The sequence below is a fragment of the Triticum dicoccoides genome, chromosome 1A (genome assembly GCF_002162155.2).
Source record: "Triticum dicoccoides isolate Atlit2015 ecotype Zavitan chromosome 1A, WEW_v2.0, whole genome shotgun sequence".
Taxonomy (NCBI): domain Eukaryota; kingdom Viridiplantae; phylum Streptophyta; class Magnoliopsida; order Poales; family Poaceae; genus Triticum; species Triticum dicoccoides.
In genome coordinates this window covers 392,536,946-392,609,034 of record NC_041380.1, presented here as the reverse complement: position 1 = coordinate 392,609,034, position 72,089 = coordinate 392,536,946, and positions in this window count along the sequence as shown.

The window sequence follows — 72,089 nt, the reverse complement described above, 5'->3', positions numbered from 1 at the left end:
AGTAGTAATGCGGCTGCTTTAAAGGCGGCCGAAGAGTTAAGAGGCAAAAAGGCCGCACATTGCGAGAGCAAAGAGAAAATGGCCAAGATGGCTGTAAAGTTAAAAGACACTGCCGACTGTTGCCAGCTTCTTGAAGAGGAAAACCTGGCGAAGGCGAGGGAACTGGAAAAGGCCACCACGGCGACCAAAGACACCCGCTCTGCCATGCGAGCGAAGAGGGAGGAGCTGCGTCAAGCTGGGGATATCGCGGCTGGGAAACCCTTCCTGCCGCGGAGAAAGTTTGGAGATCCTTAGTATGCCCCTCTGGACCGGCTGTGGAGTTCGGCGGACGCATATATGGACTTGGCGGCGAGTGCTGTCGATGCGGCCGAATCCTTCTGAGATCAAACAGATCGTGAAGTGGACAAGCTATTCTGGTCACAATTTAATGTTCTAGAGCGTCCGCTTCCATTGGCTGATCGGCTTGCCGAATGGGCCGAACTGAATAGATTGTCCGGACTCGCCATGAGGTCTGTTGTGGATCTCCTGTGGCCGGAAAGGCCAAAGCCGAACAACTATTTAATTTAGTGCAATAGTTCCTTGGCACGGTGCCGCGCATTAATGTGATGAAGAGGTCGGCGTGCATAGAAGGCTCGCGGATGGCCCTTGCCTGTGTCAAAACATACTGGGTGGAGATGGATGCCATCGTTGTCACGGCGCAGGGTTCGGCCATAGGCCGAGTGGCTGCCGAGCACTATTTTGAAGAAGTTCTTGAAGGCGCTCGTTCGATAGAGGCCCAGTGCTCGAAGAATATTATGTTTGAATGACATGTATTCCCATTGTATAAACAATGTTTTATTGAGTTTATCAAGGCTGTATTTATACTTTTGCCCGAAAGTATTATGATGCCTCATGTGCGGCTGTTTACGTATATATGTATATAACCTGAAAGATTGCAGTCGTCGGCTTCAGTGCCCACGCATATAATGCGGGGGTGTTCGCAGAAGACGCATTTTCACACTTAACCCAACGTCTTGGTCTATTAAGGAGGTGATAGTGTAGCGGACGAGGCAGCCGGACTATAATGCTTTAACACTTTCACTTAGCCAGAGGAGTTTGACAGTGGGGCTACTATATAGCCCCTGGTAGCTCCGCACTCATCCGAATTTCAAATGCGTACATGCCTAGATGGGAAACGGCCCTTCATTAAGGCGAAGGCATCTCAAAGATTCCGATAGGTCATTGAGTGGTTGACCAGTCTCACGCTATATCATGACAGTCAGTTTTCGGCTTTCTCTACTGAGGTACTCGCCCGGATGAACCAGGGCACAATCGCAGTAGTTCTCCTGGTGCCGCCTTAGACGATAGAGTGGAACGTAAGGCAGCAAAACACAGGCGCCGGGCAAACCCAACATTTGACCAAAGACATGATTCGAAGCTGATGCATATAAGGCTAAACTCGCGACGCCGAACACTCCCTAAGGTATTCGGTCTTTATGGTGTAAACCGAGCCTAAACAGTGCCCTTTGATATAAGCCCCTGGTGTCCAGGTACGTGCATTATTCTGACATGGCCACATGCCAAGACGCCAGCATCCTTCTCAATTGTACTGAGAATCCGAGGGATGTGTATCAACAAGAGACAATAAAAAAGGTTTACGCAGGGTCTTAATCTAAAAAGAATCCTTGGAACGGGGCCCTGCTGCACGTTTGCGCCTGTGTCTCTGTTGTGCCGTATTCTGGACGGGTGTAGCACGATGATCATCTGTAAAAGATAGGAACTTTAATTGAAAAGTTTCCGCGCAAAAGGTAAATTATACTAAATAAACAATATATAGTTCAGAAGGAGTAAGATTGAGCCGAATTGCCACTTGTTTGTGCATGTTGAGCCCCTTGTATTGTACTAGGGGTATGGCCATGAAACATGTATTAATTACATATAGCTGTGCCGGACTGGTCTAACCGCATCCGTGGTCTTAACGACCTGTCAAATGCTTTAGTTAGTGAGGCCGTTTAGTGTGCGGCTGCCAAGGCGGCCATGCTGTCTTCGGCGCGCAAGGAGCACTCAATATTTCCATTGACTATAATGATGCCGCGTGGACCGGGCATCTTAAGCACGAGGGAAGCGTAATGCGGTATTGCGTTAAAGCGAGCGAAAGCTTCACGTCCGAGTAGTGCTTGATAGCCACATTGGAACGGAGCGATTTGGAAGGTTAGATTTTTGCTACGGAAGTTGTTGGGGAAGCCGAATATAACCTCTAGTAACAGGGAGCCCATGCAATGAGCCTCTGGGCCTGGCGTTACTCCTTTAAAGGAAGTATTGCTATGGCTAATTTTTGCTGGGTCTATCCCCATGTTGCGTACTGTGTCCTGATATATCAAGTTTAAATTGCTGCCGCCATCCATCAGAACTCGTGTGAAGTGGTGTCCGTCAATTATTGTGTCTAATACCAAGGCAGCCCATCCTGCCCGCCAGACACTTGCTGAGTAATCCCGATGGTCGAAAGTGATCGGTTGGGACGACAAGTGGTAGAACTCCGTGGTGATAGGCCCTGGGGCATATTTATCTAGGGGTGCAGCTTTGTTTCTCCCCTTTATCATGTGTAACACGTTTACTGTTTTGACTTCTGGTGGGAATTTCTTCTGTTCCCCAGTGCTTTGCTTGAGAGGCTCGTCCTCGTCTTCGATTGGTGACTTCTGACCCTTTTGTTCGGCGTTGAGCTTACCGGACTTCTTGAAGACCCAATATTCTCTGTGGGTATGATTGGCAGGTTTACCGGGGGTGTTATGGATCTAACAAGTTTGGTCCAGAATTTTGTTTAGGCTGGATAGTTCGTCTTTGTTGCCTTTGGAGGGCGACTTTTGCTGACCCGGCCGAGAGCTTCTGAATCCGGCGTTTACCGCCGTGCTCTTCGGGTTGTCTTCTTTATTCCGGCGCTTATTTTTGCTGCGTTGTGATTTCCTGTTTCCATCCCTGACTTTGGATGTACTTGGGTCGCTGGTGCTGTATCGGGCTAACCAGCTGTCCCCACCCGCGCAAAAGCGGGTCATGAGGCTTGTTAATGCTGCCATTGTTCTCGGCTTTTCTTGGCCGAGGTGTCTGGCAAGCCATTCCTCGTGAACGCTATGCTTGAAAGCTGCTAAGGCTTCGGAGTCCGGACAATCGACTATTTGGTTCTTTTTAGTAAGAAACTTGTTCCCAAGCTTTCGGGCTGACTCTCCGGGCTGTTTAGTTATATGACTCAAATCATCTGCATCCGGGGGTCGGACATAAGTCCCTTGAAAATTTGCCCGAAAAGCATCTTCAAGCTCTTCCCAGCTTCCAATGGAGTTTTCGGGGAGGCTTTTAAGCCAGTGCCGAGCTGGCCCTTTGAGCTTGAGGGGTAAGTACTTGATGGCGTGGAGATCGTCTCCTCGAGCCATATGGATATGGAGGATGTAGTCCTCAATCCATACCCCAGGGTCTGTTGTTCCGTCGTACGCCTCTATGTTTATGGGTTTGAATCCCTTTGGAAATTCATGGTCCAGCACCTCGTCGGTGAAACATAGGGGGTGTGCGGCACCCTTGTATTTGGGTGTGCCGTGGTGTTCGGATGTTTGTTGTATTGCAGTGTATGTTGGAGCGCGCCTGCGTGGTCCGTAGATGGATCTGGTTCCGCCGTCCTTTTGATGCGAGCCCTTACGCGGATCGCGTACTGTTTTATGTGCGGCGCCGTTTGCCGAGGCAGGATTTAGAGCGCCGCTTATGCCGCCGCTTTGACTACTTCTCGAGGGAACAACCCTTCGCTGCGTCCTTCCGTTTCTCGTCGTCGTTTTCGTTGGGTGTGTCCACCATGTATACATCATCTGATGAAGTGGGCGTCCAGTGCCCTCTGGGCAGTGGTTCCTTTTCGTCTCCTGCATCGTCGTCCATACCGTCGATGTCTTCGGAGTTGAGGTCCGGCATGTCGGTTAAGTCGTCGACAGTGGCTATTAAGTGGGTGGTGGGTGGGCGGTGAGCTTCTTCATCATCCGCGTCCCAATCCTGCCGAACGTAGTTTGACCAGGATTCTCCTAACAAGGAGAGAGACCTTAATGAGTTCAGTATGTCGCCAAGGGGCGAGTGCTGGAAGATATCCGCGGAGGTAAACTCCATGATCGGCGCCGAGCCGGATTCGATAGGCATGGGCGCAGGCGGTTCGAAGTCCGTGGCCGGAGAAGAATCCGAGAGTTCGGCATCACGGCTCTCGTGAAGGGTAAGGTCGGTCCTCGGTTTGATCGCCGCTGAGAGTACCGCCTCCATGGCGGGGTCTATCCACCCATCCATGGATGGCGCGATAGGCTCCGAATTGAGGGCCGGAGCGGTTGCTGGTGCGATATCCTGAGCACTGTCCGTTGGTAGAGATAAATCATGCTCATCGAGACCATGCAGCGCACTTGGCGGGGGCTCGAATCCGTCGAAGATCAAGTCTCCGCGGATATCGGCCGTGTAGTATAAGCTTCCAAACCTGACATGGTGGCCAGGGGCGTAACTTTTGATCTGCTCCAGATGGCCAAGTGAGTTGGCCCGTAGTGCGAAGCCGCCGAATACGAAGATCTGTACGGGGAGAAAAGCCTCACCCTAGACCACATCGCTACCGATGGTTAAAGGAGCCATCAAGCCTAATGGCGACGACACAGAGGAACTCTCAATGAAAGCACCAATGTAGTTGTCAAAACCGGCGGATCTTGGGTAGGGGGTCCCGAACTGTGCGTCTAAGGCGGATGGTAACAGGAGGCAGGGGACACGATGTTTTACCCAGGTTCGGGCCCTCTTGATGATGGTAAAACCCTACGTCATGCTTGATTTATTCTTGATGATATGAGTATTAAAAGAGTTGATCTACCACAAGATCGGAGAGGATAAACCCTAGAAGCTAGCCTATGGTATGATTGTATGTTGTCCTACGGACTAAAACTCTCTGGTTTATACAGACACCGGAGGGGGCTAGGGTTACACAAGGTCGGTTACAAAGGAGGGATATACATATACGTATCGCCTAGCTTGCCTTCCATGCCAAGTAGAGTCCCATCCGGACACGGGACGAAGTCTTCAATCTGGTATCTTCATAGTCCAACAGTCCGGCTGTCCGGATACCCCCTAATCCAGGACTCCCTCAACTGCCTTCTCCCGCCTTAATTTTTTACATAGGCAAATTAGACCAAATACAAGTACCCTGCTAAATTTTGGGATCATTCCGGGTTCGTTTGGCCTTTTGATGCATTAATTGAGTTTCTACGCATTTAATGTGCATAATTCAAATTTGAACTACAAGCACAGGCTCCAGTGCACCCAAGTTGTTTGAAAAATCACATGTGTGTCCTTGGGTGAATTTCTAGGTCCCATGCAAGAGATGGGAGTGAAACTCAAACATCTGGGCGTCGTGGCTCGGCCGGAAAGATTGAGAAACTTTGTTTTTTAATTCCTGTAATTCCAAAACACGCCTGAAAATCATGAAACTTGGCATGGTGTCATGACATGGCACCAACATGCTGCGGTAATTTTTTTGGCCGAATTGGGACAAGCTTTGGTGTAACCTTCTTGCAAACCGGAGCTTCCCTCAAGAAGGCTCGTGGTTCCAAGAGGGAACATGTCACCTCCGTGTGCGAAACGACATACGTACACTGCCTTGTCCTGCCTTAATTTTTTTACACAGGCAGATTAGACCAAATAGAAGTACTGTGCTAAATTTCGGAATTACTCCGGGTTCATTTGGCCCTTTTATGCATTAATTGAGTTTCTACGCATTTAATGTGCATAATTCATTTTTTGAACTACAAGCATAGTCTCCATCGCACCAAAATTGTTTGAAAAATCACATGTGTGGTCTTGGGTGAATTTCTAGGTCCCATGCAAGAGATGGGAGTGAAATTCAAACATCTGGGCATCGTGGCTCGGCCGGAAAGATTGAGAAACTTGGTTTTTTAATTCATGTAATCCAAAACACGGTTGAAAATCATGAAACTTGGCATGGTGTCATGACATGGCACCAACATGCTGCGGTAATTTTGTTGGCCGAATTGGGACAAGCTTTGGTGTAAGCTTCTTTCAAACCACAGCTTCACTCAAGAAGGCTCGTGGTTCTGAGAGGGAACGTGCCACGTCCGTGTGTGCAACAACATACATACACTGCCTTCTCCCTCCTTTTTTTTACACGGGCATATTAGACCAAATAGAAGTATCGTGCTAAAATTTGGAATTATTGCGGTTTCGATTGGCTATTTTTATGCATTAATTGAGTTTATGCACATTTAATGTGCATAATTCAAATTTGAACTACAAGCACAGGCTCCAGTGCACCAAAGTTGTTCAAAAAATCACATGTGTGGTCTTGGGTGAATTTCTAGGTCCCATGCAAGAGATGGGAGTGAAATTCAAACATCTGGACATCGTGGCTCTGCCAGAAAGATTGAGAAACTTGGTTTTTTAATTCCTGTAATTTCCAAAACATACTTGAAAATCATGAAACTTGGCATGGTGTCATGACATGGCACCAAAAGGTTGCGGTAATTTTTTTTTGCCGAACTGGGACAAGCTTTGGTGTAAGCTTCTTGCAAACCTGAGCTTCACTCAATAAGGCTCGTGGTTCCGAGAGGGAACGTGTCACCTCCATGTGCAAAATGACATACGTAGACTCCCTTCTCACGTCTTAATTTTTTCACACAGGCATATTAGACCAAATAAAAGTACCATGCTAAATTTTGGAATTATTCCGGGTTCGTTTGGCCATTTTATGCATTATTTGAGTTTCTACGCATTTAATGTGCATAATTCAAATTTGAACTAAGGCATAGGCTCCTGTGCACCAGAGTTGTTTGAAAAATCACATGTGTGTCCTTGGGTGTATTTCTAGGTACCATGCAAGAGACGGGAGTGAAATTCAAACATCTTGATGTCGTGGCTCGGCTGGAAAGATTGAGAAACTTTGCTTTTTAATTCCTGTAATTCCAACACACGCATGAAAATCATGAAACTCGGCATGGTGTTATGACATGGCACCAACATCCTGCAGTAATTTTTTGGCCAAATTGGGACAAGCTTTGGTGTAAGCTTCTTGCAAACCGGAGCTTCCCTCAAGAAGGCTCGTGGTTCTGAGAGGGAATGTGTCACCTCCGTGTGCAAAACGACATACGTACACTGCCTTCTCCTGCCTTAATTTTTTTACACAGGCAGATTAGACCAAATACAAGTACCCTGCTAAATTTTGGAATCATTCCGGGTTCGTTTGGCCTTTTGATGCATTAATTGAGTTTCTACGCATTTAATGTGCATAATTCAAATTTGAACTACAAGCACAGGCTCCAGTGCACCAAAGTTGTTTGAAAAATCACATGTGTGTCCTTGGGTGAATTTCTAGGTCCCATGCAAGAGGTAGGAGTGAACCTCAAACATTTGTGTGTCATCGCTCGGCCGGAGAGATTGAGAAACTTTGTTTTTTAATTCCTGTAATTCCATAACACGCCTGAAAATCATGAAACTTGGCATGGTGTCATGACATGGCACCAACATGGTGCGGTAATTCTTCTGGCCGAATTGGGACAAGCTTTGGTGTAACCTTCTTGCCAACCGGAGCTTCCCTCAAGATGGCTCGTGGTTCCGAGAGGGAACATGTCACCTCCGTGTGCGAAACGACATACGTACACTGCCTTGTCCCGCCTTAATTTTTTTACACGGGCAGATTAGACCAAATAGAATTACCGTGCTAAATTTTGGAATTACTCCGGGTTCGTTTGGCCTTTTCATGCATTAATTAAGTTTCTGCGCATTTAATGTGCATAATTCAAATTTTGAACGACAAGCACAGGTTCCAGTGCACCAAAGTTGTTTAAAAAATCACATGTGTGGTCTTGGGTGAATTTCTAGGTCCCATGCAAGAGATGGGAGTGAAATTCAAACATCTGGGCATCGCGGCTCGGCCGGAAAGATTGAGAAACTTGGTTTTTTAATTCCTGTAATTCCAAAACACGCTTGAAAAAACATTATACTTGGCATGGTGTCATGAAATGGCACCAACATGCTGCGTAATTTTGTTGGCCGAATTGGGACAAGCTTTGGTATAAGCTCCTTGCAAACCGGAGCTTCACTCAAGAAGGCCCGTGGTTCCGAGAGGGAACGTGTCACCTCCATGTTCGAAATGACATACGTACACTGCCTTCTCCTGCCTTAATTTTTTTACACAGGCAGATTAGATCAAATACAAGTACCCTGATAAATTTTGGAATTATTCCAGGTTCGTTTGGCCTTTTATATGCATTAATTGAGTTTCTGCGCATTTAATGTGCATAATTCAAATTTGAACTACAGGCACAAGCTCTAGTGCACCAGAGTTGTTTGAAAAATCACATGTGTCCTTGGGTGTATTTTAAGGTCCCATGCAAGAGATGGGAGTGAAATTCAAACATTTGGGTGTCGTGGCTTGGCTAGAAAGATTGAGAAACTTGGTTTTTTCGTTCCTGTAATTCCAAAACACGCCTGAAAATCATAAAACTCGGCATGGTGTCATGACATGGAACCAACATGCTGCGGTAATTTTTTGGCCGAATTGGGACAAGCTTTGGTGTAAGCTTCTTGCAAACCGGAGCTTCCCTCAAGAAGGCTCGTGGTTCTGAGAGGGAACGTGTCACCTCCATGTGCGAAACGACATACGTTCACTGCCTTATCCCGCCTTAATTTTTTTACACAGACAGATTAGACCAAATACAAGTACCCTACTAAATTTTGGAATCATTCCGGGTTCGTTTGGGCTTTTTATGCATTAATTGAGTTTCTACGCATTTAATGTGCATAATTCAAACTTGAACTACAAGCATAGGCTCCAGTGCACCAAAGTTGTTTGAAAACTCACATGTGTGTCCTTGGGTGAATTTCTAGGTCCCATGCAAGAGATGGGAGTGAAATTCAAACATCTGGGCGTCGTGGCTCAGCCGGAAAGATTGAGAAACTTTGTTTTTTAATTCCTGTAATGCCAAAACACGCTTGAAAAATCATGAAACTTCGCACGGTGTCATGACATGGCACCAACATGCTGCGGTAATTTTTTTGGCCGAATTGGGACAAGCTTTGGTGTAACCTTCTTGCAAACCGGAGCTTCCCTCAAGAAGGCTCGTGGTTCCGAGAGGGAACATGTCACCTCCGTGTGCGAAACGACATATGTACACTGCCTTGTCCCGCCTTAATTTTTTTACACAGGCAGATTAGACCAAATAGAAGTACTGTCCTAAATTTTGGAATTATTCCGGGTTAGTTTGGCCTTTTTATGCATTAATTGAGTTTCTGCACATTTAATGTGCATAATTCAAATTTTGAACTACAAGCACAGGCTCCAGTGCACGAAAGTTGTTTGAAAAATCACATGTGTGTCCTTGGGTGAATTTGTAGGTCCCATGCAACAGATGAGAGAGAAATTCAAACATCTGGGCGTCGTGGCTCGACCGGAAGGATTGAGAAACTTGGTTTTTTAATTCCTGTAATTCCAAAACACGCCTGAAAATCATGAAACTTGGCATGGTGTCATGACATGGCACCAACATGCTATGGTAATTTTTCTGTCCGATTTGCAAAGGTGCACACATCAACAATCAACAAAGTCATTTTGGAACAAGTGTTGTCACGTTACAAATCGGAAACACAAGTATTATTGAAACCATGGGCGTTCTACTTACCAATTACGTGCGTCCCCACGTCCCCTTTTTTATTGGCTAGGAGGTGCCATGCGTCGTAGCTATTTAAGTTCGGGAGGGTGCGATCAGACCCCTGCGCGTGCTCATAGGGAGGAGTGCCCTTTGACCGCTACCCGCCGCGCACCTCTATCCCAATGTCTCCATTCATGGCGCCCGAGCACCTATTCTACGGCGTGGCTATATGTCTCGCTGGACTGATATTTAAGAGAGAAAAATGAAAATCTGAAAGAAAGTTTTGCACGGATCTTGATGTTAGATCCGACGGACCTATATAGCATCGATTGTGACTTATAGCAAGCATGATAAATATAAGGACGATGACAGTGGATAATAATTGTCTTACATATTTAGAAACATAATTAAAAAAGCAACATGCGGCAACGCTCGAAATACACAAGGGCAAAATAAGAAGGAAGACAACGATCTGGCTCGCTGATCTCTATGTTCTTGATGCGTTGCTGCATGCCACAAGAACTAGTCTCCGCGGTGAGCGGCGGCGAGCTCTTTCTTGTCCTCAAGATGCAGCTTGAGAGCATCCACGGATTCCTCCACCAGCCATCTGCGCTCGATGTGCAGCATGGCATTCTCGTCCATAAGTTTCTCGATGATGACGTCGGTCCTCTTCAACAAGGCAGTGGTTTGCTCCTGCTGCTCCGCACTTCCGACCATCTTCGCCCTCAGTAGGACGCACTCAGCCCGGAGCTTTGCATTGCTCTCATTTAGCTGTCGGATGACGTCGGTAGACTGTTCAAACAAGGCTTTCAGGTCATCCTGCAACCTCGACCACCTGGAGATCTGATCCATCTGCTTAAGGACGAGGGCACGCATGCGCTTGTAAGAGTCCTCGCCTGCCCGTGAGACCTTTTCCCAAGCCGCCGCAGCACAGGAGGACATATCTACTACATTGCCGGCACGGCGGGACATCTCTTATGCTTCCGCGGCATGGCCAGACCAGTCAGCTGCATCGACGGCGTGACGGGACCTCTGTGCTGTTTCAGTGGTGTGGCGGGACCTCTCTGTTGCTACGGCTGTGCGGCAGGACATGTTGGCTGCTTTCGCGGCGAGGCGGGACATCTCTCGTGCTTTCGCTTACAGGCTCGCCTCTCCCTGGTGGCAATCTATCGACCCAAAACTCACGCTGGCCATGGCGGACGCAAGGGAATGATGATGAATGACTTGTTTGTTTTTGTGGATGAGGAGTTGAGGAGGAATGTCCAGTCATCTTGGACTGGTAGTATTTATAACCGCGTAGTAATAAGCTCCTAAGTGGGAAACCATTTGGAATGTGACGGGATGCATGCTCAAAATTTACTGACGGTTATAAGTGCGGCACTATTTCCGGAAGGCGTAACGTGGGCACGTACGCCTTCTTGGCCGCGTACGTGGCGTTTGCACCATATAGGGTGCACCGCAATAGGCGATGTCAGCACACGTCATGTTCCAACAATCGTGTGCTCTCGTTATTACCATCGCGCACGCTTCTTTTAATTAGAATGTGTGTGCCCGTCTAACGCACACACGTTGATATATGTAACTGTTTCAGTTTGTTATGGCTAATCGCAAGCAGTTCATCCATGTGAAGTGTATGCCATCAATCGCAGACATTTTGATCTAGCTGATCCATTTCTGTTCTGTTACCTAATTGCAAACAGTTCATCCTTCTAAAGCGTATGCCCTCAATCACACACACCTTGTTCTGGCTGACCGTTTCTTTTGTGTTGCCTAATCACAAACAGTTCATCCGAGTGAACCGTATGCTGTATATCGCACACGCCTTCATGAGGTTGCCCGTTTCTTTTGTTCCACCTCATCACACACAGTTCATTGGACTGAACCGTATGCCCTGAATCGCAAACGCAACTAAAATCAGAACCGTGTATGATGGCTCCTCAATCGCAAATGTTTTGCACCTTTTTGATAGTTCTTTTACACCACAGTTTGCTATTATTGCATCGCAGACAGTTTCGTCGAAGGGTCTCTGATCGTAGTGTCACGTTAGCAGCATCCTGCATAGTGTATACTTGTGTTCCCTAATTGACATTCCAAATCTTACATTGAAGGCGAAGCTTGTCTGTTGATACGTCTCCAATGTATGTATAATTTTTGATTGCTCCATGCTATATTATCTACTGTTTTGAATGTTTATGGGCTTTATTATACACTTTTATATCATTTTTGGGACTAACCTATTAACCTAGAGCCCAGTGCCAGTTTCTGTTTTTACCTTGTTTTAGGGTTTCGAAGAAAAGGAAAATCAAACGGAGTCCAATTGACCTGAAACTTCACGGAACTTACTTTTGGATCAGAAGAAGCCCAGAAGACTTGGAGTGCATGTCAAGGGACCTACGAGGAGGCCACGAGGCAGGGGGGCGCGCCCACCCCCTCTGGGCGCGCCCTCCACCCTCGTGGGCCCCTCGTGGCCCCCCCTGACGTACTTCTTCCACCTATATATCTCCATATACCCTAAAAACATCAGAGAGCACAATAGATCGGGAGTTCCACCGCCAAAAGCCTCTATAGCCACCGAAAGCCAATCTAGACCCGTTCCGGCACCCTGCCGGAGGGGGGATCCCTCTCCGGTGGCCATCTTCATCATGCCGGTGCTCTCCATGACGAGGAGGGAATAGTTCTCCCTCGGGGCTGAGGGTATGTACCAGTAGCTATGTGTTTGATCTCTCTCTCTCTCTCATGTTCTTGATTTGGCACGATCTTGATGTATCGCGAGCTTTGCTATTATAGTTGGATCTTATGTTTCTCTTCCCCCTCTACTCTCTTGTAATGAATTGAGTTTCCCCTTTGAAGTTATCTTATCAAATTGAGTCTTTAAAGATTTGAGAACACTTGATGTATGTCTTGCCGTGCGTATCTATGGTGACAATGGGATACCACGTGATTCACTTGATGTATGTTTTGGTGATCAACTTGCGGGTTCCGCCCATGAACCTATGCATAGGGGTTGGCACATGTTTTCGTCGTGATTCTCCGGTAGAAACATTGGGGAACTCTTTGAGGTTCTATGTGTTGGTTGAATAGATGAATCTGAGATTGTGTGATGCATAGCGTATAATCATACCCATGGATACTTGAGGTGACATTGGAGTATCTAGGTGACATTAGGGTTTTGGTTGATTTGTGTCTTAAGGTATTATTCTAGTACGAACTCTAGGGCTGTTTGTGACAATTATAGGAATAGCCCAACGGATTGATTGGAAAGAATAACTTTGAGGTGGTTCCGTATCCTACCATAATCTGTTCGTTTTTTCTCCGCTATTAGTGACTTTGGAGTGTCTCTTTGTTGCATGTTGAGGGATAGTTATATGATCCAATTATGTTATTATTGTTGAGAGGAATTGCACTAGTGAAAGTATGAACCCTAGTCCTTGTTTCCTGTCATTGCAATACTGTTTATGCTCACATTTACCATTAGTTACCTTGCTGTTTTTATATTTTCAGATTAAAAATACCTTTATCTACTATCCATATTGCACTTGTATCACCATCTCTTCGCCGAACTAGTGCACCTATACAATTTACCATTGTATTGGGTGTCTTGGGGACACTAGAGAATCTTTGTTATTTGGTTGCAGGGTTGCTTGAGAGAGACCATCTTCATCCTATGCCTCCTACGGATTGATAAACCTTAGGTCACCCACTTGAGGGAAATTTGCTACTGTCCTACAAACCTCTGCACTTGGAGGCCCAACAACGTCTACAAGAAGAAGGTTGTGTAGTAGACATCAAGCTCTTTTCTGGCGCCGTTGCCGGGGAGGTGAGTGCTTGAAGGTATATCTCTAGATCTTGCAATCGAGTCTTTTAGTTTCTTGTTTTATCACTAGTTTAGTTTATAAAAGAAAACTATAAAAAATGGAATTTAGTTTGTCTCATACGCTTCACCTTTTTAATATCTTTCGTGAGTATGATGGAAAGGAAAATTGTGCTCAAGTGCTAGAAGAAGAATGCATTAGAATGTTTGGCACTAAATTTTTGAATGATGAGCATGATTGCAATTTTGTTAGTATGAATTCTTTGAATATCCATGAAGCTAATGATATGCAAATCCACAAGCTTGGGGATGCTACGTTTGATGAAGATGATATTTTTAGTCCCCCAAGTTTTGATGTGCAAATTTATTATGATGAGAGCATGCCCGCTATGTATGATGATTATTGTGATGACTTGTATTCTATAAAGAATAATGATATCCATGAAACTTGTTATCATGATTTTAGTTTTCAATTGGATTATGCCTCACATGATAATTATTTTGTTGAGTATGCTCCCACTACTATTCATGAGAATAAATTTGCTTATGTGGAAAGAAATTCTATGCTTGTAGATCATGAAGAGAATTCTTTATCTGATAGTTATATTGTCGAATTCATTCATGATGCTACTGAAAATTATTATGAGGGAGGATCATATGCTTGTAGGAATTGCAATAATATCAAGTTTCCTCTCTATGTGCTTAAAGTTTTGAAGTTATGCTTGTTTTGGCTTCCTATGCTAGTTGATTGTTGTTCCCATAAGTTTTTTTCTCACAAAATCCCTATGCATAGGAGGTGGGTTAGACTTAAATGTGCTAGTCATATTCTTCATGATGCTCTCTTTATGTTTCAATTCATATCTTTTACGTGAGCATCATTGAAATCATCATGCCTAGCTAGGGGCGTTAAACGATAGCGCTTGTTGGGAGGCAACCCAATTTTATTTTAGTTACTTGCTTTTTGTTCCTGTTTAGTAATAAATAATTCATCTATCCTCTGTTTATATGTGTTTTTATGTGTTTAATTAGTGTTTGTGCCAAGTAGAACCTTTGGGAAGACTTGGGGTGAAGTCTTTATGATCATGCTGTAAACAACAGAAACTTTAGCGCTCACGATAATTGCTGCCATTTTTTATTGGAGAGTACTATTTAGTTAATTATTTTTGCATATGATTAATAGATAAATTCCTCAGGACCAGAAATTTATTTTAGAATTTTTGGGGTTCCAGAAGTTTGCGTTAGTTACATATTACTACAGACTGTTCTGTTTTTGACAGATTCTGTTTTCGTGTGTTGTTTGCTTATTTTGATGAATCTATGGCTAGTAAAAGAGTTTATAAACTATATAGAAGTTGGAATACAGTAGGTTTAACACCAATATAAATAAAGAATGAGTTAATTACAGTACCTTGAAGTGGTGTTTTGTTTTCTTTCTCTAACGGAGCTTACGACTTTTCTGTTACGTTTTGTGTTGTGAAGTTTCCAAGTTTTGGGTAAAGATTCGATGGACTATGGAACAAGGAGTGGCAAGAGACTAAGCTTGGGGATGCCAAAGTCACCCCAAGTTAATATTCAAGGACAACCAAGAGCCTAAGCTTGGGGATGCCCCGGAAGGTATCCCCTCTTTCGTCTTCGTTCATCGGTAACTTTACTTGGAGCTATATTATTATTCGCCACATGATATGTGTTTTGCTTGGACCGTCATTTTATTTCATTTTGTTTTGCTTGCTGTTTGAATAAAGTACCAAGATCTGAAATTATTTAATGTTAGAGAGTCTTCACATAGTTGCATAATTATTCAACTACTCATTGATCTTCACTTATATCTTTCGGAGTAGTTTGTTGTTGCTCTAGTGCTTCACTTATATCTTTTAGAGCATGGTGGTGGATTTGTTTTATAGAAACTATTGATCTCTCATGCTTCACTGAGATAATTTGAGAGTCTTCAATAGCATGGTAATTTGCTTAAAGTCCTAATATGCTAGGTATTCAAGATTAGTAAAATTTTCTTATGAGTGTTTTGAATAATAAGAGAAGTTTGATGCTTGATGGTTGTTTTGAGATATGATTGTAATAATATCAAAGTCATGCTAGTTGAGTAGTTGTGAAATTGAGAAATGCATGTGTTGAAGTTTGCAAGTCCCGTAGCATGCACGTATGGTAAACATTATGTAACAAATTTGAAACATGAGGTGTTATTTGATTGTCCTCCTTATGAGTGGCGGTCGGGGACGAGCGATGGTCTTTTCCTACCAATCTATCCCCCTAGGAGCATGCGCGTAGTGCCGAGGTTTTTGACGACTTGTAGATTTTTGCAATAAGTATGTGGGTTCTTTACGACTAATGTTGAGCCCATGGATTATACGCACTCTTACCCTTCCATCCTTGCTAGCCTCTTCGGTACCGTGCATTGCCCTTTCTCACATTGAGAGTTGGTGCAAACTTCGCCGGTGCATCCAAACCCCGTGATATGATACGCTTTTTCACACATAAACCTCCTTATATCTTCGTCAAAACAGCCACCACACCTACCTATTATGACATTTCCATAGCCATTCCGAGATATATTGCCATGCAACTTTCCACCGTTCCATTTATTATGAAACGCATCATCATTGTCATATTGCTTTGCATGATCATGTAGTTGACATCGTATTTGTGGCAAAGCCACCGATCATAATTTTTCATACATGTCACACTTGATTCATCGCAATCCCGATACACCGCCGGAGGCATTCATATAGAGTCATACTTTGTTCTTGTATCGAGTTGTAATCATTGAGTTGTAAATAAATAGAAGTGTGATGATCATCATTAATAGAGCATTGTCTCAAAAATAAAAAAATAAAAAAAGGCCAAAAAAGGGGGCCAAATAAAAAAAGAGAAAGGCCAAATAAAAAAGGGGAAATGCCAAATAAAAAAATAAAAATAAATAAATAAAAGGGACAATGCTACTATCCTTTTTCCACACTTGTGCTTCAAAGTGGCACCATGATCTTTATGATTGAGAGTCTCTTGTTTTGTCACTTTCATATACTAGTGGGAATTTTTCATTATAGAACTTGGCTTGTATATTCCAACAATGGGCCTCCTCAAGTGCCCTAGGTCTTCGTGAGAAAGCAAGTTGGATGCACACCCACTTAGTTTCTCTTGTTGAGCTTTCATACATTTATAGCTCTAGTGCATCCGTTGCATGGCAATCCCTACTCCTTGCATTAACATCAATCGATGGGCATCTCCATAGCCCATTGATTAGCCTCGTTGATGTGAGACTTTCTCCTTTTTGTCTTCTCCACATAAACCCCTCATTATTCTATTCCACCCATTGTGCTATATCCATGGCTCGCGCTCATGTATTGCGTGAAACTTTATAGGTTTGAGATTACTAAAGTATGAAACAATTGCTTGGCTTGTCATCGGGGTAGTGCATGATGAGAGCATTCTTGTGTGACGAAAATGGATCATGACTAAACTATATGATTTTGTAGGGACGAACTTTCTTTTGCCATGTTATTTTGAGAAGACATGATTTCTTAGTTAGTATGCTTGAAGTATTATTATTTTTATGTCAATATTTGAGGGAGTCCTGGATTAGGGGGTATCCGAACAGCCGGACTATATCCTTTGGCCGGACTGTTGGACCATGAAGATACAAGATTGAAGACTTTGTCCCGTGTCCGGATGGGACTCTCCTTGGCGTGGAAGGCAAGCTTGGCAATACGGATATGTAGATCTCCTTCCTTGTAACTGACTCTGTGTAACCCTAGCCCCCTTCGGTGTCTATATAAACCGGCGGGTTTAGTCTGTTGGACCAAGAACAACAATCATACCATAGGCTAGCTTCTAGGGTTTAGCCTCTTCGATCTCGTGGTAGATCAACTCTTGTAATACTCATATCATCAAGATCAATCAAGCAGGAGTAGGGTTTTACCTCCATCAAGAGGGCACGAACCTGGGTAAAAACATCATGTCCCACGTCTCCTGTTACCATCCGCCTAGACGCACAGTTTGGGACCCCCTACCCGAGATCCGCCGGTTTTGACACCGACATTTGTGCTTTCATTGAGAGTTCCTCTGTGTCGTCATCGTTAGGCTTGATGGCTCCTTCGATCATCGATAGTGATGCAGTCCAGAGTGAGACTTTTCTCCCTGGAAAAATCTTTGTATTTGGCGGCTTCACCCTGCGGGCCAACTCGCTTGGCCATCTGGAGCAGATCGAGAGTTACGCCCCTGGCCACGAGGTCAGGTTTGGAACCTTAAACTACACGGCCAACATCCGCGGAGACTTGATCTTCGATGGATTCGAGCCCTTGCCAAGTGCGCTGCACGGTCACGATGAGCATGATTTAGCTCTACCATCGGACAGTGTTCGGGTGATCGCACCGGCGACCGCTCCGACCCTCAATTCGGAGCCAATTGCGCCATCCATGGACGGGTGGATAGACTCTGCCACGGAGGCCGCATTCTCAGCAGCGATCGAGCCGAGTATCGACCTTACCCTTCACCAGAGCTGTGATGCCAAACTGCCAGATTCTCCCCCGGCCACGGACTCCGAACCGCCAGCGCCCGTGCTTATCGAATCCGACTGGGCGCCGATCATGGAGTTCACCTCCGCGGATATCTTTCAGCACTCGCCCTTCGACGACATACTGAACTCATTAAGGTCTCTCTCCTTGTTAGGAGAGTCCTGGCCAAACTATGTCCGGCAGGATTGGGATGCGGATGACGAAGTAATTCGCCGCCCAGCCACCACCCACTTAGTAGCCACTGTCGACGATTTGACCGACATGCTCGACTTTGACTCCGAAGACATCGACGGTATGGACGACGATGCATGACATGAACAGGAACCACTGGCCACAGGGCACTGGACAGCCACCTCATCATATGATATATAATATATATATATATATGGTGGACACACCCAAAGAAGGCAATGGCGACGGGACAGCGGAGGATGACCCCTCCAAGAAGCAACCCAAGCGCCGACATCAGCGGCGCCGCTCTAAGTCTTGCCAAGGCAAAAGCGGTGATACTGGCACAGGAGATAATTTCACTCCGGACAGTGCCGAAGATGATGACAATCCCCTCCAGCAAGATTTAGAGCGGGAGGATGGAGAAGCTAGCCCTCCCGAGAGAGCGACAGATGGAGAGGCGGAGGATGATAATTACATGCCTCCCTCCGAAGATGAGGCAAGCCTCCACGATGACGAATTTGTCGTGCCTAAGGATCCCGTCGAGCAAGAGCGCTTCAAGCGCCGGCTTATAGCCACGACAAATAGCCTTAAGAAAAAGCAACAGCAGCTTCGAGCTGATCAAGATTTTCTAGCTGATAGATGGACTGAAGTCCTTGCGGCCGAGGAATATGAACTCGAACGCCCCTCCAAGAGTTACCCAAAGCGCAGGTTGCTACCCCGACTAGAGGAGGAAGCGTTAAAACCTACATCTCCAGTGTATGACGCGGCTGATCGGCCACCTCGTGGCCGCGACAGAGAGGCATTTCAGCCAAAAGCTCAGCCCGCACCCCGACGCCACTCAAATAAAAATGTCAAGGCACAGGGAAATACGCTAGATCTGCGAGACATATTGGAGGACAAAGCAAATCACGCAAGATCGATCTACGGATCACGACGGTGCGCCACTATGCGAGACGATAACCGTCACGCCGGTTACAGTAAAAGTAATCCGGACGGGCCAAACACAACGGACAAGACTCATTTGAGCTGCGGTGCGATATAGCCCAGTACAGAGGCACCGCACACCCCCTATGCTTCACAGACGAAGTATTGGATCACCAAATCACAGAGGGTTTCAAACCCGTAAATATCGAATCATACGACGGTACAACAGATCCTGCGGTATGGATCGAGGACTTCCTCCTGCACATCCACATGGCCGCGGTGACGATCTACATGCCATCAAATACCTCCCAGTCAAACTCAAAGGACCAGCTCGGCATTGGCTCAACAGCCTGCCAACAGAATCCATTGGCTGTTGGGAAGATCTGGAAGCCACATTCCTCGACAACTTCCAGGGCACTTATGTGCGACCACCAGATGCCGATGACCTGAGCCACATAATTCAGCAGCCAGAGGAATCGGCCAGGCAATTCTGGACATGGTTCCTGGCAAAGAAAAATCAAATCGTCGACTCTCCGGATGCAGAGGCCCTAGCAGCTTTTAAGCACAACATTCGCGACGAGTGGCTCGCCCGGCACCTTGGCTAGGAAAAGCCGAAATCCATGGCAGCCCTCACAACACTCATGACCCGCTTTTGCGCAGGAGAAGACAGTTGGCTGGCTCGCAGCAATAACATATCAAAGAACCCTGGTACTTTGGATACCAAGGATAGCAATGGCAGGTCACGTCGCAACAAACACAAGCGCCGTATCAACAGTGAAAATACCGAGGATACGGCAGTCAATGCCAGATTCAGAGGCTCTAAACCCGGTCAGTGGAAAAAGCCATTCAAAAGAAGCACTCCGGGCCCGTCCAGTTTGCACCATATACTCGATCGCTCGTGTCAAATACACGGCACCCCCGACAAGCCAGCCAACCACACCAACAGGGAATGTTGGGTGTTCAAGCAGGCCGGCAAGTTAAATGCCGAAAACAAGGATAAGGGGCTACATAGCGATGATGCGGAGGAGCCCCGGCCGCCGAACACCGAAGGACAGAAGAGGTTCCCCCCACATGTGCGGACGGTGAACATGATATACGCAACCCACATCCCCAAGAGGGAGTGGAAGCGTGCACTAAGGGACGTATATGCGTTGGAGCCAGTCGCCCCAAAGTACAACCCATGGTCCTCCTGTCCGATCACCTTCGATCGCAGGGACCACCCCACTAGTATCCGTCATGGCGGATTTGCCGCACTGGTCCTAGACACAATCATCGACGGATTTCACCTCACTCGAGTCCTTATGGACGGCGGCAGCAGCCTGAACCTGCTTTATCAGGACACAGTGTGCAAAATGGGTATAGACCCCTCAAGGATCAAACCCACAAAAACGACCTTCAAAGGTGTCATAACAGGTGTAGAGGCCCATTGCACAGGCTCAGTCACACAGGAAGTGGTCTTTGGATCCCTGAATAACTTCCGAAGCGAGGAGTTAATCTTCGATATAGTCCCGTTCCGCAGTGGCTATCACGCACTGCTTGGGCGAACCGCATTTGCGAGATTCAATGTGGTACCGCATTATGCATACCTCAAGCTCAAAATGCCAGGACCTCGGGGGGTCCTCACAGTCAATGGAAACACAAAGCGCTCTATCGGCACGGAGGAGCACACTGCGGCCCTCGCAGCAGAAGCACAAAGCAGCCTCTTAAGGCAATCCACTAGTTCGGCGATTAAACACCCAGACACCGTCAAGCGCGCCCGTAGTAATCTGCAATAAGACCGCCTGGCACATTCCGAGCTCGCATAGCAATGCGGCCCCCACCTCAGTCCCAGCCAAACGGCAAAATTCGTGCCACGCGTACATAATTACGCATTGAAAATACCATGGGCATAGGTGGGGGGGCACGACTACGGCACGCCCCAAAATGCGGCTCAACCGCACTAGGGGCTTCCCTCTTTGTTATTTTTTTCTCTCCTTCAGGACTCTACTCTCTGGAAACCCCGACCGGCAGTAAGATTGTCGAACACACGATACAACAATCAAGGAGCCAGAAAGCTAAGTCACACCATGGGACTCCCAGGTGGTCTCTGATAACGAGTGAAATACCTGCTTTAAATACCATTCCGCAGTTTGACCTTGGAGGGGACATGTCAAATAGTCCTACTTTTTTCTTATCGCACTACTTGTATCATTATGCTTCGACGCACCTTTTTGAATAAACAATGCATAGCACTAGTCTATTATCACATTCTCTATTCTTTTTTATATATATGTTCATTCATGACATTCAACACCCGTACACTCTGGTACGGTCAATACGCAGGGGCTTAAGCATATCCCATAATACGGTGTGAGAAGTCCGAACACTTTCGATAGTGTGGCACCCCGAACTTATAGCCTTATATGCATCAGCTCTGAATCATGTCTTGGGTCAATAGTTGGGTTTGCCCGGCTCCTATCTTTTGGTATCTTACGTTCCGCTATATCGGCTAAGGTAGCACTGGGAGAACTACTACGATTGTGCCCTGGTTCATCTGGGCAAGTACCTCAATAGAGAAAGCTAAAACTGACTGTCATGCTAAGGCGAGAGTTGTTCGCTGTTCAAGAGGTCTCGATTCCCTAAAGACTTATGCCGCTTAGGGCGAGGAGTCGGCTTTGTCCGACTTAGGCGTATATAGCGCCCCGAATTCAGCCTTCCGAATACTAGGGGCTTCGCCAAAATTTAAAATTGTAGACTTCTATGGCTAAGTGAGAGTGATAAAGCATTATTGTCCTATTGCCTTGTTCGTTGCGCTGAGCACCTCCCTCGAAGGACCCAACAATGGGAAAAAGAGTGCTCGGATTTATCCCGAACACCTCAGCACTCATGGCATGGGGGCAGAAGCCGATGACTAGCCATCTCTCAGATTTGATAAACAGCCGCACAGAAGGTAATATTATAAATTCAAACAAGCGTTGCATAGCACATATGAACAGGTTTTCATAATACAGGATCACACGAGCAAGTTCATTCAAAAATTACATCCTTCGCACACTCGTCTGCCACAAGACGGGCACCCTTCAGGACACCATCATAATACATTTCAGGGTGGCGATGCTCCTTGCCCTGCTATAACGCCCCGGATGTAATTTACCTTATATGTATCCCAACTCTTGCCGTTTCCAGCACTAAGTTTTATTTCCTCGTTGTCGGGTTTTTGTCTCAGTGTGTTTTGTCTTTGTAATGCATCTCATATCATGTCATCATGCGCATTGCATTTGCATACGTGTTCGTCTCATGCATCCGAGCATTTTCCCCGTTGTCCGTTTTGCATTTCGGCGCTCCTATGTCCTCCGGTGCCCCTTTCTACCTCTTTTCGTGTGCGGGTGTTAAACGTTTTTGGATTGGACCGATACTTGCCAAGCGGCCTTGGTTTACTACCGGTAGACCATCTGTCAAGTTTCGTACCATTTGGACTTCGTTTGATACTCCAACGGTTAACCGAGGGACCGAAAAGGCCTCGTGTGTGTTGCAGCCCAACACCCTTTCAAAGTGGCCCAAAACCCACCAAAAACCCCTTCTATCATCTAGAGAGTTCGATCACGATCGCGTGGCCGCAAACCGCACCTCCTTTGGAGCTTCGTAGCTCCCTCTACCCCTATATAAAGACCCCCCATTTCTAAATCCCGGATCTCCTCTTCCAAACCCTAGAAAAATCCCCTCTCCAGCGGCCGGACAATGTCCGTTCCGGCCGGACATTTCGCCGCCGCCTCCCCCGACCAATAGGACGCCAACAAGTGTCCCCACGATGCCCACATCGCCGCCTCGCCCGCACCGGCCCGCAAGGCCCGCGCGCGACCCTCCCCGCCGCCGATCCGGGCCCAAGCGCCCCGCGCCTCCTCGCCTCTTCCCGGCCGCCGCGTCGTCAGCCGCGCCGCCGCCTCTCCTAACTCCGGCTGCCGCCCGCCATTGCCGGCGACGCCGCCAACCTCGCCGGACTCCACGGCAGGGCCCCGCGTCCGCCGTCCTCCTCCTTAAGCCGGCGCCGCCCGATGCCGACTCCGGCGCGCCATCCCCGACGAGCTCCTTCTCGGTAAGTTCGGCCACCACGACGAACTCCGGCGATCCCCTCCGTTCAACCTTGAAGTGCCTGCGTGCTACAGTGCCGACCCGATCTGGATCTTAGATCCAAAATCTCGGGGTTGACTTTTTCGTCCCTAACCCTAGTATTTTTGAATACTTTGAGATGCCATAACTTTGCATCTGTAGCTCCGATTCGTGCGTGTAGCATATCAAAATGTTCGTCTCGACAAGTACATCATTTCATCTCATTGCATCATATTCATTTGAGCTTATCTTGATGCCCAAAATTCTGTTGGAAGAGGGCTATGTGAGGAAAGTTTCGGATCTGTTTCAGCAAATGTCCTTTTGTCATTTTTGTCATGATTAATGTGTGCATGCTATGATCCTGAGCTCTACATGTGTTTTGATGTATGCCATGCCATCTTTACAGGGGTGTACGCCATGTATTTTTGTAACCTTTGTGGTGACTACCACAAGCATGCAAAGTAGCTTACTCAATGTTGCTGATTTCAGGGACTTAGAATTTCACCAAGTCCTTGTCCTGTTATTATTTTTATGCCATATGTTCATGTTGATTCCTAGTGATCTGTGCCTCTTTTGAGCATGATAAGTAAGGATGTTTTGTAGATAATGTTGTGCTCTATCCACCCATGTCTTTGTTTGCAATTATGGAGCACCCTAGCTTGAGTCAATCGAGCTCTACTTTTGCTATAAAATGTTCCTGGCAGATTGTTAACATGTTTAGCAAATTTGTCAAGCTTGTTTTTGTTGATCCATGCATGCTATGTTGCTGTTATTGACTTGTATAGCTTTTGTGCCATGTCTGTTTGCTGGGTGTATGCTTAGTTTGTCATGCAATGCCTCGTAGTGAGTGCATCGAGCTCATAAACATGCCTACTCGTTAACTGTTTTGCATGCTCCAATTTTTCACCAAGTCTGAATCTGTTTATATTTTTGCTATGTTCACATGCTTGTAATTGTATTTTCTGATCCCTTTTGGCTCATGGTCACTAAGGGACTTTTGTTATATGCTTTTAGTAGTTTCATGCCATGCCTTGCTTTGCCATGATATGTTCCTGTAGGATGTAGTTTACATGCTCTAAAGATTGCTTCCTGATGATAAATTCCTGACTTGTTCTTTTCACTAAGTCTAAAACCTGTTATCTTTTGCACTTTTGCCATGCTTGTTTGAACCTATTAATGAATGAATTAGCCATAGCGCAGTGTTCATCTTTTGTAAAGCATCATTAGTGGATCCCTGCCATGTATTTTTTTTGTTATGTTTGGCTGCTGTAGCATATTTATCTTGATGCTTTTAGATGGTCACTTGCTGATTATCGCAGACCAGTGCCATATTTGTTTTGCTTGCCATTTCCAAAACGTGCATCCGATTCCGGTGATCTTTATACCATTTTCAACCGAAATCAACTCCCCTTTCCAGTGGCACTCCTGGATTTCCAAGTTGAGGCCAGGTTCAATCATTCCTTTGAAAATCACGCATATGCATCTCATACCTCATCCCGCATATCATAACCTGTTTGCATCATGTTGTTTGAGCATTGCACGTGGTTGATTGTGTTACTTTTTGCTTGTTGTTCTTCCTTGGGTAGAGCAGGGAGACGAGTACGTGAATGAGGAGCCCGTTGAGTACGCTTACGAGGATCAAGGCAACTCTGAGAACTTTGCAGGCAAGATGACCATACCCTCGAAATCACTTCTATCTTTGCTTGCTAGACGCTCGCTCTTTTGCTATGCCTATGCTATGATACCTATCACTTGCTTATCATGCCTCCCATATTGCCATGTCAAACCTCTAACCCACCATGTCCTAGCAAACCATTGTTTGGCTATGTTACCGCTTTGCTCAGCCCCCCTTATAGCGTTGCTAGTTGCAGGTGAAGATTTGGAGATCGTTCCTTGTTGGAACTTGTTTATTTGTTGGGATATCACAATATTATCTTGTTTATCTTAATGCACCCATATACTTGGTAAAGGGTGGAAGGCTCGGCCTTATGCCTGTTGTTTTGTTCCACTCTTGCCGCCCTAGTTTCCGTCATATCGGTGTTATGTTCCCGGATTTTGCGTTCCTTACACGGTTGGGTTATAATGGGAAACCCTTGATAGTTCGCCTTGAATAAAACTCCTCCAGCAATGCCCAACATTGGTTTTACCATTCGCCACCTAGCCTCTTTCTCCCTTGGGTTTCAGGAGCCCAAGATTCATCTTTATTTAAACCCCCCTGGGCCAGTGCTCCTCTGAGTGTCGCTAGACTGCAGGGCCACCTTGGGGCAACTTGAGGAAAGTTCCAGATCTGTTTCAGCAAATGCCCTTTTGTCATTTTTGCCAGGATTAATGTTTGCATGCTATGATCCTGAGCTCTACATGTGTTTTGATGTATGTCATGCATCTTTACAGGGGTGTATGCCATGTATTTTTGTGATCTTTGTGGTGACTATCACAAGCATGCAAAGTAGCTTACAGAATGATGCTGATTTCAGGGACTTAGAATTTCACTAAGTCCTTGTCATGTTATTGTTATTATGCCATATGTTCATGTTGATTCCTAGTGATATGTGCCTCTTTTGAGCATGATCTGTAAGGATGTTTTGTAGATAATGTTGTGCTCTATCCACCCATGCCTTTGTTCGCAATTATGGAGCACCCTAGCTTGAGTCAATCGAGCTCTACTTTTGCTATAAAATGTTCCTGGCAAATTGTTAACATGTTTAGCAATTTTGTCGAGCTTGTTCTTGTTGATCCGTGCATGCTATGTTGTTGTTATTGCCATGTCTAGCTTTTATGCCATGTCTGTTTGCTGGGTGTATGCTTAGTTTGTCATGCAATGCCTCGTAGTGAGTGCATCGAGCTCGTAAACATGCCTACTCGTTAACTGTTTTGCATGCTCCAGTTTTTCACCAAGTCTGAAACCTGTTATCTTTTGCACTTTTGCCATGCTTGTTTGAACCTGTTAATGAGTGAATTAGCCGTAGCGCAGTGTTCATCTTTTGTCAAGTATCATGAGTGGATCCCTGCCATGTATTTTGTTGTTATGTTTGGCTGCTTTAGCATATTTATCTTGATGCTTTTAGATGGTCACTTGCTGATTATCGCAGACCGGTGCCATATTTGTTTTGCTTGCCATTTCCAAACGTGCATCCGATTCCGGTGATCTTTATATCGTTTTCAACCGAAATCAACTCCCCTTTCCAGTGGCACTCTTGGATTTCCAAGTTCAGGCCAGGTTCAATCATTCCTTTGCAAATCACGCATATGCATCGCATACCTCATCCCGCATATCGTACCATGTTTGCATCATGTTATTTGAGCATTGCACGTGGTTGATTGTGTTCCTTTTTGCTTGTTGAGTACGCTTAGGAGGATCAAGGCAAGTCTAAGAACTTTGCAGGCAAGATGACCATACCCTCGAAATCACTTCTATCTTTGCTTGCTAGATGCTCGCTGTTTTGCTATGCCTATGCTACGATACCTATCACTTGCTTATCATGCCTCCCATATTTCCATGTCAAACCTCTAACCCACAATGTCCTAGAAAACCGTTGTTTGGCTATGTTACTGCTTTGCTCAGCCCCTCTTATAGCGTTGCTTGTTGCAGGTGAAGATTTGGAGATCGTTCCTTGTTGGAACTTGTTTATTTGTTGGGATATCACAATATTATGTTGTTTATCTTAATGCACCCATATACTTGGTAAAGGGTGGAAGGCTCAGCCTTATGCCTGTTGTTTTGTTCCACTCTTGCCGCCCTAGTTTCTGTCATATCGGTGTTATGTTCCCGGATTTTGCGTTCCTTACACGGTTGGGTTATAATGGGAACCCCTTGACAGTTCGCCTTGAATAAAACTCCTCCAGCAATGCCCAACATTGGTTTTACCATTCGCCACCTAGCCTCTTTCTCCCTTGGGTTTCAGGAGCCCAAGAGTCATCTTTATTTAAACCCCCCTAGGCCAGTGCTCCTCTGAGTGTCTCTAGACTGCGGGGCCACCTTGGGGCAACTTGAGGAAAGTTCCAGATCTGTTTCAGCAAATGCCCTTTTGTCATTTTTGTCAGGATTAATGTTTGCATGCTATGATCCTGAGCTCTACATGTGTTTTGATGTATGTCATGCCATCTTTACAGGGGTGTATGCCATGTATTTTTGTGATCTTTGTGGTGACTATCACAAGCATGCAAAGTAGCTTAGAGAATGATCCTGATTTCAGGGACTTAGAATTTCACTAAGTCCTTATCATGTTATTGTTTTTATGCCATATGTTCATGTTGATTCCTAGTGATATGTGCCTCTTTTGAGCATGATCTGTAAGGATGTTTTGTAGATAATGTTGTGCTCTATCCACCCATGCCTTTGTTCGCAATTATGGAGCACCCTAGCTTGGGTCAATCGAGCTCTACTTTTGCTATAAAATGTTCCTGGCAAATTGTTAACATGTTTAGCAATTTTGTCGAGCTTGTTCTTGTTGATCCGTGCATGCTATGTTGTTGTTATTGCCATGTCTAGCTTTTATGCCATGTCTGTTTGCTGGGTGTATGCTTAGTTTGTCATGCAATGCCTCGTAGTGAGTGCATCGAGCTCGTAAACATGCCTACTCGTTAACTGTTTTGCATGCTCCTGTTTTTCACCAAGTCTGAAACCTGTTATCTTTTGCACTTTTGCCATGCTTGTTTGAACCTGTTCATGAGTGAATTAGCCGTAGCGCAGTGTTCATCTTTTGTCAAGTATCATGAGTGGATCCCTGCCATGTATTTTGTTGTTATGTTTGGCTGCTTTAGCATATTTATCTTGATGCTTTTAGATGGTCACATGCTGATTATCGCAGACCGGTTCCATATTTGTTTTGCTTGCCATTTCCAAACGTGCATCCGATTCCGGTGATCTTTATATCGTTTTCAACCGAAATCAACTCCCCTTTCCAGTGGCACTCTTGGATTTCCAAGTTCAGGCCAGGTTCAATCATTCCTTTGCAAATCACGCATATGCATCGCATACCTCATCCCGCATATCATACCATGTTTGCATCATGTTATTTGAGCATTGCACGTGGTTGATTGTGTTCCTTTTTGCTTGTTGAGTACGCTTACGAGGATCAAGGCAACTCTGAGAACTTTGCAGGCAAGATAACCATACCTTCGAAATCACTTCTATCTTTGCTTGCTAGATGCTCGCTCTTTTGCTATGCCTATGCTACGATACCTATCACTTGCTTATCATGCCTCCCATATTGCCATGTCAAACCTCTAACCCACCATGTCCTAGAAAACCGTTGTTTGGCTATGTTACTGCTTTGCTCAGCCCCTCTTATAGCGTTGCTTGTTGCAGGTGAAGATTTGGAGATCGTTCCTTGTTGGAACTTGTTTATTTGTTGGGATATCACAATATTATGTTGTTTATCTTAATGCACCTATATACTTGGTAAAGGGTGGAAGGCTCGGCCTTATGCCTGGTGTTTTGTTCCACTCTTGCCGCCCTAGTTTCCGTCATATCGGTGTTATGTTCCCGGATTTTGCGTTCCTTACATGGTTGGGTTATAATGGGAACCCCTTGATAGTTCACCTTGAATAAAACTCCTCCAGCAATGCCCAACATTGGTTTTACCATTTGCCACCTAGCCTCTTTTTCCCTTGGGTTTCCGGAGCCCAAGGGTCATCTTTATTTAAACCCCCCTGGGCCAGTGCTCCTCTGAGTGTTGGTCCGACCGAGTAGACTGCGGGGCCACCTCGGGGCAACTTGAGGGTTGGTTTTACTCGTAGGATGTCTCATCTAAGTGTGCCCTGAGAACGAGATATGTGCAGCTCCTATCAGGATTTGTCGGCACATTCGGGCAGTGTTGCTGGACTTGTTTTACCATTGTTGAGGATGTCTTGTAACCGGGATGCCGAGTCTGATTGGAATGTCTTGGGAGAAGGAATATCCTTCGTTGACCATGAGAGCTTGTGATGGGCTAAGGTGGGACACCCCTGCTGGGATTTGAACTTTCGAAAGCCGTGCCCGCGGTTATGGGCAGATGGGAATTTGTTAATGTCCGGTTGTAGATAACCTGAAACTTAACTTAATTAAAATGCATCAACCGCGTGTGTAACCGTGATGGTCTCTTCTCGGTGTAGTCCGGGAAGTGAACACGGTGTTGGAGTAATGCTTGACGTAGGTTGTTCTAGGATCACTTCTTGATCATAGTTGTTCGACCGTTCCTTTGCCTTCTCTTCTCGCTCTCATTTGCGTATGTTAGCCACCATATATGCTAGTCGCTTGCTGCAGCTCCACATCATACCTTTGCCTTTCCTATAAGCTTAAATAGTCTTGATCGCGAGGGTTTGAGATTGCTGAGTCCCCGTGACTCACAGTTTCCTTCCAAAACCAGATGCAGGGACCGATGATACTGCTCCAGATGATATGACCGAGCTCAAGTGGGAGTTCGATGAAGACTCTTGTCGTTACTACATGTCTTTCCCAGATGATCAGTAGTGGTGCCCAGTTGGGGTGATCGGGGACTTTGTCGCATTTGGGGGTTGATCTTTATTTTGGTTCCGTAGTAGGACCTTGAGTGTATTGGATGAATATAATGACTTATTTATGTATTTGTGTGACGTGGCAAGTGTCAGCCAACTATGTAGCTTTCCCCTTTATTTATTTACATGGGTTGTTGTGAAGATTACCTCACTTGCGACATTGCTTTCAATGCGGTTATGCCTCTAAGTCGTGCTTCGACACGTAGGAGATATAGCCGCATCGAGGGTGTTACACCTGCGGCGGCCCCTCCTTCACCAGCATCTCGGCGTCCATCTTGGCCCAGTGCACCTTCGCACGGGCAAAAGCCCGGTGTGCACCTTCGATGGAGACGGACCTCTTTATGACTTCCAGCCGTGGGCAGGCATCCACACGCCGCCTCACCAGGGTGAAGTAGCTGTTGGGAAGGGAGTTGCCAGGCCACATCCGGACTATAAAGCCCCTCATGGCCTGTTCGGCCGCCTTGTGCAGCTCGACCAGTTGCTTTAGCTGGTCGCTCACAGGCATCGAGTGTTCGGTCCCAGTATACTGAGACCAGAACAACTTCTCCGTCGAGCTCCCCTCCTCGGCCTGGTAGTACTTTGTGGCTTCTGACACCCTATGGGGCAAATCTAGCTCCTGGAGAGCTCCAGACTCGGGTAAGTAACAAGTAATTTACTTTCACATGCTTGCTTTGCATAATGAATGCCTTACCCGCTGCTATCTTCCTCATCGCCTCAATTTCCTGGAGGGCCTTTTGGGCTTCAGCCTTCGCATGCTTTGTGCTCTTGAGGGCCGCGGCAAGCTCGGACTCTCGCGTCTTCGAGTCAAGCTCCAGGGTCTCGTGCTTCTTCACGAGAGCCTGGAGCTCTTGCTGCACCTCACCCACCCGTACCTCTTGGTTCTCCCGCTCGGTGCGCTTCTTGGTCGCTTTGTTTTTGGCCTCGAACAGCGCTTGCTTCAGGGTCGCCACTTCGGTCGTGGCCCCTGGCACATCCATTATGATCCTATCATTTTGCAACCACATCTTTTATATATATATATATATATAGACAAGGTATTACTTACCTTTGTTCTCCTCGAACTGCCTCTTGGCAAGGCCGAGCTCTTTCTCGGACCTCTCGAGGTTCTGCTTCAGTGCGGCGACCTCCGCAGTCAGTGCGGCAGAGGTCAGCAGCGAAGCCTGCATACGCATATAGACATACTTGTATTAGACTCCTGCAGATATTATTTGATCCTCTAATCGGCTTTTCTTTGTGAACACCAAACAGAGCATCAGGGGCTACTATCTATGCGGTAATATTTTCCTATATTTTAAATACTTACCTCAAAGCCTGTTAGAAGGCTGGCATAGGCTTCAGTCAGTCCCCTCTTGGTGGACTGAACCTTCTTGATCACCGCACTCATAATAGTGTGGTGCTCTTCGTCGATGGAAGCGCCGCGAAGTGCTCCCAGCAGGTTGTCCGGTGCCTCTGGATGGACCGAGGTCACTGGCACGGGCGGCTTGCCCCTCTTGGAAGGGGGCCGCCTGCCGGAGTCCGGAACCATTGGAGGTTCCGGCGCGGTGTTCGGCTGAGGGCCGAACTTGGAGCCCTTGGGAGTCTTGCTCCCTTTGCGCCTGGAGTCCGGAAGGTCGCCTTGAGGTGCCTCCAGGACTACCTCCCCTCGGCTCGGTGCCCCTTGAGACAATACCTCAACATTGTCCGTAGGGCGAGGAGATGAGGCGGTTGGAAGTGAATCGCTATTCATATCCGATGAGTCCAAGGAACCGCCCGACAAGGATACGTCGATACGGGCTCGGGGCGGACTGCATGATAATATTCGGCGTTAGGAGAAGCAGTGCAATAAAAGTATGCTATGAGTTACTCTGGTATCCGAATACTTACAACTTCGCCAGGGGCTTGGCCCTGAGTAACCACTCTTCTTCGCTATCGGCGGCGGTGGTGGAACAGTCCGGAAGGGAAGTCCTTCCCTTCTTGGACCCTCCGGCCTCCCCGGTTGGGGCGGCCTTCATTTTCTTGTCTCCCCCGGCTGGAGGGGCAGAACCTTCGTCTTCCTCCTCCTTGTTCTCACGGGAGGAGTGCGTCTTGGAGTTATCGGACGATGAGTCCAATACCACCTGGCGCCGGGAACTCTTTCGGGTTCCCATGGCCTTATTCTTGATCTTCTTCTCTGGCACCTCATAAGGAGCCGGAGTCCGCATCTCCGTCAGGAGAGCGTCTGCAGGGTCCTCGGGCAGAGGGGCCGGGCAGCCAATCTGCTTCGATGTCTCCACCCAGTCCTGTCAAAGGCATGGGAGCTTAGATCCCGCACATGGTTAAACTATGGAAAATAAATACCCTACGAGATGTACAGAACTTACTGGATTTGCAGGGCGCGTCGCGCTTAGCCCGCGGTCCTCGGTAAGGGGAGGGGGGGACCTTGGCGCCCTTGAATAGCACCTTCCAGACGTCTTTATGCATCGTGTCCAAGAGCTCGCGTAGAGTCTGGTGCTTGGCCGGGTCGAACTCCCATAAATTGAAAGCCCGTTGTTGACACGGGAGGATCCGGCAGAAGAGCATGACCTACACTATGTTGACAAGCTTGAGGTTCTTCCCTATCATGTTCCGGATACACTTCTGGAGTCCGTCCAGCTCCATGGATGAGCCCCAGGACAGGCCCTTCTCCTTCCAGGAAGTGAGCCGTGTGGGGATTCCGGATCGAAACTCGGGGGCCGCCACCCAGTTGGTGTCATGCGTCTCGGTGATGTAGAACCACCCCGATTGCCACCCCTTTATGGTCTCCACGTAGGAGCCCTCGAGCCATGTAACGTTGGGCATTTTTCCCACCATGGCTCCGCCGCATTCCGCTTGTTGGCCGCCTACTACCTTCGGTTTGACATTGAAGGTCTTCAGCCACAGGACGAAGTGGGGCCGGACGCAAAGGAAAGCCTCGCACACGATGATGAACACCGAGATGTTGAGGATGAAATTTGGGGCCAGATCATGGAAGTCCAGCCCATAATAGAACATAAGGCCGCAGACGAATGGATGGAGGGGAAACCCCAGTCCGCGGACGAAGTGGGTGAGGAAAACAACCCTTTCATAAGGTTTCGGGGTAGGGACGATCTGCCGTGCGGCTGGCAGCCGGTGCGCGATATCCGCGGCTAAGTATCCGGCCCCGCGCAGCTTTTCGATGTCTCCCTCCGTGACGGAGGAGACCATCCACTTGCCTCCCGCTCCGGACATGTTTGGAGAGAGTTGAGGAGAAGGATGTGGACTTGGGCACTGGAGCTCGAGTGCGCGAGAATGGATGAGCAAGGAGGAAGAAGGCGTGGGTAGAAACAGGTGAAACCTTATCCCTTTATAAGGGCGGACGAAACTATGCACCCCCACCAGCCTGGTAAAACTCGCTTATCCCCCAAGCGCCGTAATTGATGGTGCAGTTGGGTTACCCACGTCCGTATTGATGAGAATCCCGTAATATGGGGACATGATCTCTGCCTCGACAAGACGTGCCAAGGAAACCGCCTCGCGAAACACGCTGAGGTTGGTTGTGAAAAACGATTCGAATGGTCACCTAGCTGTGGTGTGATGTTACACTACGGAATGCGTCAGTAGATTAGATTTGTGGAAATATTATTCTCCCTACAGTTGTATGTGGAACTTGTTTTGCAGAGCCGGACATGATCCTCGTGTTCAAAATATTCTATGGAGTATTCGGAGGAGGAACCCGCCTTGCAATGCCGAAGACAATCTGCGCGCCGGACTCATCGTCATTGAAGCCTGGTTCAGGGGCTACTGAGGGAGTCCTGGATTAGGGGGTATCCAGACACTATATCCTTTGGCCTGACTATTGGACTATGAAGATACAAGATTGAAGACTTCGTCCCGTGTCCGGATGGGACTCTCCTTGGCGTGGAAGGCAAGCTTGGCAATACAGATATGTAGATCTCCTTCCTTGTAACCGACTCTGTGTAACCCTAGCCCCCTCCGGTGTCTATATAAACCGGAGGGTTTAGTCCGTAGGACCAAGAACTACAATCATACCATAGGCTAGCTTCTAGGGTTTAGCCTCTTCGATCTCGTGGTAGATCAACTCTTGTAATACTCATATCATCAAGATCAATCAAGCAGGAGTAGGGTTTTACCTCCATCGAGAGGGCCCGAACCTGGGTAAAAACATCGTGTCCCACGTCTTCTGTTACCATCTGCCTAGACACACAGTTCGGGACCCCCTACCCGAGATCCGCTGGTTTTGACACCGACAATATTAAACTTTTATCTTGAATCTTTCGGATTTGAATATTCATACCACAATTAAGAAGAATTACATTGAAATTATGCCACGTAGCACTTCGCATCAAAAATTCTGTTTTTATCATTTACCTACTCGAGGACGAGCAGGAATTAAGCTTGGGGATGCTGATACGTCTCCAACGTATCTATAATTTTTGATTGCTCCATGCTATATTATCTACTATTTTGAATGTTTATGGGATTAATTAGACACTTTTATATCATTTTTGGGACTAACCTATTAACCCAGAGCACAGTGCTAGTTTCTGTTTTTACCTTGTTTTAGGGTTTCGAAGAAAAGGAAAATCAAACGGAGTCCAATTGACCTAAAACTTCACGAAACTTATTTTTGGATCAAAAGAAGCCTAGAAGACTTGGAGTGCACGTCAGGGGACCTACGAGGAGGCCACGAGGCAGGGGGTGCGCCCACCCCCTCTGGGCGCACCCTCCACCCTCGTGGGCCCCTCGTGGCCCCCCTGATGTACTTCTTCCGCATATATATCTCCATATACCCTAAAAACATTCGAGGGCACAATAGATCGGGAGTTCCGCCGCCAGAAACCTCCGTAGCCACCGAAAGCCAATCTAGACTAGTTCCGGCACCCTGCCGGAGGGGGGATCCCTCTCTAGTGGCCATCTTCATCATCCCGGCGCTCTCCATGACGAGGAGGGAACAGTTCTCCCTCGGGGCTGAGGGTATGTACCAGTAGCTATGTGTTTGATCTCTCTCTCTCTCGTTTTCTCGATTTGGCACGATCTTGATGTATCGCGAGCTTTGCTATTACAGTTGGATCTTATGTTTCTCTTCCCCCTCTACTCTCTTGTAATGAATTGAGTTTCCCCTTTGAAGTTATCTTATCAGATTGAGTCTTTAAAGATTTGAGAACACTTGATGTATGTCTTGCCGTGCATATCTGTGGTGACAATGGGATACCACGTGATTCACTTGATGTATGTTTTGGTGATCAACTTGCGGGTTCCGCCCATGAACCTATGCATAGGGTTTGGCACATGTTTTCATCGTGATTCTCCGGTAGAAACTTTGGGGCACTCTTTGAGGTTCTATGTGTTGGTTGAATAGATGAATCTGAGATTGTGTGATGCATATCATATAATCATACCCACGGATACTTGAGGTGACATTTGAGTATCTAGGTGACATTAGGGTTTTGGTTGATTTGTTTCTTAATGTGTTATTCTAGTATGAACTCTAGGGCTGTTTGTGAAAATTATAGGAATAGCCCAACGGATTGATTGGAAAGAATAACTTTGAGGTGGTTTCGTACCCTACCATAATCTCTTCGTTTGTTCTCCGCTATTAGTGACTTTGGAGTGACTCTTTGTTGCATGTTGAGGGATAGTTATATGATCCAATTATGTTATTATTCTTGAGAGGATTTGCACTAGTGAAAGTAAGAACCATAGGCCTTGTTTCCTATCATTGCAATACCGTTTATTCTCACTTTTACCATTAGTTACCTTGCTGTTTTTATATTTTCAGATTACAAATACCTTTATCTACTATCCATATTGCACTTCTATCACCATCTCTTCACCGAACTAGTGCACCTATACAATTTACCATTGTATTGGGTGTGTTGGGGACACAAGAGACTCTTTGTTATTTGGTTGAAGGGTTGCTTGAGAGAGACCATCTTCATCCTACGCCTCCTACTGATTGATAAACCTTAGGTCATCCACTTGAGGGAAATTTGCTACTATCCTACAAACCTCTACACTTGGAGGCCCAACAACGTCTACAAGAAGAAGGTTGTGTAGTAGACATCAAGCTCTTTTCTGGCGCCGTTGCCGGGGAGGTGAGTGCTTGAAGGTATATCTTTAGATCTTGCAATCAAGTCTTTTAGTTTCTTGTTGTATCACTAGTTTAGTTTATAAAAGAAAACTATAAAAAAATGGAATTGAGTTTGTCTCATACGCTTCACCTTTTTAATATCTTTCGTGAGTATGATGGAAAGGAAAATTGTGCTCAAGTGCTAGAAGAAGAATGCATTAGAATGTTTGGCACTAAATATTTGAATGATGAGCATGATTGCAATGTTGTTAGTATGAATTCTTTGAATATCCATGACGCTAATGATATGCAAATCCACATGCTTGGGGATGCTACGTTTGATGAAGATGATATTTTTAGTCCCCCAAGTTTTGATGTGCAAATTTATTATGATGAGAGCATGCCCGCTATCTATGATGATTATTGTGATGACTTGTATGCTATAAAGAATAATGATATCCATAAAACTTGTTATCATGATTTTAGTTTTCAATTGGATTATGCCTCACATGATAATTATTTTGTTGAGTTTGCTCCCACTACTATTCATGAGAAGAAATTTGCTTATGTGGAGAGAAATTCTATGCTTGTAGATCATGAAAAGAATTTTTTATGTGATAGTTATATTGTTGAATTCATTCATGATGCTACTGAAAATTATTATGAGGGAGGAACATATGCTTGTAGGAATTGCAATAATATCAAGATTCCTCTCTATGTGCTTAAAGTTTTGAAGTTATGCTTGTTTTGCCTTCCTATGCTAGTTGATTGTTGTTCCCATAAGTTGTTTGCTCACAAAATCCCTATGAATAGGAAGTGGGTTAGACTTAAATGTGCTATTAATATTCTTCATGATGCTCTCTTTATGTTTCAATTCTTATCTTTTATGTGAGCATCATTCAGATCATCATGCCTAGCTAGGGGTGTTAAACGATAGCACTTGTTGGGAGGCAACCCAATTTTATTTTAGTTCCTTGCTTTTTGTTCCTGTTTAGTAATAAGTAATTCATATATCCTCTGTTTAGATGTGGTTTTATGTGTTTAATTAGTGTTTGTGCCAAGTAGAACCTTTGGGAAGACTTGGGGTGAAGTCTTTATGATCATGCTGTAAACAACAGAAACTTTAGCGCTCACGAGAATTGCTACCATTTTTTATTGGAGAGTGATATTTAGCTAATTATTTTTGAAGATGATTAATATATAAATTCCTCAGGTACATAAATTTATTTTAGAATTTTTGGGGTTCCAGAAGTTTGCGTTAGTTACATATTACTGCAGACTGTTCTATTTTTGATAGATTCTGTTTTTTGTGTGTTGTTTGCTTATTTTGATGAATCTATGGCTAGTAAAAGTGTTTATAAACCATAGAGAAGTTGTAATATAGTAGGTTTAACACCAATATAAATAAATAATGAGTTAATTACAGTATCTTGAAGTGGTGTTTTGTTTTCTTTTGCTAACGGAGCTTACGACTTTTCTGTTAAGTTTTATGTTGTGAAGTTTTCAAGTTTTGGGTAAAGATTCGATGGAAAATAGAACAAGGAGTGGAAAGAGCCTAAGCTTGGGGATGCCCAAGGCACCCCAATGTAATATTCAATGAAAACCAAGAGCCTAAGCTTGGGGATGCCCCGGAAGGCATCCCCTCTTTTGTCTTCGTTCATCGGTAACTTTACTTGGAGCTATATTTTTATTCGCCACATGATATGTGTTTTGCTTGGAGCGTCATTTTATTTCATTTTGTTTTGCTTGCTGTTTGAATAAAGTACCAAGATCTGAAATTATTTAATGTTAGAGAGTCTTCACATAGTTGCATAATTATTCAACTACTCATTGATCTTCACTTATATCTTTCAGAGTAGTTTGTTGTTGCTCTAGTGCTTCACTTATATCTTTTAGAGTGCGGTGGTGGATTTGTTTTATAGAAACTATTGATCTCTCATGCTTCACTTAGATTATTTTGAGAGTCTTAAATAGCATGGTAATTTGCTTAAAATCCTAATATGCTAGGTATTCAAGATTAGTAAAATTTTCTTATGAGTGTTTTGAACTAATCGAACTAAATTCGTTCATACATGGTCGGATTTCATATAAACGTGCCAGATTTCATTACATTTCATACATTCTTCAACTAAAAAGGGGTGTGCTGGAGGTATAATTAATTAACCGAATCAACCCACATGTGTCCGGCTGAGCCGAACAGAAGCTTATTCTCTAGCGGACTGAGCTTCAGTGACTTAACTGTAGGTGCAGTTGCATAACTGACATGTGGCCCAGATGCCTATTGGGCCCATGTGTTAGTGACCCAACTGCACCACCAGTTAAGTAACTGAAGCAGCGTCCTTCTCCAACATAGCTCTCTGACTCCACGTCGCCGCCAAGAAGATAATCGGCTGTCAATGGTCAATCCGCCTAGCTTGGCTTCAACCGGAGGGTAGTAGTGGTGGCCTTACATGGACCCGAGTGGCGGCGACCTACCACGTTCTACTCTTCCTCGTTTTCTGTGTGACGCGGCCTCATTGGCAGCGGGGCGGGGCCTCGACAGAGGCGGCGATGTCCTCTGTCTCGTTGTCGGCGGGGCGGCGCCTCGACGGAGTACGGGAAATCCTCCCCCTCGTTGCCGGCAGGGTGGGGCCTCAGCTGAGCTGGCAATGTCCTCTGCCTCGTTGTTGGCGGGGCGGGAACTCGGCGAAGTAGGGCCTCGCCGAAGCCGGTGAGGTCCTTCACCTTGGTGCCGGCGGGGTGGGGCCTCGGCGGAGCCGGCGGTGTCCTCTGCCTCGTTGTTGGCGCCACGGGGCCTCGATGGAGGAGGGCCTCGTCGACGCCAGCAAAGCGGGGACTCGTCGGAGCCGGCATTGTCCTCTGCCTCGTCCTCGGTCTCGCAAAACAGTGCCTTGCCCGCTTCATCGCCCTCTTTGTAGGCGGCCGCAGCCTCCGCCACCCCATGCGGTACCGCCAGCGAGTGAGGCGGTCCTCGCGGGCGGAGTGGTACGAGTCGAGCAGCGCCTCCTGCTCTGCCCGCTCTGCGGTGATCTGCTCCTCTGCCTGCAGGTGCTCTCGGAGGAGATGGTGGTTTTAGGTGGCATCGGCCTGCGCCTCCTGGAACTGCTCCTCACGCTTCTGCCTCGCCATGTCCATGTATTGGGAACGGGCCTCGCCGATGGTCATGGTGCAATGCACCGGCGAGGATGGCGCGGAGGAGGGGGTTGGCGCTAGATCGTCGACTACCATGTTATCCACTGGGATGTCGTCGTCCTCCGACTGCCTACCGGCCAGCCAGTCGGCAGCAACGGCTGCCATCTCCTTGTGGTCCGTCATTCGCCTGTCCCGAAGAGCACTGGAGCGCGAGGAAGCCATGGTGGGCAGTAGAGGTGTGGACAGGAGAAAGGGAACGGAGGCGGATGACTTCAGCTAATGCCGGTGTAGCAGTTTATATAGCAATGGAGGGCGGCGAAGGGATGGACATGCGCTGGAGTAGCTGCCTCGGCAACCGCGTATTATTAATGTGGGCGACATACAGACGGACGGACGACACTTCTGTCATTTGAAGGCAGAAATTGCCTGCACCGGGAAGCGGGACGGGCGGCGCTGAACATTTCGGGCGGAAAGCGCGCGCAGGCGAGGGAGGTGGTCTGGGTGGGCCACAGCAGTCAGACTCGTGCTTGGCAGCGGGTCGGTCCAGCAGCTGGACATGCTGGCTTGCCAGCGAGCTCGCCGAGCTGAGCGTCGACAATCAGACGATGGACGTAGCTTCCGACCAGGAGCCGGCACTATTGTCCAAGCCGGTTCATGTCGTGTTCACCATAGAGCAGCTGCAGCCACACTTCGACGCCGTAATGGCGGAAGAGCTACCAGCACAGGAGGACCTGTGCTGCAACCTCCGTCTCCTCAACAACCACCGGTGAACAAGTGAATGACAATGCCGTCGCGGACATGTGGCCCTATGATCCTGGCTTCCCGAATGAGCAGCGGGCGCTGTATCAGACCATCCATAGGGCCCGCGAGGCCCTCTCCGTCGTCCTTCGAGTTGTTGTGCTCGTCGTGGCACCGTTGTCTTGCGTTGTCAACATGTTCAACGAACATGAGGAATGAGGAGATGACTTTACTTGGAGAGGATGACCGTGGGGACCCACCAGGGCCATACCCACACGTACGCAAGTGCCTCCTTATTATATACAACTATAATATTTTTTGCTTCCTCCTGGTTTCCTGACATCACGGTACCACACCATTGACAACCTATGTAGTCAATAAACGAGATAATTACACATGGAGCGGCCGACATCTAGGACCAAGCAGCTCGAGCGGTATTTGTGTTTTTGTGGTGTGAGCACTGCAGAGTTTTTCTTGAGCGATGTTTTCGTTGTTATTCATTGGAGAGTAGGGTATTAACTAGGTGGGCTATGGCCTGTTTAGCCCAGATAATAAATTTTTTCATGCTAAAAATGGCTAGCCCAGCTACACTTTCTTTTGAGGAATACCCAGGCAAGGTCAACTTGTTATTCTCCACCCCGCTGTGCTGCAAATCTTTCCAAGGAGGGATGCATTAGGCTTAACAAGAAAATGGGCTTTAAGAAATAATAAATGGGATGTCATTATAAAAACTGGGCAGTAACTGTAAAAAAATGCATGAAACACGTAATTAGTTTATAATTTTTGTTTTGGATTTTGAAAATTTTAATTTCATTAATTGTTGCGCATGCAATGTTTTGTTGGAATTTTTACATAATACAAATTTATATTGATATTGTATTTATTCTGACTAGAAATTTCGTGATAAAAATATTTCGGGTCCAATCAAAATGTGGGAAATTTTATTGAATTCTGTTTTGAACGGTTGGTTGAAATTATTGATTGTTGTCCTATCTAGAAAATGGGCTGTACTTTTAACAAACTGTAAATGGGCCGTAGTAAATTCCATTAGAATTCAAAAATGGGTTGTACATTCTTGCAAATCCCAAATGGGCTATAAGTTCTTTGTCACACACTTGTGGGCCTACTAAGTTGATGCGTCCCCTCAAAAAGTAAGTTGACACGCATGCAAGGCTTTGCCAACTTATAGTCAACACACGGTTCTAGCAGCAGTGGTCGTTGGATGTCCATCCAGCGGATGTCGTGCTTCTTCTTCAATCTCGGATATTCTAGCTTCAGCCGCCCAACTCCCCCTGATATCTGGGGCGCACCATTTCCAAGGCTGACCTGTGGGCCTACTAAGTTGACGTGTACCAAGGGCTTTGTCAACTTAGTCAATATAAATGACTGTAGCTGCAGAGACTGTACGATGTCCATCCATGGCCGTAGTGCTTCTTCAACCACTGGTCTTCTTGCTCCAGTCACCCAAACCAACACCGGTGGGACTGCCTGCTCTCACATCCCGTGGCTGGATGTGCTGCCGCACAGGCCGCACCGCCCCACCCTACTCCATTGATGGCCATGACATTCCTCTACTCACCCACACCTCCTGTTATTTTTCGGTGACGGCAGCCGGACCAGTAAACCCTTGTACTCCCCATCGCGTGGGCAACCACTGTCGAGTCTTCCCTAGCTCCATGTCGTTCCCTTCCTGGTGCTCTCGGCGCGGTGTGGTCAACATGGTCGAGGAACGACTTCCATCGGACGAGTACTGTATGTGGAGAGGCTGACAGCTGGGTCCACGGCCGTAGCAAGGAAGTGCCTCCTTATTACACGGAAAATAATGATTCCTCCACCTCATAGCAGGGACCCACCGGACGGGCCACCCTATTTTGCAAAAAAATGTTTCCCCCTGACTGCTGGGACCCGCCAGCTATATCTTCACACGTAAAGAAGTGCGTCCATATTACGGGACCCACCGGACGGGCCACCGTATTTTGCGAAAAAATGTTTCCCCCCTGACTACTGGGACCCGCCAGCTATATCTTCACATGCAAAGAAGTGCGTCCATATTACGGGCAATAAAATGATTCGCCCCCTGACCGCTAGGACCCAACAGCTACATCTTCGCATAGAAGGAAGTGCCTGACAGTCGGGACCCACCTGGTCGAAGCGTATGAATTGTTGTCATTATGGTCGCGAACGTGTACGTACATAAGATCGATCTGTCTGCAGGCTGCAGCGATGAATCGTGGCCGTGTAAGGAAGGGCACATGTCGTAGTAGAGGCGTGCATGTGTGTCATAGTAGAGGCGCGCACGTAGCATGTACACGCACGTACACCGTCCAGGGTGCAAGAAAGTAAATACGACCACGTACGTACATACGGGCGGGGTCTCGAACGCCTACTCACGCATACGTACGGCCAGGGCTCGTATACATGGCTGGGTCGGAACAGAGAAACTGCATCGTCGTCATGTTCATGGGCAGGCAACGGGATGCGTCGTGTTCATCGGGAGGCAACGAAACACGTGCTGTCGGGTGCCAACCTGCGTGGATGGAACAACCGATGGAAACGAGGCCTGGAGTACCGTGGAAAGGAGGAAACGGCCTTGTGTTCGACTGGACACGGTTGAAATGGGATCCTGTTCATCGGGAGGGGTCTGGCGTATCGCAAAATGGAGGAAACGGACCTCCTACTGTCGAAAAAGGGTCATGTTGGTTGGGAAGGGTGTGGCGTACCGCAAAATGGAGGAAACAGACTTGTGTTGGAGTGCTACGGTCGAAATTGGGGTCTTGGTCATTGGGAGGGGTGTGGCGTACCACAAAACAGGACTCCACGGGATACTATTCATCTCCACCGTTGACCTCCTCCAGCCTCCACCTGCGACTCTTCATCCACGGGCTCCTGCTCAAACAGCCTCCACCGCGCGCTCCTCCATTGGGTACTGTTCAACCAGCCCTCTCCACGGGGTCCTGTTCAACCACCCCTCCACAGGGTATTGTTCATCCAGCCCTCCACCGGCTACTGTTCAACCTGAAGGAAATATGCCCTAGAGACAATAATAAATTTACTATTTATTTCCTTATATCATGATAAATGTTTATTATTCATGCTAGAATTGTATTAACCGGAAACATAATACATGTGTGAATACATAGACAAACAGAGTGTCACTAGTATGCTTCTACTTGACTAGCTCGTTGATCAAAGATGGTTAAGTTTCCTAACCATTGACATGGGTTGTCAATTGATTAACGGGATCACACCATTAGGACAATGATGTGATTGACTTGACCCATTCCGTTAGCTTAGCACCCGATCGTTTAGTATGTTGCTATTGCTTTCTTCATGACTTATACATGTTCCTATGACTATGAGATTATGCAACTCCCGTTTATCGGAGGAACACTTTGTGTGCTACCAAACATGACAACGTAACTGGGTGATTATAAAGGTGCTCTACAAGTGTCTCCAAAGTTACTTGTTGGGTTGGCGTATTTCGAGATTAGGATTTGTCACTCCGATTGTCGGAGAGGTATATTAGGGCCCTCTCGGTAATGTACATCACTTAAGCCTTGCAAGCATTGCAACTAAAGAGTTAGTTGCAGGATGATGTATTTCAGAACGAGTAAAGAGACTTGCTGGTAACGAGATTGAACTAGGTATTGAGATACCGACGATCGTATCTCGGGCAAGTAACATACCGATGACAAAGGGAATAACGTATGTTGTTATGCGGTCTGACCGATAAAGATCTTCGTAGAATATGTGGGAGCCAATATGAACATCCAGGTTCCGCTATTGGTTATTGACCGGAGACATGTCTCGGTCATGTCTACATAGTTCTCGAACCCGTAGGGTCCGCACGCCTAACGTTTCGATGATAGTTATATTATGAGTTTATACGTTTTGATGTACCGAAGGTTGTTCGGAGTCCCGGATGTGATCACGGACATGACGAGGAGTCTCAAAATGGTCGAGACATAAAGATTGATATATTAGAAGCCTATATTTGGATATCAAAAGTGTTCCGAGTGAAATCGGGATTTTACCGGAGTACCGGGGGTTACCGGAACCCCCCGGGGGGCTTAATGGGCCTACATGGGCCTTAGTGGAAATAGAGGGCAGCAAGGGGAGTGTGGGGCGCCCCCCAAGGCCCAAACCGAATTGGTTTAGGGCAAGGGGGCCGGCCCCCTCTTTCCTTCTCCTACTCTCCCTTTCCTTCCCCCTCTCCTACTACTAGGAATAGGAGGAGTCCTACTCCTAGTGGGGGTAGGACTCCCCCTTGGTGCGCCTCTCCCTAGCCGGCCGCCTCCTCCCCTTGCTCCTTTATATACAGGGGCAGGGGGGCACCCCATAGACAACAATTGATCATTTGATCTTTTAGCCGGGTGTGGTGCCCCCCTCCACCATAGTCCACCTCGATAATACTGTAGCGGTGCTTAGGCGAAGCCCTGTGTTAGTAGAACATCATCATCGTCGCCACGCCATCGTGCTGATGAAACTCTCCCTGAACACTTGGCTGGATCAGAGTTCGAGGGACATCATCGGGCTGAACGTGTGCTGAACTCGGAGGTGTCGTACATTCGGTACTTGATCGGTCGGATCGTGAAGACGTATGACTACATCAACCGCGTTGTGCTAAACGCTTCCGCTTTCAGTCTACGAGGGTACGTGGACAACACTCTCCCCTCTCTTTGCTATGCATCACCATGATCTTGCGTGTGCGTAGGAATTTTTTGAAATTACTACGTTCCCCAACAGTGGTATCAGAGCCTGGTTTAATGCGTAGATTTCATATGCACGAGTAGAACACAAGTGAGTTGTGGGCGATATAAGTCATACTGCTTACCAGCATGTCATACTTTGGTTCGGCGGTATTGTTGGATGAAGCGGCCCGGACTGACATTACGCGTACGCGAGACTGGTTCTACCAACGTGCTTTGCACACATGTGGCTGGCGGGTTTTAGTTTCTCCAACTTTAGTTGAACCGAGTGTGGCTACGCCCGGTCCTTGCGAAGGTTAAAATAGCACCAACTTGACAAACTATCATTGTGGTTTTGATGCGTAGGTAAGAACGGTTCTTGCTAAGCCCATAGCAGCCACGTAAAATTTGCAACAACAAAGTAGAGGACGTCTAACTTGTTTTTGCAGGGCATGTTGTGATGTGATATGGTCAAGACATGATGCTAAATTTTATTGTATGAGATGATCATGTTTTGTAACCGAGTTATCGGCAACTGGCAGGAGCCATATGGTTGTCGCTTTATTGTATGCAATGCAATCGCCCTGTAATGCTTTACTTTATCACTAAGCGGAAGCGATAGTCATGGAAGCATAAGATTGGTGAGACGACAAAGATGCTACGATGGAGATCAAGGTGTCACGTCAGTGACGATGGTGATCATGACGGTGCTTCGGAGATGGAGATCACAAGCACAAGATGATGATGGCCATATCATATCACTTATATTGATTGCATATGATGTTTATCTTTTATGCATCTTATCTTGCTTTGATTAACGGTAGCATTATAAGATGATCCCTCACTAAATTATCAAAGTATAAGTGTTCTCTCTAAGTATGCACCGTTGCGAAAGTTCTTCGTGCTGAGACACCATGTGATGATCGGGTGTGATAGGCTCTACGTTCAAATACAACGGTGCAAAACAGTTGCACACGGGGAATACTCAGGTTAAACTTGATGAGCCTAGCATATAACAGATATGGCCTCGGAACACGGAGACTGAAAAGTCGAGCGTGAATCATATAGTAGATATGATCAACATAGTGATGTTCACCGTTGATACTACTCCATCTCACATGATGATCGAACATGGTATAGTTCATATGGATCACGTGATCACTTAGAGGATTAGAGGGATGTCTATCTAAGTGGGAGTTCTTAAATAATATGATTAATTGAACTTCAATTTATCATGAACTTATTACCTGATAGTATCTTTCTTGTCTATATTGATTGTAGATAGATGGACCGTGTTGTTATTCCGTTGGATTTTAATGCGTTCTTGAGAAAGCAAAGTTGAAAGATGATGGTAGCAATTACACAGACTGGGTCCGTAACTTGAGGATTATCCTCATTGCTTCTCAGAAGAATTACATCCTAGAAGCACCGCTAGGTGTACCACCTGCACCAGCAATTGCAGACATTGTGAATGCCTGGCAGACACGTGTTGATGACTACTCGATAGTTCAGTGTGCCATGCTTTACGGCTTAGAACCGGGACTTCAACAACGTTTTGAACGTCATGGAGCATATGAGATGTTCCAGGAGTTGAAGTCAATATTTCAAAAGAATGCCTGGATTGAGAGATATGAAGTTTCCAATAAGTTCTACAGCTGCAAGATGGAGGAGAATAGTTCTGTCAATGAGCATATACTCAAGATGTCTGGGTACTGCAATCACTTGATTCAACTAGGAGTTAATCTTCCGGATGATAGCGTCGTTGACAGAATTCTTCAATCACTGCCACCAAGCTACAAGAGCTTCATGATGAACTATAATATGCAAGGGATGGATAAGACAATTGTCGTGCTCTTCGCAATGCTAAAGGCAGCGGAGGTAGAAATCAAGAAGGAGCATCAATTGTTGATGGTCAATAAGACCACCAGTTTCAAGAATAAGGGCAAAGGTAAGAAGAAGGGGAACTTCAAGAAGAACAGCAAGCAAGTTGCTGCTCAGGAGAACAAATCCAAGTCTGTACCTAAGCCTGAGACTGAGTGCTTCTACTGCAAGCAGACTGGTCACTGGAAGCGGAACTGCCCCAAGTATTTGGCAGATAAGAAGGATGGCAAGGTGAACAAAGGTATATGTGATATACATGTTATTGATGAGTACCTTACTAATGCTCGCAGTAGCACCTGGGTATTTGGTACTGGTTCTGTTGCTAATATTTGCAACTCGAAACAGGGGCTACGGATTAAGCCAAGATTGGCTAAGGACGAGGTGACGATGCACGTGGGAAATGGTTCCAAAGTCGATGTGATCGCGGTCGGCACGCTACCTCTACATCTACCTTCGGGATTAGTATTAGACCTAAATAATTGTTATTTAGTGCCATCGTTGAGCATGAACATTATATCTGGATCTTGTTTAATGCGAGATGGTTATTCATTTAAATCAGAGAATAATGGTTGTTCTATTTATATGAGTAATATCTTTTATGGCCATGCACCCTTGAAGAGTGGTCTATTTTTGCTAAATCTCGATAGTGGTGATACACATATTCATAATATTAAAGCCAAAAGATGCAAAGTTGATAATGATAGTGCAACTTATTTGTGGCACTACCGTTTAGGTCATATTGGAGTAAAGTGCATGAAGAAACTCCATACTGATGGACTTTTGGAACCACTTGATTATGAGTCACTTGGTACTTGCGAACCGTGCCTCATGGGAAAGATGACTAAAACGCCGTTCTCCGGAACTATGGAGAGAGCAACAGATTTGTTGGAGATCATACATACAGATGTATGTGGTCCGATGAATGTTGAGGCTCATGGCGGATATCATTATTTTCTCACCTTCACAGATGATTTAAGCAGATATGGGTATATCTACTTAATGAAACATAAGTCTGAAACATTTGAAAAGTTCAAAGAATTTCAGAGTGAAGTTGAAAATCATCGTAAAAAGAAAATAAAGTTTCTATGATCTGATCGTGGAGGAGAATATTTCAGTTATGAGTTTGGTCTTCATTTGATACAATGCGGAGTAGTTTCGCAACTCACGCCACCCGGAATGCCACAGCGTAATGGTGTGTCCGAATGTCATAATCGTACTTTACTAGATATGGTGCGATCTATGATGTCTCTTACTGATTTACCGCTATCATTTTGGGGTTATGCTTTAGAGACGGCCGCATTCACGTTAAATAGAGCACTATCGAAATCCGTTGAGACGACGCCTTATGAACTGTGGTTTGGTAAGAAACCAAAGTTGTCGTTTCTGAAAGTTTGGGGCTGCGATGCTTATGTGAAAAAGCTTCAACCTGATAAGCTCGAACCCAAATCGGAGAAATGTGTCTTCATAGGATACCGAAAGGAGACTGTTGGGTACACCTTCTATCATAGATCCGAAGGAAAGATTTTTGTTGCTAAATTCAGATTTTTTCTAGAGAAGGAGTTTCTCTCGAAAGAAGTGAGTGGGAGGAAAGTAGAACTTGATGAGGTAATTGTACCTGCTCCCTTATTGGAAAGTAGTTCATCACAGAAGCTGGTTTCTGCGATACCTACACCAATTAGCGAGGAAGTTAATGATAATGATCATGAAACTTTAGATCAAGTTGTTACTGAACCTTGTAGGTCAACTAGAGTAAGATCCGCGCCAGAGTGGTACGGTAATCCTGTTCTGGAAGTTATGTTACTAGACCATGATGAACCTATGAACTATGAAGAAGCGATGGTGAGCCCAGATTCCGCAAAATGGCTTGAAGCCATGAAATCTGAGATGGGATCCATGTATGAGAACAAAGTGTGGGCTTTGGTTGACTTTCCCGTTGATCGGCAAGCAATTGAGAATAAATGGATCTTCAAGAAGAAGATTGATGCTGACGGTAATGTTACAGTCTATAAAGCTGGACTCATTACAAAAGGTTTTCGACAAGTTCAAGAGATTGACTATGATGAGACCTTCTCACCCGTAGCGATCCTAAATTCTATCCGAATCATGTTAGCAATTGCCGCATTTTATGATTATGAAATTTGGCAAATGGATGTCAAAACTGCATTCCGGAATGGATTTCTGGAAGAAGAGTTGTATATGATGCAACCAGAAGGTTTTGTCGATCCAAAGGGAGCTAACAAAGTGTGCAAGCTCCAGCGATCCATTTATGGACTGGTGCAAGCCTCTCAGAGTTGGAATAAACGCTTTGATAGTATGATCAAAGCATTTGGTTTTATACAGAGTTTTGGAGAAGCATGTATTTACAAGAAAGTGAGTGGGAGCCCTGTAGCCTTTTTATGATTGTTGATTGGAAATGATATAGAATTTCTGGATAGCATAAAAGGATACTTGAATAAGAGTTTTTCAATGAAAGACCTCGGTGAAGCTGCTTACATATTGGGCATGAAGATCTATAGAGATAGATCAAGACGCTTAATTGGGCTTTCACAAAGCACATACCTTGACAAAGTTTTGAAGAAGTTCAAAATGGATCAAGCAAATAAAGGGTTCTTGCCTGTGTTACAAGGTGTGAAGTTGAGTAAGACTCAATGCTCGACCACTTCAGAAGATAGAGAGAAAATGAAAGATGTTCCCTATGCTTCAGCCATAGGCTCTATCATGTATGCAATGCTGTGTACCAGACCTGATGTGTGCCTTGCTATATGTCTAGCAGGGAGGTACCAAAGTAATCCAGGAGTCGATCACTTGACAGCGGTCAAGAACATCCTGAAATACCTGAAAAGGAATAAGGATATGTTTCTCGTTATATGGAGGTGAGAAAGAGCTCATCGTAAACGGTTACGTTGATGCAAGCTTTGACACTGATCCGGACAATTCTAAATCGCAAACTGGATACGTGTTTACATTGAATGGTGGAGCTGTCAGTTGGTGCAGTTCTAAACAAAGCGTTGTGGCGGGGTCTACGTGTGAAGCGGAGTACATAGCTGCTTCGGAAGCAGCAAATGAAGGAGTCTGGATGCAGGAGTTCATATCCGATCTAGGTGTAATACCTAGTGCATCGGGTCCAATGAAAATCTTTTGTGACAATATTGGTGCAATTTCCTTGGCGAAGGAATCCAGATTTCACAAGAGAACCAAGCACATCAAGAGACACTTCAATTCCATCCGGGATTTAGTCCAGGTGGGAGACATAGAAATTTGCAATACATACGGATCTGAATGTTGCAGATCCATTGACTAAGCCTCTTCCACAAGCAAAACATGATCAGCACCAAGACTCCATGGGTGTTAGAATCATTACTGTGTAATCTAGATTATTGACTCTAGTGCAATTGCGAGACTGATGGAAATATGCCCTAGAGGCAATAATAAAGTTAGTATTTACTTCCTTATATCATGATAAATATTTATTATTCATGCTAGAATTGTATTAACCGGAAACATAATACATGTGTGAATACATAGACAAACAGTGTATCACTAGTATGCCTCTACTTGACTAGCTCGTTGATCAAAGATGGTTAAGTTTCCTAACCATTGACATGGGTTGTCATTTGATTAACGAGATCACACCATTAGGAGAATGATGTGATTGACTTGACCCATTTCGTTAGCTTAGCACCCGATCGTTTAGTATGTTGCTATTGCTTTCTTCATGACTTATACATGTTCCTATGACTATGAGATTATGCAACTCCCGTTTATCGGAGGAACACTTTGTGTGCTACCAAACATGACAACATAACTGGGTGATTATAAAGGTGCTCTACAGGTGTCTCCAAAGTTACTTGTTGGGTTGGCGTATTTCGAGATTAGGATTTGTCACATCGATTGTCGGAGAGGTATATTAGGGCCCTCTCGGTAATGCACATCACTTAAGCCTTGCAAGCATTGCCACTAAAGACTTAGTTGCAGGATGATGTATTTCGGAACGAGTAAAGAGACTTGCCGGTAACGAGATTGAACTAGGTATTGAGATACCGACGATCGTATCTCGGGCAAGTAACATACCGATGACAAAGGGAACAACGTATGTTGTTATGCAGTCTGACCGATAAAGATCTTCGTAGAATATGTGGGAGCAAATATGAACATCCAGGTTCCTCTATTGGTTATTGACCGGAGACATGTCTCGGTCATGTCTACATAGTTCTCGAACCCGTAGGGTCCGCACGCTTAACGTTTCGATGACAGCTATATTATGAGTTTATATGTTTTGATGTACTAAAGGTTGTTCGGAGTCCCGGATGTGATCACCGACTTGACGAGGAGTCTCTAAATGGTCGAGACATAAAGATTGATATATTGGAAGCCTATATTTGGATATCGGAAGTGTTCCGGGTGAAATCAGGATTTTACCGGAGTACCGGGGGTTACCGGAACCCCCCCCCCCCCGGGGGACTTAATGGGCCTACATGGGCCTTAGTGGAAATAGAGGGCAGCAAGGGGAGTGTGGGGCACGCCCCCAAGGCCCAAACCGAATTGGTTTAGGGCAAGGGGGTCGGCCCCATCTTTCCTTCTCCTACTCTCCCTTTCCTTCCCCCTCTCCTACTCCTACTAGGAATAGGAGGAGTCCTACTCCTAGTGGGAGTAGGACTCCGCCTTGGCGCGCCTCTCCCTGGCCGGCCGCCTCCTCCCCTTGATCCTTTATATACAGGGGCTGGGGGGCACCCCATAGACAACAATTGATCGTTTGATCTTTTAGCCGTGTGCGGTGCCCCCCTCCACCATAGTCCACCTCGATAATACTGTAGCAGTGCTTAGGCGAAGCCCTGCGTCGGTAGAACATCATCATCGTCACCACACCGTCGTGCTGACAAAACTCTCCCTCAACACTCGGCTGGATCCACTAGTAGAAAAAGGGTCAAACGTGAAGCACATTAGTGCCGGTTTGATTTTGGCCCGGTACTAATGGTACCATTAGTGCCGGTTCGAACGGATTTGCATTAATGCTGGTTTGTGTTGAACCTTTAGTACCGGTTCGTGGCACGACCCGGTACTAAAGGGGTGGTGGCAGGCTGGCGTCAGGCCGAGGCCCCACGATCACCTTTAGTACCGGTTTGTGGCACGAACCGGTACTAAAGGTCTAACCTTTAGTACCGGTTCGTGCCATGAACCGGTACTAAAGGGGTCTGACCTATAGTACCGGTTTGTGACACAAACCGGCACTATAGGGCAATTTTCAAACTCTACCCCCCCCCCCCGTTCGTCGCCATTTTAGGTCTGAAAAAATCAAAATAAAATGATAAAAACTTCAAAAAATAAAATCCTTCGAGAGGTAGTTATATTACTACATCTACTAGTTAGGAAAATTTGAAAACTACAATTTGGACATGTTTTGCAAAAAGTGTAGGGAAAATGTAAAACGGCTATAACTTTTGCATACGATGTCGGAAAAAACCTATAATATATCAAAAAATTCAGCACAAAAATCCGCATCCGATGGAGATTGCCTACGGCCTGTTTGGAATTTTTTAGAATCCTCAAATTCCAAAAGGAAAAAAAGATATGGTCAAATTTCAGTTTTTTTTTAAATTTGGTTAAATCTGGTCAAAGTACTTATTCAAGAAGTATTAATGTTACTACATAATTATTCAAGAATATTAGTGTTACTAAATAATTATTTCAATTTTTTGAATTTTGGTCAAATTTGGTCAAACTATGGTCAAACTGTGGTCAAACTATGGTCAAACTTATTCAAGAAATATTAGCGTTACTAAATAATTACTGTTTTTTAGAATAATAGTTTCAAATTCAAATGGTGAAATGTGTGACTTCATGCTCAAGCTAAACTCCTGAGGGTTAATAGGATTGACATCTTAGTATTGTCAGGAAAACAACAAGTGCAGACTCGGAAACGAAGGAGAATAGAACCCGAAAGTTAAGCGTGCTCGGGCTAGAGTAGTGAGAGGGATGGGTGACCGGTCGGGAAGTTAGATGATTTGGAATGACTGATCCACACTTGAGCAGTTAAGAGTGGTGATTAGATACTAAATCATCAAATAATTCAGAAAAAAAAATCAAAAAAAAAATCAAAAACTTTTTCGAAAATTTTCAGAAAAAAAAATTCAAAAAAAAAAACCTTTAGTACCGATTGGTAACACCAACCGGTACTAAAGGTCCCCCATACCAGGGCGCGAGCTCACGCCACGTGGTGGCACTTTAGCGCCGGTTCGTGCCGAACCGGTACTAAAGGGGGGGGGGGCTTTAGTGCCCACCCTTCAGTGCCGGTTATGGAACCGGCACAAAGGCCCTTACGAACCGGCGCTAAAGCTCTGTTTTCTACTAGTGACCGGAGTTCGAGGGACTTCATCGGGCTGAACGTGTGCTGAACTCGGAGGTGCCGTATGTTCGGTACTTGATTAGTCGGATCGTGAAGACGTACAACTACATCAACCGCGTTGTGCTAAACGCTTCCGCTTTCGGTCTACGAGGGTACGTGGACAACACTCTCCCCTCTCGTTGCTATGCATCACCATGATCTTGCGTGTGCGTAGGAATTTTTTTGAAATTACTATGTTCCCCAACACAACCAGCCCTCCACGGGGTCCTGCTCATCCACCCCCCAATCGCTCGATTGATCAGGGTCCTGTTCATCCAGCGGCAACGGCCTCTACTACCACAGGTTCCTGTTCATCCAACCCCCCACCGGGAACTGTTCATCCAACCCCCCCCCCAACAGTGCTCACTGTTCATCCAGAGGCAGGATCGATCAGCTTCAGTTAGCAGCACTAGCAAAGGAATCACGCGGGTTCAGTTAACATCAAGGGATCGATCGATCGCTCGGGTTCAGTAACGCGTAGCCTGTAGTGCAATCGCTCGGGTTCAGTTAGATCCCAACACCTCGCTCGGGTTCAGTTAGAGCCCAATGCCTCACACACACGCGCGTACGTATGAGAGAAACGTGCATCGCTTGGCCACCGACCACCCACCGTAACCGGGAACTCCCCCGGTATTTTCTTTGCCCTCGCTTCTACCATGGTTTTTTCCTTCGTGGACGGCCCAAAGAATGTCATGCGGCTATGTATCCAACCCACCCAGGACGAAAAGCCCATTTTCTGTCATGATTTTTTGTCATAGAAGTAGGACCCCACCACATCTATGATGATACCGGGTTTTCTCACAATTATCGTCATAGAAGTGGCATAAGTATGATAGAAAAAAAAATTGTTCGGCCCAAAATATCACGAATGTATATTTTTTTGTAGTGATGGGTTATACGCACTCTCACCCTTCCACCTTTGCTAGCCTCTCTAGTACCGTGCAACCTTCGCTGGTGCATTAAACCCACCATATACCCTTCCTTGAAATAGCCACCATACCTACCTATTATGGCATTTCCATAGCCATTCCAAGATATATTGCCATGCAACTTCCACCGTTCCGTCATATTTTGTTCTAAGTATTGAGTTGTAATTCTTGAGTTTTAAGTAAATAAAAGTGTGATGATCATCATTATTAGAGCATTGCCCCATGTGAGGAAAGGATGATGGAAGCTATGATTCCCTCACAAGTTGGGATGATTCTCCGGACTTCATAAAAAATAAAAGAAGCCAATGAAGCCCACAAAAAAATAAAATAGGCCAAAGAAGCCCACCAAAAAAAAGAGAAAACAATGAGAGAAAAGAGAGAAGGGACAATGTTACTATCCTTTTCCCAAACTTGTGCTTCAAAATAGCACCATGATCTTCATGATAGAGAGTCTCCTATGTTGGCACTTCCATATACTAGTGGGAATTTTTCGTTATATAACTTGGCTTGTATATTCGAATGATGTGCTTCCTCAAATTGCCCTAGGTCTTTGCGAGCAAGCAAGTTGGATCCACACCCACTTAGTTTATTTCTGAGCTTCCATAAACTTATTTCTCTAGTGCATCCGTTGCATGGCAATCCCTACTCGCTCACATTGATATCTATTGATGGGCATCTCCATAGCCCGTTGATACGCCTAGTTGGTGTCAGACTATCTCCTTCTTTTTGTCTTCTTCACAACCACCATATTCTATTCCACATATAGTGCTATATCCATGGCTTACGCTCATGTATTGTGTGAAAGATGAAAAAATTTGAGAACATCAAAAGTATTAAACAATTGCTTGGCTTGTCACTGGGGTTGTGCATGATTTAATACTTTGTTTGATGAAGATGGAGCATAGCAAGACTATATGATTTTGTAGGGACAACTTTCTTTGGCCATGTAATTTTGTGAAGACATGATTTCTTTATTAGCATGCTTGAAATATTATTGGTTTTATGTCAATATTAAACTTTTGTTTTGAATCTTATGGATCTGAACATTCATGTCACAATACAAAAAATTACATGGATAAATATGTTAGATATCATTCCACATCAAAAATTCTGATTTTATCATTTACCTACTCGAGGACAAGTAGGAATTAAGCTTGGGGATGCTTGATACCTCTCAAACATATCTATAATTTTTTTATTGTTCCATGCTATTATATTATCTGTTTGGGATGTTTTATATTCATTAACATGCTATTTTATATTATTTTTGGGACTAATTTATTAACCTAGAGCCTAGTGCCAGTTTCTGTTTTTTTCTTGTTTTTGAGTTTTACAGAAAAGAAATATCAAACAGAGTCCAAACGGAATAAAACTTTTGCGATGATTTTTCTTGGACCAGAAGAAACACATAGGACTTGGGAGATGAAGTCAGAGGAGTCCCGAGGACACCACAAGCCTCCAGGGCGCACCCTAGGGGGGGCTCCTTGGCTTGTGGGCTCCTTGGAGGTCCTCTAACCCTAATTCTTGGCCTATAAATTCCCAAATATTCACAAATGACCAGAGGCGTCCACCAAAATACTTTTCCCCCACCGTAAACTTATGTTCCCATAAGACCCCATCTTGGGGCCTTTTCCGGCATCCTGCTGGAGGGGGATTCGACCATGGAGGGCATCTATATCAACTCTATTGCCCCTCCGATGAAGCGTGAGTAGTTTACCACACACCTACGGGTCCATAGTTGTAGCTAGATGGCTTCTTCTCTCTCCTTGATTCTCAATACAATGTTCTGCTCGATGTTCTTGGAGATCTATCTGATGTAATATTCTTTTGCGGTGTGTTTCCCAGGATCGATGAATTGTGGATTTATGATCAGCTTATCTATGAATATTATTTGAATCTTCTGTGAATACTTATATGCATGATTTGATATATTTGTATTTCTCTTCGAATTATTGTTTTGGTTTGGCCAATTAGATTGGTTTTCTTGCAACGGAGAGGTGCTTAGTTTGGGATTCAATCTTGTGGTATCTTCACCCAGTGACAAAGTAGGGGTAGCGAGGCACGTATTTGTATTGTTGCCATCAAGGGTAAAAAGATGGGGTTTTCATCATATTGCTTGAGTTTATCCCTATACACCATGTCATCTTGCCTAAGGCGTTACTCCATTCTTGTGAACTTAATACTCTAGATGCATGCTGGATAGAGGTTGATGCGTGGAGCAATAGTAGTAGATGCAGGTAGGATTCGGTCTACTTGACAAGGATGTGATGCCTATATTCATAATCATTGCCTTGGATATCGTCATAACTTTGCGCTTTTCTATCAATTGCTCGACAGTAATTTGTTCACCCATCGTATTATTTGCCTTCAAGAGAGAAGCCTCTAGTGAAACCTATGGCCCCTGGGTCTATTTTCCTTTATATATTTTCCGATCTATATACCAAAAATACCCTGCTGCAATTCATTTGCTATTATTTACTTTTACGCTTTAGTTATCTTTTATATCTATCTCTATCATATCTCACCTTTGCAATGTTGGGCGCAAGTGTTTGATTGTTTGTGTAGGTGCATATATTGGGGACTTGCGTGTTTCTCCTACTGGATTGATACCTTGGTTCTTAACTGAGGGAAATACTTATCTCTACTTTGATGCATCACCCTTTCCTCTTCAAGGGAAAAACCAATGCAAGCTCAAGAAGTAGCAACCAACAAATCATTCGATGAGATGTTGGTTGTTTTCCACAAATCTTTCCTAGATGCGTCTAAGCTGCCACACACCTACAGTAAAATGAAGAATTTCCTTCGTGCAGTTGGAATTGGATATGATATGATCCTTGTTTGAAAGAATAATTGTGTTTTGTTCCGAAACAATTATGCCAACTTAAGTGAATTCCCAAAATGCAAATTATCAAGATGGAAAGATGGTGATGCTGTGAAGAGGATTCCTCATAATGTTCTGAGACATTTTCCAATCATACCAAGATTGCAGAGGTTGTTTCACGATGCTGAAACAAGAGAGGATGTACTATGGCATTCTAGGAACCAGGAGTACAGAGATCAGAATGTAATGAGCCATCGATGTCACGGTAGTGACTGGAAAAGCTTCAATCAAAAACACAAAGAGTTTGCTGCTGACCCAAGAAACATTAGACTTGGCTTAGCTATAGATGGATTTAACCCATTTGGTCACCAAAGCGCCACACATAGCATGTGGCCAATGCTTGTTATCCCTTACAACATGTATGCAGCAAAGAATCAAACTACATGATGGCCTTGCTCATCCCAGGCCCAAAAAGTCCTGGAAAGTATTTTGATTAATTCATGGAGCCTCTTGTGGAGGAACTTCAACCTCTATGGACGGGTGTTCTCACTCGAGACCTATATAGTAGCCCACTAGCTGATTTCTTTCTGCGTGCTGTTATAATTTGGTGCATCCATGATTACCAGGCTTTGGGCACTATGTTAGGGCGAATGACACATGGTTACAATGCATGTATTTCCTGTGACAAGAATCAGCTGTCATAAGCAATACTTAGCCAAAGTATGAAAATCATGATGCGCCAAAGACAAGCTGTGTCCTAGAAAATACTGAAGACATGTGTTCAATGCAAAGCATGAAAATCATGATGCGCCAAAGAGGGTCACCGGCGATGTGTTGCAAGTGGAATTAGAGAAGGCTAGGCATATTACACCAGGAAACCATCCAGATAATAGTAGCGAGAAAACGAAGCATGGCAGGGCAGAAGAGAGATTATTGTTTACCCGTAGGTCCACCTTTTGGGACTTGGAGTATTGGAAACATTTGGATCTACGGCATAATCTTGATGTGATGCACATCAAGAAAAAAATATTTGACAGCAGTATCGGCACACTTCTTAATATTGGAGGCAAGATGAAAGATACAATAAAATCTAGGATTGATTTGACACACCTAGGTATCAGAAAGGATTTGCAGGTGGAATATGATGGTGCACCATGGGATATGGCACTAGTTGTGTACGTCTTGGACAAGGTAAAAAGAAAAGAATTCTGCAAGGTCCTGTCATGTGTGAGATTCCCACATGGTTTTCCTTCCAACCCTGAAAGGAGAGTCAGTGCAAATGGAAACAAGGTACAATGGATGAAAACTCATGACTGCCACATCCTACTTCAAAGGGTTTTACTTGTTATCCTTAGAGGATTGGGCCGCCCTAACTATATAGAGCAGTTGCAGAGTCGGGACAACTTTTCAAGGAACTCTACAATGGAAATAGTAGGATAGATGCTTTGATGCGTCTTAGGCCAACTCCAACGTGCGACACCAAACGGACGTCCGATTCGTCCACTTTTTGACTGTTTGGGGCAGGAAAACGGACACGACCGTCCGCTTGTGGTCGTGCGGGCATCGGTCCACCCAACAGGCACGCCTCGCCCCAAACTATCCGGGGTCGTGGCCTTCTTATTTTTGCCCCCAAAATAAATAAAATAAACATAGAATAATACAAAAACATTAATAAACATAAAATGTCCATACGCCCATACGTCCATAGTACCACAGGTCATAATTAAACTAATAAAAGACATGAAAAGTAGATAAAGCCCCCTCGCTGGTGGTCGTCATCCTACTCATCGTCGTCGCTGCAGTGCTCGACGTAGGGCGGTGGCTGCCACAAGTGGGCTGGCGGCCCCTGCCAGACCGGTGGCTCCTGCACTGGAGGCGCCTGCAGCACCTCCTCCCGTGGCTCCAGCTCATGCTCTGGTGACCACGGCGGTGTGGCTAACCATGGGCGGACACCCACAAAGTCAGCCATCTCCGCTGTCGTGCACGACCAGCTTCACGCCTGGCCCAGTAGATAAGGGTTCCACACGGCGATGGGTGCCTCCTCTAGCACCTCCTCCCGCACCTCCTCCTTGACGTCGACATCCATCTCCGGAATGGCCACGTCTCCGGCCGACTACATGGCAAGTGCGGTTTCCAGGCCATCCCATTGCCGCTCGTCCTGCGTGTTCACGGAGTCCTCCATGACACGCCTCATGAGCCGGGCCTCCTCCTCCTCGGTTATGGGCGGTGGCGGTGGCGTGGACGGGGACGGAGAAGGCATCGGCGTGATGTCGTGCGCACGCCTACATCCCCTCGTGTGGGGAGGGATGTCATCGGCACCAGGAGGACGCGTGCGGCACGAGGTAGGAGGGCAGCCAGCAAAAAAGGATTGCCACTGCTGGTCGTGCTCCTCGTGGAGCGAGGTGTCCCATAGCGGCAAATCTATTGCGTACATGGAGTCTGCCAGTAGATCCGGTGGGAGGCGCTAGCGTCATCGGTTGATCTCCTCGTGGTGAGCATGGCCGCTCGCGGGCACTTGAGGGATCGGCACGCGGTCGGCAGAGGAATGCTAGTTATTTGGCAGGTGGACATCTCCCCACAACACCGACGTCATCGTTGTTGGAGATATGCCCTAGAGGCAATCATGTATGATGATATTTCCTATGTGTTCATGAATAAAGATAGTCCTTGGAGATTATCAATGATGTGTATCAGCATGTACGTGACTTGTTTGTGGGACTATGCATTGCATGATGACTGTCCTAAAAGGTCCCTAGTCGAAAGGGTTGTGTGGATGTGCAGCCAACTAGACTAGCATATGACACGGTCGATGGCTTGGTCTCACTAGCCATGGAGCATTGGATGCCAACCAGATAATATGGACTTGGAAGGATCTGGTCGGATTTGACGTAGTCGGATCCGAGTCGAGATAAGGTCCGAATCGGACAGACCCAACTATGAGACGCAGCGATATGTCATATGTGAGTCTCTAGTACAACATATGTTCTATGTCCTAAGACCTGAGCTGACGCATGTACTCGAGATGGTGACAGACTTGCCTTGGGCCGACCAAATGCTACTCCATAACTAGGTAGTTATAAAGGTAGGTTTCGGGTTTGTCCAGAACCATGCTGCGAGACATGGTCGAGCAAGATGGGATTTGCCCCTCTGATCAGGAGAGATATACTCTGGGCCCCTCGTGTGATCCGACCAGGATAAGCATGGCCATGCGACAAGGATTATGAGATAATCCGGTTTGTGGTCGACATCACTAGAACGATAAAGAGGTCGGTCTAGCACAAGGATGACAGACTCGCCTTGAGCTCAACAAGATATATCATGTGGCAGAAGGAATGAAAGTATGATGTACAAGTTCGCTAACCCGCTTCATAGTCTGCTTGGTGTTCGGCATGCCTTGCTAGAGGCCGCTACCAACCGTGCTATTCGGAGGTGATCCGAACTGCGACCAAGCCGACTTGAACCTAAGGGGTCGCGCGCTTAAGGGAAGGAACCTACGAGGTCGGATCTGAGGACACTGGTCGGATGTGATCCGAACTGTATTCTGATTGTGGCCGAGTAGACTTATGGGCTTTAGGGTCCGTGCGAGGCCCAAGTGTTGAGCCCGCGACGGACGCCTATATATAATGGAGGTGCCACACACTCACGCGGTTGATCACTTTGGTGCTGTCACTAGGGTTTGGATGTGTTGCGAATAGACACCTCCACTCGACGTCGGTTGTGTGATCGGACCTAGCAGTCCGCCGCATGATGTTCCTCCTGCACGCGCGGATGCCGTTAGAGGCGGTGCACTTGCGCCGCTCCGGCAAACCTGTACGTGGGAACTGACCACCGGCTGTATGAGGGAGATCGGACAAGGAGGAGACGATCCACGTGGACACGCTGCCCCAACTCTTCTTCCGCTGCACGGCACTACGCGTCTAGTGTTAACAAACTATGATCCATCTCCCGTAGCATGTTCTTGGTTGTTCTGCGCATAGGAAATTTTAATTTGCAGTCGACGCACCCTACCGTAGATCCCAATAGTGGTATCAGAGCCTCTGTTATATGATTTGGATTCAGATCATATGCATATTAGATATGTGGAGGCAATAGATGAGATCTGTTTGTTGGAGTAATGGGCCACGGGTAGGACAACCCGAGCCCCAGAACCTTTCAAGACATCGGGGCAGGCTGCGCCCGTCAAGACCCTAGGACGGAGAGCCGCCTTCAAGAAGTCCACGATAAGACGGCCGACTGACCACTCGCGGCCGAGTCCCAGGGACGACCGTAGGGTAAGCCGACTCCTGGCTGGCGACTTCCGGAGAAGCCGGCTTTGGGGAGTCGGCCTGTGATTCCAACAAACCCCATGACCTCATCAAGGGGGACTGGGCAGGGGAGTGGCTACAGTGAAGCCCACTCCCGCCCCTTACCAAGGGCGGGCATGGCCACGGCACGCCGTACCCCGGAAGATCTTCGTGCGGCGTGGCACTGTTGCCGTGCCGGCCCTGGCATCAGCACCGCATGACCAAATCCTGCACCCACGACGCCTTGCCTGTACGGCTCAGAGGCAGCGGGTCCCACCAGTCGGTGAGACCCCAAGAGACGGCAAGAGGACCACCAGTCGAACCCGTCGGAAGTTGGCCTAGGGGAGTCGGCCGAGCCCTCCCCCGGGGCCCACGCACCATCAATCAAGATGTGATGGAGAGTGGCAATAGTGATCGCCCGCCAGGCGGCGGGGCTGTTGCCACGACCCCATGATCAAGCCCGCGTCATCAGATGCACGGCTACAGTAATCAGCAGCCGGCAAGACACGCCCGCGGCGGACGCGGCCTGTCAGCTCCGTACCAGGCCAGTCAGCGGGGCCCGCCAGCCGGTGGGCCCCAGCAGTCGGCAGAGAAGACGGAGGCCAGAGGCGCTGACGGCTGGGCCCGCGTCTAGCCAGATTACCATTGTACCCCTGGGGGTAGTCCTATATAAACCCCCCAGGGCACCCATGCAAAGGGTTAGAACCCATTAGCTCTGGACCAGATCATATAGAAGGGAGAGAGCTAGCCTTGCCCTCTCCTACCTCCAAGAAACAGCTCAAGTAGCAACCGTGTAAACACTTTGCCATAGTGATCATGCGGAGACCCCGCAGAGCAGCAATAGGGGTATTATCTCCTCGGAGAGCCCTGAAGATGGGTAAGATTCGCCGGCGTGCATGTCTTCGCCTCATCCCGTTTCCAGGCACCGGCGACGTTCTACTTGCCCCCACCATGATAAGCCATCCTTTGGCATATGTCGCACCAAACCCCCGACATTTGGCACCGACCGTGGGGCCTGGTGCACCGCCGTCCGGAGACCTGTTCAGGACGGGAACCCTTTTTCTCCCGGGTGAGCGCAGCCCGCCAGGCACGCCAGACGGAGTTTGCATCGACACGCTAAGCGGCATTGAGATCGCCTGCGCAACTAGCTGCCTGGCCGAACTTGTCGGCGAGGTCCGCCTCTCCGACGAACTTGCATCCAACGCAGGCACGGGAGGCCCAGAGAGCCTCCTCGCGGGCCTCCTTGATCAACTCCACGTTTCCGGCGAGCCTGCCGTAGACTTGGAGTCTGTGGGCTCCACCGACCCGATGCTGGTCGACTCCGACACCGCGTCGCTCAACGCATTCCCCACCAATGTGGTGGTCTACGATGAACCTCTCCCTCGCGTGGAGAGCAATGGAAGCACCGTCACCGAGGTGCTCGTCATCAGTCATGACGAGCTCCCCGGCGGAGGAGCGCACGACTCACTCGGCGTGGCCCTGCAAGACCTAACTGCACCCATTTCGGAAGATGCTGACGCAGAGACGTTGGAGGCGCGCCGCCTTCAGCTTGTTGAAGGCGCAAAGAAGCTGGCCAGCATGAGATGCTTGTCAGAAGCCTACCAGCGGGAGATGGATCGCGCCGTCGGCGGCTCGCCGGCCCCGGCGAGGCCCAGCCGCCTTGGCGCAGTCTAGCAGCGCGGCGTAGCCATCGCCAACCTATTTGGGGCAAGCCGCCCTGTGTACGCTACACCAGAGGAGAACATCCGAGCCGCCCAGGCAGCGGCGGATGAGCTAGACAATTTCGAGGGCGAAGAGCGCCGCCTCATGATGGAGCGAGTGCACCGGCTCCTCGACGCGGCCGTCGCGCAGAACGATGCTGGCTGCCGCACGGAGGCGCCGCAGCGGCCAAACGACGACCTTCACCGAGATCAAGGCGCAACGTCTTGGACGCGACTGGCGGCGCCCGAGGAAGAAGGGACAAGGAGCCAGCTGTCAGCCATAGTCGGACTCGCATTACCATAGAGCGCGACCAAGACGGCCGCCCGAGAGCAGTAGAACGACGGGACGACTGTCCGCCTCCCCCTCCCCGCAAGGAGAGGCGAGTCTCCCTGCCGCCTATTGACCACCCGACTCTCGGCGACCGCCTTGGCCGCCGAGAGGGAGTTGGAGAGAATGACGCTCGCCACCGGATCGACCGACTTCACCGATCCTTAGCGCTGGAAGAAGAAGACGAGCTGGGTCCGCCTTGTTTCGGGCCCCGCATTTGGGACGAGCCCTTTCCCAGAGGGTTCACGCTCCCAAGAGACACGCCCAAGTATACCGGCTCCGTGAAGCCGGAAGACTGGCTAGTCGACTACTCCATGGCTGTCAGCATAGCAAACGGCAACAAGCGTGTCGCCGTAAAGTATGTTCCGCTCATGCTCCAGGGCATGTCCTGGACATGGCTGAACAGCCTAAAGCCCCGCAGCATCAATAGCTGGGTCGACTTCACCGAAGCATTCATCCGCAACTTCACCAGCACGTACAAGCGTCCTCCCAAGCCTCGTCAGCTCTCCTTGTGTGTGGAAGGTCCTGACGAGTCGACTCGCGATTACCTCACACGTTGGGCCGAGCTTTGGAACTCCTGTGAGGGCGTGCACGAGGTGCAGGCCATTGAGTACTTCACAGCTGGGTGCAGAGAAGGCACCCTCCTCAAGCACAAGCTCCTCTGCGACGAGCCAGAAACCCTCGACGAGCTGCTGATCATAGCGGACAAGTACGCCACGGCCGACTCCTCCATGAAGGCGGAGATTCAAATCAGCACAACTGGCAAAGTGGCTCCTCAAGCTCCAAGAACTCCGGCAGCAGACGCCAGCCGGCGACAACAGCAGGGCAACCACAAGCACAAGGACCCGCAGCCGGCTTCCAGCAGCTGGTAGGTCGCGACCGTTGAAGCCCAGCAGCCAGATGAGCAGCCCCCGCCCAAGCGACAGAAAGGCGGCAAGCCAAACTGGTTGCCGGCCTTCTCCTATGAGCAGACCTTGGATGGACCTTGCAAGTTCCATAGCGGCGCGAAGCCGTCGAATCACACCACCCGGAAGTGCCACTCGCTCACCAGGATCGCCAAGGGAGACGGCCTCCTGCCTCCCCCGCCTGCTGGGCAGCCGCCTCCGCCGCCGCCCCAGCAGCCGGCTGTCAGGCCAGTCGGCGCGGTACAAGACGAATACCCTGAAGAGCATGGAGCCTACGTGGTGTTCACCAGTGTGGCTGATGATCAACACAGCAGGCGGCTGCAGCGACAAGAGGTGAATGCAGTAGCGTGGGAGATGCCAGAGTTCATGCACTGGTCCGAGAAGCCCATCAGCTGGAGCAGGGCTGACCACCCAGAAGTGATGCCGAGTCCGGTCTCCTATGCCTTGGTCCTGGACGCCACCTTTGCTACAGACAGACGAGCCACGTGTTTCTCATGTGTTCTGATAGACGGAGGCAGCAGCATCAATATCCTGTACAAGGACACCATGGAGAGGTTAGGAATCAAGCAAAGACAGCTTCAGAATAGCCGAAATGTGTTCCACGGCATTGTTCCTGGGCTTTCCTTCTCGCCAATCGGTAAGATCCTGATGGACGTCCTCTTTGGAGACAAAGATCACTTCCGTAGAGAGTCTGTTTGGTTTGAGGTGGTGGACCTTGAGAGCCCATACCATGCGCTACTTGGCCGACCCTCCCTTGCCAAGTTCATGGCGGTCCCCCACTACGCCTACCTCAAGGTGAAGATGCCCAGTTCCAGGGGAATTCTGACTGTGGCTGGCGACTACCGGAAGTCATCTGCTTGCGCGGCTGAGAGCAGTCGGCTGGCCGAGTCCCTGGTAATCACGGTCGAGAAGCGGCTCCTTGAGCGAGTTGTGGCGATGGCCGGCAAGCATCCTGAGGTATCGCCCAACCCAAAAGAGTCGGAGGTTGAGGGTTCGTTCAAGCCGGCCAAAGAGACAAAGAAGATACCCTTGGATCCGGAGCACCCTGAGAGGTACGCCGTCGTAGGTGCAAACCTCGACAGCAAATAGGAAGGCAAGCTCGTCGATTTCCTCCGTGAGAATCGGGACATCTTCGCATGGTCCCCCAAAGACATGCCAGGTGTACCGATGGAATTCGCCAAGCACAAGTTACAGGTCCGATCTAATGCAAAGCCGGTCAGGCAGCCCCTGCGCCGCCTATCAGAAGAGAAGAGTAGAGTTGTCGGAGAAGAGATAGCCCGACTCCTAGCAGTCGGCTTCATTATGGAAGTGTTCTTTCTAGAATTTCTAGCAAATCCGGTCCTGGTATTGAAGAAGAACAAGCAGTGGCGAATGTGTATTGACTACACGAGCCTCAACAAGGCCTGCCCCAAGGACCCATTTGCTCTACCAAGAATCGATCAGGTGATAGACTCCATAGCCGGATGCGAGCTATTGAGTGTTTTGGATGCATACTCAGGATATCACCAGATCAAGCTGAACCCGGCTGACAGACTGAAGACTGCCTTCATCACGCCGTTTGGAGCCTTCTGCTACCTCACCATGACGTTCGGCTTAAGGAACCCCGGCGCCACCTTTCAGCGTTACATGCAGAAGTGCCTCCTCAAGCAACTCGGCAAGAACGCCCACGTCTACGTAGACGACGTGGTGGCGAAGACGGAAAAGCATTGAACGCTGCTGGAAGATCTCAAGGAGACCTTTGAGAACCTACGCCGATTCCAGATCAAGCTCAATCCCGAGAAGTGTGTCTTAGGAGTACCAGCCGGCCAGCTCCTTGGCTTCCTGGTCTCTGAACGCGGCATAGAATGCAACCGAGTAAAGATCAAGGCCATAGAGAGAATGGAGGTACCCAGCCAACTGCTGGATGTGCAAAAGTTCACTGGCTGCTTGGCGTCCATCAGCCGATTCATCAGTCGGCTGGGAAAGAAAGCTCTCCCCTTATACCAACTCATGAAGAAGACCACTTTTTTCGACTGAAACCAAAAGGCGGACGAAGCTTTTCTCCAGTTCAAGAAGATGCTGGCTACTCCACCAGTCCTAGCGGCTCCGACTCCCAAGGAACCTATGCTCCTGTACATCGCCGCCACCAGCCGGGTGGTCAGCACGGTCATTGTAGTGGAACGCAAGGAGGAAGGCAAGGCACTGCCTATCCAGAGACCGGTATATTACCTGAGCAAAGTACTGTCGACCTCCAAGAAGAACTACCCCCACTACCAGAAGATGTGCTATGGTGTACACTTTACTGCCAAGAAATTGAAGCCTTACTTTCAAGAGCATCCAATCACGGTGGTCTGCATGGCCCCACTTGCCGAGATCATTGCTAGCCGAGATGCTTCTGGCCGAGTGGCCAAGTGGGCCATAGAGCTGGCTCCTTACACCATCCACTACCAGCCCCGCACCGCTATCAAGTCACAAGCACTGGCCGACTTCCTCGTCGACTGGGCCGAGACCCAATACCTACCTCCAGCTCCTGACTCCACCCATTGGCGGATGCTTTTTGATGGCTCCAAGATGCGCATCGGCTTGGGAGCCGGCGTCGTCCTCACCTCTCCTAAAGGCGACAAGCTCAAATACGCATTACAAATCCATTTCGCCGCCTCCAACAATGTTGCCGAGTACGAGGCGCTCATTCACGGGCTCCGGCTTGCCAAAGAACTTGGCATCCGCCGGATCTTGTGTTATGGCGACTTGGACTTAGTGGTCCAGCAATCATCTGGCGACTGGGACGCGAAAGATGCAAGCATGGCGAGTTACCGTTTCCTCGTGCAGCAGCTCGGCGGGTATTTCAAAGGGTGCGAGTTCCTCCATGTGCCAATAAACGACAACAACTAAGTAGATGCCTTGGCACGAATCGGCTCTACCCGCCAAGCAATACCATCTGGCGTCGCCCTTCAACGCCTCCTCAAGCCGTCTCTCAAGCCTTCACCAGAATCAGACTCCATTTTTGTGCCGGCTCCTCCCGAAGACGTCGGATCCGACTCCAGAGCTCCGGCAGTCGGTACGGGGATTTTGGCGGATGACTCCAAAGCCGCCACAGTCGAACCCGGTCCGGGGACTGCGGCGGCGGACTCGAAGACTCCAAAACTCGGCCCAAGGGCCGCGCCAGTCGGCCTGGGGACTTCATTAACCCAGCAAGCGGTTGTTGACTCCAACCCGCCGCCTCCCAGCCCAACCGCCCTCGTCCAAGTCACCGTTCTGGCAGTCGAAGAAATAGCAGCACCCTCATGGGCCCAGCCCATCCTCAAATTCCTGGTGAACAAAGAGCTGCCGACTAATGAGACCTCAGCTCGGCAAGTACAATGCCGGGCGGCAACCTACACCATAGTCAACAGAGAGCTGGTCAGGCGCAGCGTCACTGGTGTCTACCAACGCTGCGTAGAGCCAGAGCAAGGCCAAGCGATTCTCAAAGACATCCATCAAGGCGAGTGCGGCCACCATGCGGCTTCAAGAGCACTCGTCACCAAAGCCTTTCGACACGGTTTCTTCTTGCCAACTGCCTTGGAAGAGGCCAAGGAGTTGGTCCAAAAATGCAAAGGGTGCTAGAAGTTCAGCTTCAAGCCGCACCAGCCAACTTCTGCACTCAAGACCATCCCCATTGCCTTGGCTTTCGCAGTTTGGGGTCTAGACATGGTGGGAGCATTCAAGACAGCATGAGGTGGCTTAAATCACTTACTTGTCGCAGTGGACAAGTTCACCAAGTGGATAGAAGCGAAGCCAATCAAGAAGCTGAACAGTCCAACTGCCATGACTTTCATCGCCGATATCACAATTCGGTACGGCATACCACACAACATCATCACCGACAACGGCACAAATTTCGCCAAAGGCGCCTTGGCCCGTTTTTGCGTAACACAGGGCATTCGACTGGACCTAGTGTCCGTCGCCCATCCACAGTCAAACGGCCAGGTGGAGCGAGCAAACGGCCTCATCCTGTCCGGCATCAAGCCCCAGCTAATCGAGCCTCTGGAGCGCTCGGCTGGCTGCTGGCGCGATGAGCTACCAGCCGTCCTCTGGAGTCTGCGCATGACTCCAAACAAGTCAGCTGGCTTCACGCCTTTCTTCCTCGTCTATGGTGCCGAAGCCGTCATCCCAACGGACATAGAGTTCGACTCCCCACGAGTCACCATGTACACCGAGGAGGAAGCAGAAGAAGCATGAAAAGATGGCGTCGATCTGCTGGAAGAGGGCCGGCTATTGGCACTCAGCCGATCCAGCATCTACCAGCAGAGCCTGTGCTGATACCACAACAGGAAGGTCAGGCCAAGATCTTTCCAAGAAGGCGACCTTGTGCTCCGGCTGATCCAGCGAACAGCCGGCTAGCACAAGCTGTCGGCGCCTTGGGAAGGCCCTTTCATCATCAGCAAAGTACTGGGCAACGACTCCTGCTACCTGATTGACGCTCAAAAGCCCCGAGCACGCAAGAAGGATAACTCTGGCAAGGAGATAGAGCGGCCATGGAATGCAAATCTCCTCCGAAGATTTTACAGTTGATGCAGTATGTACCACGCTACCTTTTGTATTAAAATACCAAGACTTCGGGCCCCCCGAGACGAACTCGGGGACTGCCCTCTTTTGTCTGTATGATAAAGATTATGACTACAAGTATGTTACTCTTTGTCATGCCGCTTGGCACCGGGCTCGACAAGTCGGCCCGGGGACTTGCCGCCTTGCACTATGAAATGCTTCCTGCAGTCGGACAAGTAGTGTGTAAACGCCTAAACCGTCTCCTGTCAGAAGCCGCGGCTCACAGAGCGACTGAACGGTGGGCAGAAGTAAGGTAGAATGGGCATTTGCATGAAAAATGGCTAAGGAATCAAAGCAGAAAACGTAGCTTAAGACGGCTTCCAGCCCTTCTCGCAAACCGACTCTCGAATAATCGGATTACCATCTTCTATTCAACTTGCTCAAAAAACTCTTAAAAACGGCTAAGTACTTGCCTTCCCAAAGTAGCCAAGCATTTGATCCAGCGGCAGTCCGCAGGGCGGTTGTCCGATTGGCAAGGCAGGCAACTAAGAGAAAGCAGCAAAGGAAAAAAGCCAAAAGAGCAATGAGCAAGAAAAGATAGAACTCGGATAAATATATTTACATAACATAGGCCCTTGGCCGAATATTCGAGCAGAAGTTCAAAATACACCCCGCGGGTGGAATTGTGCGAATTAACAAGTTCTTCAAAGACTACTGAAGCAGATAAAATAAAGCAGCAGCTTAGGAAGCAGCAGACGGATTCGGAGGGTCGGAGGAGGCGGCAGCATCAGGCGTCGGGGCGGCCGGCTGGCTAGTCTCAGCTTGATCGCCTCCGGCGGCAGTCGGGTCGGTCGCACGCGGCTCGTTGCTGGAGGCGCGGTCAAGCTGAGGCTGGCCGTCTGCTCCATCTTCTGGTGCCTCCGTCTCGCCTCCGTCCGCCGCCTCGCCTTCTTCCTCGACGCTGGAGCCAATCACCTCCGCCGAGTCCTCGCCATAGTCTGGGTTCATCCCAAACCACTTCGGCGGTACCTCCTCGCCGTCTTCAGACCGCTCGGGGACGAAGATGCTGGTGTCGGTGTACTTGGCGATCGCCGCAGCACGCTTGACGAGGGCGTCTTCCGCAGCTGCCAGCTCCGGCTGGGCCTCCGACCGAAGCGTGGCCAGCCGGTCTAGATCCAGCCCCGGATACCATGCCTTGACGAACTCCAAGGCCTGGCGCGCTCTAGCTCAGGCCGAAGAACCCTTCCAGGCCCCAAGACGACCAGCCGCGACCTCTAGCCAGTCGGCCGTCAAGCTAGGGGTGCGCGGAGCCTGCATGTCCGGCCACAGGGCGGCAATCGCCTGGGCACCAACACGCTGAAGCCGGCGCAACATCCAGTGAGCCGGCCGAAGGCGAGCCTCGATCCTCAGGATGTGCTCGTCAAGAGTTCGGGGGGCGTCGGCGGCAATCTCTGCGCCCTCCGCCCTCCGACCTTCTCGGTCAGCCTTGATGGCTTGGATGGCGGCCTGCGAGTGTCCTGGAAAGAAGTCTGCAAAGACAGGAAGAAACAAAGAAGCAAATTAAAAACCAGAAGTCGGCACGACTTAAATCGGCAGCTCGAAGAAAGAAAGTAAAGAAACTCACCATCAACAATGTCTTCAATCTCATGGAAGCCGGAGGCCAGCATCGCCTCCTTATCAGAACAGGAGGAGCGCTCACTCGCGAACTCGGCCAGGAGGGCAGTTTCCGTCTCCTTCGCCTCCCTCTGCGTCTTCACAAGCAGCTCCTTCTGCTCTGCCAATTGAGTGGCCAGCAGGTCGGGCTCCGTGGCCAGCTTGCTGCACTCCTCCTCTTTGGCGCGCAAAGCGGAGTTGGCATCGCTCAGCTGTTGTTGAAGAGCAGCGTTGGCTCCTGAAAAGAAGGAAGAAAGAAGATGTTAAGTCATCAGGTAAAGAAGGTCGCCGGGGAGATCCGGCCCGACTGCTCAGCAGTCGGCCCGAATCTCGGGGACTACAGCCCACGGGTGCGCCAGCGCGCCCCCGCAAAGAAGGAAAAGGACTTACTCCGGCTCTCCGACAAATCGGCGGTCTGCTTGCCCAGCTCTTCAACGTTACAGTTGAAGGGAGTGACGCGGAGGTTGTGGTAATCCTGCGTCAAACATTTCAGACAAAAAGTTAATACCTAGAGTTCATCAATTGGAGTTCAGGGCTGCCTGCTCAGCAGCCAGCCCGAAACTCGGGGACTACACCCAGTGGGTGCGCTGGCGCGCCCCCACAGAGAGGAACAAGAAAACAAAGACCAAAGAAAAAAACATACCCGGACGGCTGCCCGTGACGCCAGGAATGCTTTGGTGCAACTATGGAGAGCGTCGCCCTCAGCGCGAAGCTTCGCCTGGATGTCCAGGAGCGCCTGGTTCAGCGGCCCTGTGTCGCCTCCTCGCACCCACCCAATGGGCGCGGCGCTTGTCGCTTCGGTGTTTGGGATCGCTGAGCTGGCGGTGCCGGCTTCCAGGGGGCGGGGTGCCGAAGTCGCCTTCTCCAGACGGCGGCGTGTTGGCGAGCCGACTTGGAGGAGTAGCCTCTCCACGGCCTCGTCTTTGGTCGGCGGCACCGGATGGTCCGCTGCCTGCTCCCCTTGCGCACTCGCAGACGGCGGCCAAGGCGGCGGCGGAACAATCACGTCCGGCGTAGAGGGGTCGCCGCCTTCCTTCTCCACGACGGGGTTCACACTGCCGGCTTCCCCAGTCTGCCCCGTGAACTCCGGAGGCGGTGGCCCAGAGTTCAACTGGGTGACGAACACCGCCGATTGGAGGCATGCGGCTTCCTCAGCCTGCTGCTTCGTCGTGGAGGCGGCTTCGGCCTCCGCCAGTTTTTTCTTGGTAGAGGCCTCTGCCCTGTCGGCCTCTGCCTTCTCCAGGCGAACGGCCTCTTCTTCGTTGCGCTTTTCCTGCGCATTCCGCTCCGTCACCTCCCGGAGGTCAGCAGCGGGGTCAATCCGCCGAGGGGTGGCGGACATCTCCGCTGACCCCATGACGGAGGCGGCGGTGACCCTCTCAAGAGCGAGGGGAGCCCTGAAGCAAGGGGAGCAAGCAAAGACTCAGACAAAGCCACAAAGAAAGAATAAAGCATTGAGACAGAATACTCACGTGGAGACCAATGGCGGCTTCTTCACTTCCTTACGGAAGCGGATGGCCTTTGCGGCCGCCTCGTCCCGCCGAGTCGCCGCAGCCGAACCCTTGGGTTTCTTCGGCCGACTGCCGAACAAGGTCGGCACGGCCCTGCGCTTCTTCCCGCCGCCTGGAGCACCCGACGCGACAGAAGAGCCCGTGCCAGGTTGGCTGGCTCCTGGCCGATGGCGGGGGGCGACTTCCCCCTCGGTGTCGTCGTCAGGCCAGTCGGCAGAAGTGGCTGAACGCCTGAAGTCGCCTGCTGTTCCTCCTCCTCCCTCGGCGTCGTCCTCCAGAGCAGCCGCCCCCAGATCGGGGTTGTCGACGTCGCTCTCCGCTCGGTCGGCGAGGAACTCGCAGGCCGGCCCCGAGGTGCCGGCTGGCGGGTGGAGGAGGGGATTCTGACCAAAGCCGATTGGTCAAAACAAACTCGGCGAGAGAGAAGACAATCCAAAGAAACAAAGGACAGGCAACTCACCACGGGCGGAGGGTTGGCGCGGGAGTACGACTCCTTGCCGAACTGCCAATCCTCCAGGAGCTTGCTATCCGAGAGGTAGTTCACCATGAAGGCCACCTCTTCGTGAGGCATGTCCTTGGTGCACATCTGACTCGGGTCGCGGTGCCCGCTCATCTGGCATATCATGTGGGGGCGGCCTTCGAGTGGGAGAACTCGGCGCACCACGAAGGCGGCCAGCAGGTCTGGACCAGTCAAACCCTCCAACTGCGTCAGCACTCGGAGTCGCGCGATGGCGCCGGCTCCTGCAGGCGTCAGCGACTTGGCCCGGTAGGACCAGTTGGGCAGTCGCCCAGCCGGAGGGCCGGCTTCGAAAGCCGGCAGGTTGACCCAGTCCCCCCTCGTGGAGACGCTCCTGACGTAAAAGTTGGATCTCTGCCACATCTTCACCGACTTTATCAGCGAGATGCAGGGGAAGGGATTGTCGGCCCCCGACCTTCGCACGGCGATG